Here is a 72,089-nt window from a genome sequence, read left to right as displayed (position 1 = left end):
TGGGTCAGACCAAGGGTCCATCAAGCCCAGCATCCTGTTTCCAACAGTGGCCAATCCAGGTTATAAGTACCAAACCTTAAGTAGATCCAATGCTACTCATGCCAGTATTAGCAGTGGCTATTTCCTAAGTCAACTTGATTATCAGCAGTTAATAGCATTCTCCTTCAGGAATTTATCCAAACATTTTGTACACCCAGCTATACTAACTGGCCTAACCACATCCTCTGGCAACAAATTCCAGAGCTTAATTGTGCACAGAGTGAAAAAGAATTTTCTCCAATTTGTTTTGAATATACTACTTGCTAACTTCATGGAGTACTCCCTAGTCCTTCTATTATCCAAAAGAGTAAATAACATGCTTAGTATGTATCATGCTAATGCAATATTCTGCCCTGGTAGATCCAGACTATAGTAGCCTTGCCCATCCGATGATCCTAAATGCAACATTTTGCTGTTGGGGGCCACAGGGCAAGAAAGCCTCATACCTCTGATGCTCCTGAACTTCAATTTTTGCTTATTGGGTTGAAGATCTCTGCGGTGTAACAATGTCCTGGCCCGTAGCAAGAGCAGGATACATTTATTCATGATGCAGAACAACTTTTGTGGTGGTGAGCAGGCCAATCCCAGCCATCAAAGCCGAAGGACTTGACAGGCAACTCATCTACAGTCGCACCCATCCATTCAACACAATAGCAGGAATACCCGCTGGGTAATCAGCAGTTTATGCAATGTAGCAGGAAATTAATATCTGCTGAGTATTCTTTGCCTAGCCAGCCTTCAATATAGCACTCACTGTGAACCCTTAAAATGTGGTAAACCCTGGCATAAGTCCAATGTCACACTGGAGCAAATATTGCACTTAACACGATAAGTGTACACACGACAAGTGCAAATAAATTCTTATTGGTCAAGGTTCATAAGATGTTAGTTTGTTTATTCTCAATTCGGTGACTCCACTTAGTTAGACACAGTGTTATAAAACAAATCCCCCAACACAGACTCCGTATTTCGCCAGTCCGGCTGCATCGGGAGGGATGGCAGTTTTTAACAACGAACAATCTGTAAGAAAAAAACAGTGTATAATGACCAAAATACAAAAACTGGGATTGAGGCAACAGATGAAATAAAGGCAAAGATATCAACTTTCTTGCACACTAAACATACCTGTGTTATAGACTGTAACATACTTAAACGGGAGCACACTGAGTTGGCTTTACCAAAAGGGTTTTAAACTCTGACAACCAATTTGGTGCGAAACCAAGCACCAATAGGAGGAGCGGAAACACTGACCAATCACCACATGTTCAAGCTCAATGACGTAAACATACTGTCAAATAAAATGACTCCACTCGAGTTCCGCATTCAAACCCTTAGGGGAGACGGTATCCAAAATATGAATCCATGTTTGCTCCTTTCTAATGAGAATTTCAGAGAAATCTCCCCCCCTCGCGGGAGGTGTGACAACATCAATGACAAAAAACTTTAGATCTAACACCGTGTGGGACAGTTGTGTCCAATGGTGAACCAATGGAGCATTTTCTTTGCCCGTTTTAATGTTTGACCTGTGTTGTATAATACGAGTCTTAATCGACATAAAGTTTATGACACGGGCAGCTGATTACATATATTACCCCTGAAGAATCACAGTCTGATTCCCCATATAGTACATAAATTTTCTTGGTAACCAGGTGTGTGAAATCTGTGATAGTGTATGTGTGCGCACATGCCGAGCAGTGACCACATGGTTTGTGAACTCCCCTGCTGGACAAAGTATTTTTATTTAGGTGAGTAGAATGTACTAACATATCACGAACATTTTTCCCCCTCCCAAAGGTAAATCTAAGGGCGCTGTGAAGATGTTCTTCAAGCGCCAAAGCGGCCCAATGTTTACGTATAATGTTCGAAATTGTGCTGCTAAGTGTCGATTCAGTATGCTAATTAGGCCCGGTGGTAAAAATAATGCTTTATCACATTGAAGAGCTGATGGGTTGCGTTGAGAGCTGATTAGAGATGACATAGTTTTGGAGCAGTTGGGAAGGCGATTGTTTTATAGTTCAGTGGGTAACATCACACAATTTAAGAACTATCAAGATTATGAGGTTGTGTTAAAAGGGATAAAGCATTGTATTGAACTAATACATAAAAGAGGTTGAAGGTGAGGTGTCTCTAAGACTGTTTGGTGCCCATTGTATAGCTAGAGACAGCTTATTGAACTTTTAGCACCAATTGTCTGATTCTGTGTTCATTTACATTATAAGTTAAAATAGGTTTGCAGCAAAAATATTTTTGAAGTGTTATTGCTTGCTTCTTGTATAATGGTTATGTTATTATTATGAGAAGAAGCATCTGCTATGGTTTTCATGCAGTGGATATATCTCTTACAACTTTCTCAGTGAATACCAAAGCAAAGAATTCATTTAGTCTCTCTGCTATGGTTTTGTCATCCCTGAGTGTACCTTTTACCCCCTGATTTTCTAATGATCCAACTGATACCCTTGCAGGCTTTTTACCTTGAAAAGGTTTTATTATGGGTTTTTGCTTCCACGACAAGCTTCTTTTCGAATTCTCTCTTTGCCTTCCTTATCATTGTTTTATATCTGACTTGCCAGTGCTTACTCTGTTCCTGTTTTCTTCCTCCGGATCTCTATTACATTTCTTGAAAGATATTCTTTTAGCTATTATAACCTCTCTCACTTCACCTTTTAACAATGCCGGTAGTTGTTCGGCTTTCCTTCCACCTTTTCTAATGCATGGAATATATCTGGTCTGAGCTTCAAAGATGGTATTTTTAAACAACGCACTTCTGCAAGGAGGAAGGACATGAAAGTTCAGCAATGTTCATAGAGTTCAAATAAACGATTTTTATTATATTGTGTACAAGCAAGCAGAGAGTTCAATTGTCAGCATCAAGCCAAAATAGATTCACGGTCCCCTGACACGGGCCGTGTTTTGAAAAGACTGCATAGGGAGGGAACCCACAAGTAGTTGAAAAATCGTCTAAACTAAGAGAGTAATAGGTTGAGTGAGCTGAGTCCCCAAGGCAGAGATGTAAGGAAATTTCATAACAATGCTTTAAGAGAAGTGTTTATAGAAGAAAGTTCAGTTCTAAAGGGAGGCAGATAAAGTCATTCCGAGAAAAACTTTTGCTTTTAAAACATTTAAACAGATTGTAATCCAAGGAAGCTTTTTGATGGGCTTAGTAGGGAAATCAGGCTCTGTCACATTACTTTGCCACCTTCAGCCCACCAAAAAGTTCCTCTCCCAGTCCGTGCACATTAGTCTTTCACCTCCCACCACATATTAGGGATGTAAATCGGGCTTCGGACGATTGAAAATATCGTTGATATTTTCAAAATCGTCAGAAATCGGGGGCTCCCCCAAAACGATAGGAAAACCCCATGATATTGTTCATGGGGGTTCTCATCATTTTGGGGGAGGGCGGGAAAAACAGCACACAAAAATAACCCCTAAACCCACCCTGACCCTTTAAAACTAATCCCTTTGCTTCCCCCACCCTCCCGACCCCCCCAAAACGTTTTACAGGTACCTGGTGGTCCAGTGGGGGTTCCGGGAGTGATCTCCCGCTCCCGGGCCATCAGCTGCCACTAATCAAAATGGCGCCGATGGCCCTTTGCCCTTACCATGTGACAGGGTATCCGTGCCATTGGCCGGCCCCTATTACATGGTAGGAGCACTGGATGGCCGGCGCCATTTTTAAAGATGGCGCCGGCCATCCAGTGCTCCCTCCATGTGACAGGGGCCGGACAATGGCACGGATACCCTGTCACATGGTAAGAGCAAAGGCCATCGGCAACATTTTTATTAGTGGCAGCCGACGGCCCAAGAAGGGGAGATCGCTCCCAGGACCCCCACTGGACCACCAGGTACCTGTAAAATGTTTTTGGGGGGTCTGGAGGGTGGGGGAACCTAAGGGATTAGTTTTAAAGGGTCTGGGTGGGTTTTTTGTTTATCGGCTCAGGCGCAGCCGATAAACAAAACCGCGATCGGGCCGGACGAAAAACCCCCCCACGATGTGAATCGGAACCGGAATCCGAACCAATTCCGGTTCCGATTCACATCTCTACCACATATACCTCTTTTGTATTACCGCATCCCAGATGTATCTCCACACTTCTTGACATTGAATCCCAGCTTCCAAGTGTTCCATTCTTCAAGCTTTCTTCAATCATTTTTCATTCTTTCTACTCCTTCAGGCATGTCCATTCTGTTGCAGATCTTAGTATCATCCACAAATAGACAAACTTTACCTTCTATCCCTTCCGCAAAGTTCCTCACAGTGATTGAAGTAGAAAACATGCCCAAGCAATAGTACTTGCACCACAAAAACACAGATAAACACAGATTGTTTTGTACAAAGAACCCCTAATTAGTTGGAATATAAATCAATCTATAATTTATTTATTGTAATTAATTGGCTAAGTGCATCCATAAAACTCCACTCACCAAACCTAAATCTACGTTCATCTAACAAAGGACTATTAAAAATTCCATCCACTCGTCACAAACTTATCTCAACTCGGAAGAGAGCCATATTCCTAGGTAGCACCATACTATGGAACTCCCTACCAATTGAACTGAAAACACAACAAAACTTAAAATCCTTCAAAAAAGAACTAAAAACTTGGATGTTCACCAAAGCCTACCAAAACACCCTATGACTCTATGCCACAACTTCCCTCCCTAGCAGCACATATAAACATTTTATTTATTTATTTAAGATTTTTATATACCGGCATTCGTGATACAATCACATCATGCCGGTTTACATAGAACAAGGGGTGTACAATGAACAATTGAGTAACTTATTGGTGAGGAAGTAAGCAGTTACAAATAACAGGGGAAATAAAACTGGGAGAAGAGAAAAAAGGATAGGATAACATTAGATAACGATAAAGATATTTACATTAGCTCAACATGCAGAACCAATCCAAAGCACGTAATTTAACATGTACAATTTACAACCAAACAATGTTTATTACGACTAAGATAACTATGTCAACAAGCGCATGAATTTTTGATCACTCTGTTAAACATCGAAACTTTGTAAACCGTTGTGATGGCGAAACCGAACGATGGTCAAGCGCGCCTAGCGTCACGCATCACGCGCCTAGCGTCACGCGTCACGCGCCTAGCGTCACGCGCCGAAGGAGCGCGACAAAGGGGCCTGCCCCTTTGAGCGCCCCTTCGGGCAGCCCCTTCGGACTGCCCTGAAGGACCCTGGAAGACCCTAAAGTACTACACGGACCTCCTTCTCACCCAGCAGTCCCTTTTGACCCTGAAGTATCGCCGCTCACTTGCCAGCCTCTCAGCCAAGACCCATCCAGCTCCAGGACCTCCGAGTGAGTGGGCACCTCCTCAAAGTGCCTATCCCACCTCTCACAGGTGCTCATGAGCCTGCCTCCCAGCCACTGGACTACTCCCCCTAACACCTTAAATTGCTCTATTCTGTTATTTGTGCATGTTATCTAAGCTGTATAACCTGCATTGTCTGACCTGCATTGTATAACCTGCATGGTACACTATTTACACCTCTTACCCTACCTAATCAGCTTTGTGCCCTTTCCTCAGTGCCCTTCTCTCAGTTTAACTCCTTGATACCTTAATCCCCGCCTTGTACTACCCTATATCCTCTCAGTTTCCTTTTTACCTACCCCCTCTCCCTCCCTCCTCCTTTGCCTACCCACCCACTATGACCACACAACACATCAACCGCATCCACCTCCCCCACAACAGACTCCCCCATTCCCATCCCCCCCGTCCCACCCCCCCCTACAAATCCCTCCTCCCTATCCTCACTACCCCCCTCAACCAATTCCTTGGACTCACTACCCTCTCCATCATTCTGTTCAACGCCCAATCACTCTCCAAAAAAACCCCCATCCTAAATGACCTCCTCACTGACACCAAGCCAGACATCTGTGCCATCACGGAAACCTGGCTCAAAGGAACAGACATTGTCCTCCTGAACCAGCTACCTACACAATCCTACGAATTCCTATCCATTCCAAGACCCAAGAAAAGAGGAGGTGGCATCCTCCTAGCCTTCAAGAAACACCTTAATCTCAAACTCTCCCACACCACATCACCCTCCAAGCTAGAAATTGGCCTCTTCAAAGCCCCCTCACTGCAAATCTGTCTCATTTATGCCCCTCCTGGATCCATCGAACGGGACCCCTCCCCCTTAATTGAATTCTTATCTGCCAACATAAACATTGAAATCCCTTCCATCATACTAGGAGACTTCAACCTCCATGTCGATGCCACCCCCCTTACCCCTTCTTGTGAGGCATTCCTTACTGCACTCCAAGCTCTAGGCCTTAGACAAATTGTTGCCTCCCCCACGCACCAAGCTGGTCACTCCCTTGACCTTATATTCATCAACCACTGCTTCCTACCATCCCACCCCCCCCCCCTGCTCCCCTGTACCTTGGTCAGACCACTTCCTCATAAAAGCCCTCATCCCCCTTAACTTCCCTACTACCCCCACTCCCTCAAACAACACCACCTTCACCTTCAGGAAACCCTGCTCTGGAGATGAACTGGCTCTTGCCATTTCCAACACATCCACTAGTCTTGACTGCTCCAGTCCAGAGACTGCCATCAAATCCTGGCTCAGCATGACTCTTGAAATTGCTGACAAACTATGCCCCATCTCCAGACGTAACATTACCCAACCCACAAAAAATCATCAACCCTGGTACACGACTGAACTAAGATCCCTAAAGAATACCCTCAGGCAGCGTGAGAGAAACTGGCGTAAAGCCCCCTCACCCCAACTCGCCTCAAGTTTCAAAACTACCCTTCACCAATATAGAATAACCACCCTCAAAACAAAAAGAGACTACTTTTCAGCTAAGATCCACCAATACATGTACAACCCGAAAGCCCTTTTCAATTATGTTGCCAACCTCACCAAATCCTCTCAGCCCACTATCCCTGAGAATGATGCCTCCACTAAGAGCGAAGAAATCGCCCAGTATTTCCTCACAAAAATCACCAACATCCTCCGCAGATTTCAACACCCTTCTCCATCCACCTCCCCTTCCCCCTCCCTCCAACCTTCCCCCACTTCACCCACCCTCCAAACCCTTGACCTGACTTCCGCTAAAGAAGTGGAATCTATTCTCAGAAAACTTAAACCAGCTTCCCACCCTTCAGACACCATTCCCACAAAATCCCTCCTCTCCATCCCGAACACTATATCCAAACCCATCGCAGACATCATAAACTCCTCCCTCTCTTCAGGCTCTGTCCCAGATGCTCTTAAACAAGCTATTGTCAAGCCCCTCCTAAAAAAACCAACACTAGACCCTAAAGACCCCGCTAACTTCCGCCCTATCTCTAACCTGCCCTTCCTATCCAAAATTATGGAAAAGATTGTAAACATCCAACTTACAGAATATCTAGAAAGCAACAACATTCTGCATCCAGCCCAATACGGCTTCCGTAAATACCTCAATACAGAAACCCTCCTGCTCTCCCTCACGGACCACTTACTCATAGGCATGGACCGAGGCAACTGTTACCTCCTCGCCCTACTCGACATCTCAGCTGCCTTTGATACCATCAACCATAACCTCCTCATCAACCGGCTATCCGAAATAGGCATCTCAGGCCTAGCCCTACTATGGTTTAAATCCTACTTATCTAACAGAAAGTTCTCCGTCAAGATAGGAAACGTCAACTCCACACTCTATCCCTTGTCTCAAGGTGTCCCACAAGGCTCCTCCCTCTCCTCCACCCTTTTCAACATTTATCTCACACCTCTATGTCAGCTCCTCACAGACCTCGGCCTCAAATTCTACCTCTATGCAGATGACGTTCAAATCGTCATTCCCATTCACAACTCTCTCTCAGATGCCCTTGCCTTCTGGAACACATGTCTTGCCAACATCAATGACTTCCTCACCAACATCCACCTCGCTCTAAACTCCTCCAAAACAGAGCTGCTCCTTATCTCTCCTCACCTCCCTCCCAAACCACCGATCTCCAACGATCCAGCTTTCAACGTCATAACACCCCAACCCACAGTAAGAGACCTTGGGGTTATCATAGATCAACAACTCAATCTCAAAAAACAGATCAACTCCATCCTCAAAGAAGGTTTCTTCAAGCTTCACATCCTGAAGAAACTCAGACCCCTCCTCCACTATCATGACTTCCGCACCGTCGTCCAAGCCACCCTTTCCTCAAAGCTGGACTACTGTAATGCCCTCTTCCTTGGCCTACCCTCCTCCACCACCAAGCCCTTACAAATGCTCCAGAATGCCATCACCAGGGTCATCACCAACTCAAGGAAAGCTGATCACATTACCCCAATACTCAAAGAACTCCACTGGCTCCCCATCGCATCCCGAATTCTCTTCAAAATTCTAACCATAGTGCACAAGTCCATCCACTCGCACAACTCCAATTGGTTGGATGAACCCTTTCGTCCTATACGCACTGAACGACCCACTCGCACTGTCAACAAAGGCACCCTCTCCATTCCCCCTTTGAAAAAAGCCCACCTCTCCTCTACTAGGGACCGTGCACTATCCATTGCAGGCCCTAAACAATGGAACACCCTCCCTACCACTCTCAGGCTAGAGCCATGTTACGCCAAGTTCAGAAAAAAACTTAAAACATGGCTCTTCCGACAAGCCTACCCTGATTAAGTACACCGACTTCTGCAAGTATCTTGCCTACGCCTTGTATATTCCTGTAAATAGTCCGTTGCAGTTTTTATTTATTGCTTTAATTCCTCCACCTCCTGCTCTTTGCATACTCCTCCTTGTTCGCCCTCCCTGTTCATTGTAATTTCTACCTTTAAAGTTACATTGTAAACCGGTATGATGTATGCATACTAATACCGGTATATAAAAGTTTTTAAATAAATAAATAAATAAATAAATAAATGGTATATAAAACTCAACAAATAAAATTTAAAAATATTTAAAATATGGCAGCATGTGTAAAATTGTCATATTAATAAAAAGCACAGTGGCAGCTGGAATCGCTGTTGTCAGTGGTAGGGGAAGAGAGCAAATTGGAAATGTATTACTTAATGGAGAATATTAATAATTTATCTGTATGAATATCCTGAAACCTAATTCAAATGGAAATATCTCCCAGTTAGAATTTACATGTGGCGAATTGTTGAATTTTGTTAGCTAATTTTGACATATTCTGGTATATAATTTTTTTGTATGCAAGACATACCCACCAGCATGGAGACTTTTGTACTGTGCTCAAAAATATTTTGTGGAAACAAAACAAAAATGTGCTTTTAGGTATATTTTGATAGTAGATTAGTACAATTTTTCATGGGGACCGTCCATGAGATTTTCCCCTAATCACCAAAATAAACTACCCAGATTCATTCACCAGAACTCTGGATAATTTTACCCTCCTTCCCACTAGCAGGAGGAGAGCAGCCCTTCTTATGTGTATATGACTCAGTTGCCAGCTTCAATTGAATGTTCAGATCTATGGGACTTTGTAATCTTGTAGGACCCACTGGTCCTGCAAGTTCAGATGTCAGATTGAAGTTGACAGAATGAGGCACATACAAGCAAAATGTGCCAATTTCCTTCTGCTGGTAGAAAGCAGTGTGAGGGGGAGAATCATGCAAAATTTGGTTTGATGTGCCATGAGGATTGAACAAACTTGAAAGTGTGCCATGAAATAAAAAAAGGTTGAGAAGCACTGATTTAAGGGACTGCATGCAAGAGACAGCACTACAGTCCTGTATCTCCTCACTTGCATTCTACTCATCTTTAATTTACTGGTAAGAGTGTATAAGTACAATTTGCAATGGCCTTAATGTGACAGGTAATCATAAATTACTTATTTGCTTTAAAGCAGCACTAGATTACACAGCCTGCATGCTTAAAGAGAATGACTCTGTAAGTATCACAGCACTGTAATGGAGAGGGAACTCATTAAACAGATGCTATCTACATCAGTAAGCTAACATAAGCAGCAAACAAACCACATGGAAATGTTTAAACAGAACACTGCAGTCAACAAGATCATTTCGGGTTCATTAACTGTGGCACCATCTACAGGAATTAGTTGCAGTAATAATTACATGGAAGCTTAGTAATTCATCATTTTACATTTGTTACTGTATCTACATAATGTGTTTATTCCTCTGGTCACATTAAAAATGCCCCTTGTTTATATGAAAAACATGTTAAAGCAACTGAATTGGTAATTTTAATATGTATCTAACTGCAGTCAGACCATATAATACAGTACCTTCCTCAATTCAAAAGATTGTTACATTTTTTTCATTTAATCTTCTTTTAACAGATTTATATTGAAGGCTATTGGTGTTATACGAATCACTAGTTAATGCATAAAGAAGGTAATTTTCAAAGGAAAAGTTAACATACTTTCATACAATTTTCAAAAGCCCATTTACCCCCGTGAAGTGCATTTAGGGGTAGATTTTAAAAGGTGCGCGCGGGAGTAGATTTGTTCACGCAACCCGGCGCGAACAAATCTACTCCCGATTTTATAACATGCGCGCGCATGTTATAAAATACAAGGTCAGCACGCGCAAGGCTGCGCAAAATCGGCAGCCTACGTGCGCCAAACCGCGCAGCCATCCTCCATTCCCTCTGAGGCCGCTCCGAAATCGGAGCGGCCTCGGAGGGAACTTCCCTTCTGGCCCCCCCCACCTTCCCCTCCCTTCCCCTATCTAACCCACCCCCTAGCCCTAACTAATCCCCCCCACCTTTATTTTACAAGTTACGCCTGCCCAAGGCGCGCAATGTTCCAGTCCGTGGGCTGGTCCAGAGGCGTGCCATGTTCTGGTCCGGGGGCTGGTCCGGAGGCCGCGGCCAAGCCCCCGGAATGCCCCTGATGATGTGCCGGCCGCGACATGCCCCCGATGACGCACCGGCCATGACACTCCCTTGATATTAATGATTTTCCACTTCCCATGTTGTCCCCGAAAGGATGAGAGCACATGATCAAATGTGTTCCTGACACCACCCCTTATCCCACCTCAATCCGAGCAAGAATAGATAAATCCCCCCCTAATAAATCCTTAACGTTCCGAAACAGTATTTGTAACATTACCAATGTAGAGAAGCCCCCCCCCCGCTGCGTCGCTCCCCTCCCCCCAACAAGTATAATAATAGCCGAACATTATAGTAAAAGAACTGGCAAGATATAGTAGCAATAATAAAACAATATAAATGATTAACAGAGAAAACAGGTTATAATACGAAGCAATCCATATGACAGTCCAGCTGTTCCGGCCTCCAAACCTATACAAGAGTTGGCGACCACAGAAAAGGATATTCCAAAGTCCCTGGGGTGCCAAGACTTCCATGCCTGGGAGTGGGGGCCTCGCGTTGGTGTGGCAACAAAATCCCATCCAAAAACTGGGCAAAGGAGGGTATGACTAAAAATCATACCCCAAAGCATGGAATTAGGATTTGCCAAGTATTAATTACATGATTATGCTGTTAACAGCTCCAGTCTCTTGAAATTTTAGAAAGCACCCGCTTTCTCATCCGCATGTTCTTTCGCCTAGAATGCAGTTGCTGCAAAATATGGCGCCCATCCTCCATCCCCTAAGTAACCAGGGCATCGACAAATTCCTTGGCCTTCACCGCTGAGTCAGAGGTATGAACTTGATCAGCCTGCCATATCCGCAGGCGCGCAGGAAATAGCAAGGCAAACTTAATATTTTGATTATGCAGTGTCGTGCAAATTGCTGCAAAGCTTTGTCTGGCCTCCGACACCGCGGTTGAGAAGTCCTGAAAAATCCGGATGCGATTAGACTGATATTGCAGATCTGGCTTCGATCGGGAGGCGCGCCAAATCTCAGCTTTATGGGCGAAGTTGTGAATTTTTGCAATCACCAAACGCGGCCTCCCCGAAGTCGAGTTTCGGGTCCCCAGCCAGTGGGCCCGCTCCACCACCAATTTGCTCTGTAGATGCGGTAAGTGAAGGGCTTCTGGGAGGCAATCTTCCAGTATCGAGCGCAGAGAGTGCTCCTCAATCTGCTCTGGAGAACCCAGGAATCTTAGGTTGTCTCGCCTGGCCCGGTTTTCCAGCTCATCTACTTTATTCTGCAAAATTTGCAAACTTTTGTCCTGCGCGGCCATTTTAGTCTGAGCCACATGCACTGCGCCTTCTATATCGGAGATCCTGGCTTCAGCCGACTCTAACCGGGGGGGCAACGCGGCGATCGAGTCTCTGACCTCCCCTAACTGGGCCGTAAGTAAGGACCATTTTTCATCTAAGGCCTCCTTAATTGCGTCTTTAATGTCAGCCAACGTGAGAGGCATGTTGAGGGAGGGAGACTCACCATCTGATGCGACCGCCATCTTAGCGTCCGTGCCCCGCGATTTTTCTTTCTCCTTTTTATTTGATTTTGTTGTCATCGAGGGTATTAACGTGCCCCAGGTACGATTTGCGGACATAGACCTCCTTCTCGGGGTTCAGCTGGTCTAAGTTCTTCAAGTTATTTCGGGTGGATTAAACGCGATGAATAAGGTGGCTCAGGAGCTAGGAAGAGACATGTCTTCCCCGCTACCACATCACGTGACTCTCCAGGTTTTCTTATGTACTGTGTATTTGGCTAATAATTGTTTATGGGAATATCGACCAGAAACTTGTTCAAATCTCTTTTAAACCCCACTATGGCCTGGATTTTCTAAGGTTGCAGACCTTAGAGAATCTGGCGGTAATGGGGGGGGAGGGGCTGAAGCGGGGGGCGGGCCTACGAAAGCCGGCAGCGATCACACCTCTGTGGTGCAATTGCTGCCGGCTTTCGCACCCAATAGCGCCATCGTAAAAGGTGGTGCTATTGAGCGCGCTACTGGCAGCAAAAAGGGTTCTTACCTTTTCGCCGCCAGCGAAGTTTCCGCCGTGTCCATCTCGATGACACCCCGACTCCTCCTCCTCTGGGCCGACTCCACCCTGATCTAACTATCACACATGAAAAGAGACTTTTCGCGTGCAATACGCTACGAAAATGACCCCCTATGTAAGTTGCCTTGACTATGTCTTCTGGCAACAAATTCCATTGCTTGACTTTGCACTGAGTGAAAAAAATACTTTCTACAATTTTGCTTTAAATCATTGGGTTAGTTTCATAAAGTGTACCCTTTTTTAGAGCTGTTTGAAAGTGTAATAACCAACTCCTATTTATCCATTCTATTTCACTCATGTTTTATAAACTGCTATCATCTCCCCTCTCTGTCATTCCTGTTCCAAGTTGAAGAGCCCTAGCCTATTTAGTCTTTCTTCATAAGGGAACCATTCCATCCCTTTCTTTTAATTTCTGTTACCCTTCTCTTTACTTTTTCTAGTTTCACTATATCTTTTTTTTTTAAATGATGCAACCATAACTGCACAAAATATTCAAGATGTAATTACACCCTAGATGGCTACAGAGGCATTATGCCATTCTCACTTTTATTCTCCATTCTTCAAATAATTCCTAATTTTATATTTGTTTTTTTGCTGCTACTGCACACTAAGCTGAGGATTTCAGCATAATGGAGGACATTTAAAAAGGTTTTATTCATATTAATATGCTCTTGAAAATTGCTACTTTTACTTCACAGGGCTGAATTTTCAAAAGTTTTATGTTCCTAAACGGGCTTTTGAAATTGCTACGATATATACTACTTTTATGTGCAAAACCCCTTTTGAAAATTACCTCATTTGTACACATGAAGGACTCCAAGGTTCATTTTGTGGGTAGTAGTTTCTAATATAGAACCCAATATTGTGTATCTGTTGTTGGGATTATTTTTCCTTATGTGCATCACTTTGGACTTCTCCACATTAAATTTCATCTGCCACATAGATGCCCAGTCTTCTAGTCTCGCAAAGTCCTTCTGGAATTCCTCACAACCCACTACTATTGAATAATTTTATGTCATCTGAAAATTTAAACTGTTTTCTAGTTCATTAATAAGTAAATTAAATAGCACTAGTCCCAATACATATCCTTGGGGTACTGCACTATTGACCTTTCTCCATTTGGAAAACTGACCATTTATGCCTACTCTGTTTCTTGGCTTTCAACCATGGCTCCTATCCCATGGCTTTTTAGTTTTCTGAGGATTTGTTCAAGAGGAACTTTGTCAACAGCATTCTGAAAATCAAAATAGACTATATCAACTGGCTTACCTTTATCCACATATTTACTTACACCTTAAAAAAAAATCTAATAGATTGGTAAGAAAAGACTTCCCTTTGATAAAACATGTTGACTCTTCCCCAATAAGCCATGCCTATCTATATAGCCAGCAATTGTATTTATTTATTTTTTTTTAGCTTGTACCATTTTGCCTTGCACAGATGCCAGGCTCAATGATCTACAGCAGGGGTATCCAATTCTGGTCCTCAAGGGTCACATACAAGTCAGGTCTTCAGCACAACCCTAATGAATATGCATTCACTGCTTCAATTGAATGCAAATCTATCTCATGCATATTCATTAGAGAGATCCTGAAAACCAAACCAATTTGTGGCTCTTGAGGACTGGAGCTGGAGAGACACCCCTGGACTGCATTTCCATGATCATCCCTGGAGTCCTTTTTTAAAATTGCTGTCCTTGGAGCAGACTATGGCACACACTTCTTTGACAGAGCCTGGCCATGATATTACCAGCACACCATTGATGCTTACCACATGTGTTTCTTCTTTCCAATCTTACTTCATCTTTATATCCTCTTAAATATGAATACTACTCGTATCATACATGTATTCTGTTCCACTAAACATAAAGCATAAACATTAGCAAGTTACATGTAAGACATTGATAAGACAGGCTAAGAGAGAATTTGAAAAGAAGTTGGCTGTAGAGGCAAAAACTCACAGTAAAAACTTTTTAAAATATATCCGAAGCAGAAAGCCTGTGAGGGAGTCAGTTGGACCGTTAGATGATCGAGGGGTTAAAGGGGCACTTAGAGAAGATAAGGCCATCGCGGAAAGATTAAATGATTTCTTTGCTTCGGTGTTTACTGAAGAGGATGTTGGGGAGGTACCCGTAATGCAGAAGGTTTTCATGGGTAATGATTCAGATGGACTGAATCAAATCACGGTGAACCTAGAAGATATGGTAGGCCTGATTGACAAACTGAAGAGTAGTAAATCACCTGGACCGGATGGTATACACCCCAGAGTTCTTAAGGAACTAAAAAATGAAATTTCAGACCTATTAGTAAAAATTTGTAACTTATCATTAAAATCATCCATTGTACCTGAAGACTGGAGGATAGCAAATGTAACCCCAATATTTAAAAAGGGCGACAGGGGCGATTCGGGAAACTACAGACCGGTTAGCCTGACTTCAGCACCAGGAAAAATAGTAGAAAGTGTTCTAAACATCAAAATCACAGAACATATAGAAAGACATGGTTTAATGGAACAAAGTCAGCATGGCTTTACCCAGGGCAAGTTTTGCCTCACAAATCTGCTTCACTTTTTTGAAGGAATTAATAAACATGTGGATAAAGGTGAACCGGTAGATATAGTATACTTGGATTTTCAGAAGGCATTTGACAAAGTTCCTCATGAGAGGCTTCTAGGAAAAGTAAAAAGTCATGGGATAGGTAGCGTTGTCCTTTCGTGGATTGCAAACTGGCTAAAAGACAGGAAACAGAGAGTAGGATTAAATGGGCAATTTTCTCAGTGGAAGGGAGTGGACAGTGGAGTGCCTCAGGGATCTGTATTGGGACCCTTACTTTTCAATATATTTATAAATGATCTGGAAAGAATTACGACGAGTGAGATAATCAAATTTGCAGATGACACAAAATTGTTCAGAGTAGTTAAATCACAAGCAGATTGTGATAAATTGCAGGAAAACCTTGTGAGACTGGAAAATTGGGCATCCAAATGGCAGATGAAATTTAATGTGGATAAGTGCAAGGTGATGCATATAGGGAAAAATAACCCATGCTATAATTACACAATGTTGGGTTCCATATTAGGTGCTACAACCCAAGAAAGAGATCTAGCTGTCATAGTAAATAACACATTGAAATCGTCGGTACAGTGTGCTGCGGCAGTCAAAAAAGCAAACAGAATGTTGGGAATTATTAGAAAGGGAATGGTGAATAAAATGGAAAATGTCATAATGCCTCTGTATCGCTCCATGGTAAGACCGCACCTTGAATACTGTATACAATTCTGGTTGCTGCATCTCAAAAAAGATATAATTGCGATGGAGAAGGTACAGAGAAGGGCTTCCAAAATGATAAGGGGAATGGAACAGCTCCCCTATGAGGAAAGACTAAAGATGTTAGGACTTTTCAGCTTGGAGAAGAGACGACTGAGGGAGGATATGATAGAGGTGTTTAAAATCATGAGAGGTGTAGAATGGGTAGATGTGAATCGGTTATTTACTCTTTCGGATAGTAGAAAGGCTAGGGGGCACTCCATGAAGTTAGCATGGGGCACATTTAAAACCAACCGGAGAAAGTTATTTTTTACTCAACATACAATTAAACTCTGGAATTTGTTGCCAGAGGATGTGGTTAGTGCAGTTAGTATAGCTGTGTTTAAAAAAGGATTGGATAAGTTCTTGGAGGAGAAGTCAATTACCTGCTATTAAGTTCACTTAGAGAATAGCCACTGCCATTAGCAATGGTAACATGGAATAGACTTAGTTTTTGGGTACTTGCCAGGTTCTTATGGCCTGGATTGGCCACTGTTGGAAACAGGATGCTGGGCTTGATGGACCCTTGGTCTGACCCAGTATGGCATTTTCTTATGTAACACTTGTATTCATCATTCATGCTCACACACAGCTACAACTACACCTATAAGAAATCAGGTGACAATATTTATATTAAATTTATGTAAAACGTTCTATTTAGCTTTTTTTGCATCCTCTTGGGAGCTAGCAGGTTCCTCTCAGGATTTCTTGGGAGAGTATAAGGCCTTATTCCATTCTTTCTTCTGCAATGAACCCTCCTCCCACTCTAGGTGCAGCATGTCTTAGTGGAATTGAAAAAAGAATATAGAGAAATGAACAATTATCCTCTATATCCAAAAGAGCTGTCAGCTCCACTCAGGATATACTTGGGTGCACATAAGCATTCATTCACTGCTAGAAAACCTGAAGTGGAGGACTCATGCACTTTAGAAGGACAGCTCTATAGTCTCTAGACCAGGGGTGGGCAATTCCAGTCCTCAAGGGCCACAAACTAGTTTGGTTTCTAGAATAACCCCTATGAATATGCATGAAATACATTTGCCTACAACTGAGGCAGTATGCATGCAAATTTCTCTCATGCATATTTCATAGAGATATCCTGCAAACCCAACTGGTTTACAGCGCTCGAGGACAGATGTTTCACACCTCTGCTCTAGACTCTACAGAAATATGGGGAGGGTAATATTCAAAGCTATTTCAATGAGTAAAACAGTACTTTAACTGCAGAAATGGGCTTTTGGAATATCGCCCACCCTCAATGTGTGTTAAATTGCACAGATTGTTCAACAATGTGGGCATTTTTACCCAAACAGTTTATAGATGTTTCCCAGGGCAAGATTAGATCAGGAGAGGAAAAAAGTATAGTTTTGGACTTTCAAAACCACATGTATTGCTTTCACCAGAAAAAAGGTTTTCTGCTTTAAAAGCAAACATACATTTCTGTAGCTCCTTTTTCCTTAGGCAATAATCTAAACAATACTACCTACATAGCTGTGGTGCACACCTCATGGTTAAAACCTATCCACTAATTTTGCACCAGTGTGGGAAGTTTTGATTATTGACTCCTAAAGAACAAGAGGAAAGGCAAGGAAAGAAGGAAGAAAGTGTTATATGTATATAATATTACAGTGAAAACCGTGAGTGTCAAGATTTCAGAAATGGACAGCATGGTGTAAGACACACAGACATGGATTTCCATTGTGAATGGAAGAAAGAATAGGTTGATAAGGAAAAGGAATATATGAAAGTATGTAAATGTTATGGAATATTATAAGGCTGCTAAGAGAAGGACAAGCACTTTTGAAAAGGCGTGTACCATTAAATCTTCATGGAAAAGTAAAAGGGGACTTTTAAAAATGTCTTAATCTTACAACAAGATCAGAATAAGCTATTTGTTTTTACCTACTTCTTCTATTCTTAATATTGGATTTTTGGATAGAGTAAAACATAAAGATGGGTGAACAGTCCTGGAAGTCAGATCTGAGAGTGGAATTAAGGTTATTAGTAGAGGATTTATTTTGCAGCCCAAATATCTGCCTTCCTGACAACCAATATACATTAAACTCTGACCATCTATTGCTATATGCAATCCAGAGAAAAAACATGTTTGGTTGAATGAAGCTGCTTTTGGTTGGGCCACACGCCTGAGCTGTGAGATCTACTAGACATGTTTTATGAGAGACAAAACACATCTATAATTATCAACTATTTGACAATAATATACTGTTACAATATAGACTTTTATGCCTGGCTCTCGTCATTGTGCTGCCAATAAATTGAAACCTGATCCTTTTTTCCCCAGATAAATATATCTATTCACTTACAGTTGTGAGGTTATATTCTCAATTTCAGACCAGCTAGACTGTAACACTAAATCCAGTGGATGAATAATAAAATAAATTATTGCTAAGGTAATGGTATTATACCTTGTTTTCTTTGCTGTCTTTTTTTCTTGAATGTATGGCAACATTTCAGCGATAGTATGGTTACCTTTTCTGTGTCAGAGGTTTAGCACTGAAGTTTGGCTTTTAAAATAAGTCAGCAGAATTATAATTATAAAAAAAAAAAGCAAGACAATTATATTTTACACATTTACAAAATTTTGTCTGCATGTAGGGATTTCTGCTAAGCAAATAAACAATAATGCAAAATAAAGTGTGTTCTTTGTGTCTTTCTGTAAGTGGTGATTGAGGGACCTAATCTTACTAAACCATTTGTAAATACAAAAAATTCTCTTTTATCTGCAGGTGAAGATTTGATGATATACACTGTGCACAGTCATATTTCAACCAACAGTTTTTCTGACTAATAACTCTCAAAAGCTCCACTGTTTTGTTGAATCTTACTGGAGACTAATGAGTAATTCATCTGATTGGCAGATGGAAAGATGAAATGGATATTAAGCTATTCTTTCAGGCCAGAGGTACATAGAATAGTCATGAGAGATTTCTGGTTGAAAGTCAAGCTAGATCAATCAATAATACTTCATTAAACCAAGCTCATTTTTCTTAGAGTGTTGTTTGTAATAAAGAATTGGTTGATAGCCATATTAGTGGTAGCATTGTTCATAAAATTACTACAACTCACAATCGATAAGTGACGTAGAAGATATATAAACTGCTCCTGCTCAGTCACGCTCATTTAATGATTAATCCTGCACATCTGGTAACAAAAAACTGTTGCCTTCAGCCCCATTAGTATGAAAATTACAATCAGCTACTAGTTGAATATTCAATAGGTATATATTCTATTCCAAAGTTTGCTTTGATTGCAGGTGTTCTGGCTAAGGATCAAGAACTACTCAGCTTTACAAATACTCTTTAATAAATACCGGCTTCAATAATTGGAAAACATCACTTCATTTTTTACAAGAAAGGGAGCAGAAATCTTTTCATTATCATGAGCTGTAGCATATGAACTCAGCAAACAAACAAATAAATAAGCAAAAATCCGTGTATGACTGTGAGCAAGCGTTAACTCCTCTCCTGTGTCCTCACCACAGGGAGGGAGTTTGCTGGGGCCTGACACCTGACCAATTTATAGTAATACTTGGTCTATTTTGCAGAGGGAAGAAATATAATCCAGGGCCCTTAGGTTTCTTTTTATTCTTGAACCACAACCAGTCACACTGGATTCTCAAATGGTATTCCAACAAAATACTTTACTTCCACTGAAGAAGTTGATTATTAAGGAATTTGGCATAAGGTATATTTATTGGGAGATGAATCTATATTTTCTATATTGCCCTCACTATCCACACACAGTTGGGATCCTTTATACTCACTGACAGAACTTTCTATGGGAATGGGAACTAGGGATTATTATTCTCTTTAGGGTATCTATCAGTACCAGACATCCATGAATCTGAGCTGTTTCAATGCAAGGCCATCACCTCGTCCTCTCTTGTGTGTTTCATACTGGATGAGTACTCTCCTTTTTACTATCCTCATTGTGGGCCTGATTTTAAAAAGCATTTACATGCGTAAAACTGTGTTTTACGCATGAAAATGCACTTTACTCAAGTAACTGGACTTTTGAAAATTGCTACAATATATGCCATTGAATTCTCCACAGGATTTACTGCAAAAGTGCACTTTACGCAGATAAATGGCTTTTGAAAATTGCTACAATGGTAGTTACATTTATACATGTAAATTCTTTTGAAAATTATCCCCAATATGAGATTACTACATATAAAAATGCATTCTCCTCACCACTAAAATTCAGTAAGTTACTGCAGATTCCCAGAACCATCTTTGAAGAGCAACTAAAAATAATCAGACAAAACACAGGCCTTTCTTCCTGGTGAAGATATTTTCTAAGAGTGAGAGCAGTCTTCTCAAGAGAAGGGGGAACTCTACAATCCTGCTCTGATCCATGAGCTCCAACCAAGAGAGAACAGAATGAGAAAGTTTAATATTGACTTCCCCCTCTTTGCTCTCAAACATCTACCTCAAAAATCATGAAATCAACTTGCAAGCCCTTTTTCTTAGGCATGACAATTCTCCCAGGATCCACAGAAAACAAAGAACATTGAGTGTCCGTCCTGCAGGTTCCTATAGGGGACAAAGGAAAACCTGCCCCTTAACCTTTCTACGTCCTTCTTACCACTGAATGCTCTAGAACTCACTAGGGATATATCTGATGTTCTGAGCACAATCCATTCTGGCATCTCCAATTGAGCTGTGCACTTAAAGGGTCATTTTTACAGATATGTTATTGCTCTGCCAGTACCAAACCCAGGAAGCAAGTATCCTTCCCTGCACATATTCTCCAGACCTCCAGCCAGTGTCTGCTTCAGAGGTGAACAGAGGGATATCGCCCAAAGTTGGGACCAGGGGTAAGTAAGTTAGCCATAAGTATTAACATATTAAGCAGGCTAAGGATTATGGCATGTTTGTAACTACCCATGGTACAGAACATTCTTTAGTGAAAACTGGCCAGGATGTTAGAGACAGGAATTGTTATTTTCTAAAAGCTAAATCCTGCCAAATCTGATAAATAAAATTCTATTTCTGAGGAGAACATGCTATAATTTTCCTGAGCTTAGGATCGTGACGTGAAGTGGGAGGTGAACTGGAAGTGTACTGTAGCAGACAGGTCCTTGCACCCCTAAAGTGATGGAATGGGCTGGAACTGGTTGAGTGGTAAAGGGATTGGTAAATGGAGCTCATTCTAAGGAGGGAGGTATTATTAGCAGTGTGTCACAGGGATTGGTCCTTGGACCAGTTTCATCATTTTCATGAGTAACATTGCGGAAGGATTGTCAGGAAAGGTTTGTCTTTATGTTGATGAAACCAAAATCTGCAACAGGGTAAACAGCCAGTAAAGTGTGGAGAACCTGAGGAGGGTCTAGCAAAGCTCAAAGAAAAATCGAGGGTCTACGTCTAAGATTTTATGCTAAAAAATGCAGAATTATATATTTATGTTGCAAAACCCAAGGAAGAGGTACAGTATAGGGGTGAAATTCTTCTAAGCATGAAAAAAGAATGGGAGCTAGGGATGATCATATCTGATTATCTTAAAATGGCCAAACAAGTGGATAAGATGATGGCAAAGGCCAGAAAGATGCTTGGGTGCATAGAGAGAGGAATGGTGAGCAGAAAAAGGGAGATGATATTGCCCCTGTATAGGTCACTGGTGAGACTTCAGTTTGGAATACTATGTACAATTTTAGAGACCACACCTTCAAAAAGAAAGAAACTGGTTGGATTTAGTCCATAGGATGGCTACTGAAATTATTAGTAGTTTTCGTTCTAAAGCATATGGGAACATACTTAAGTATCTGAACATGTATATGATAGAGGAACAGCAAGATGGGGAGATATGATAGAGACATGCAGTGGAAGTGGGCCTCTTTCATTGAAAAGGGGGCTGTAGAATGAGGAGTCACAAGATGAGGGTGAAAGAGGGTCATCTCAAGACTCAAGAGTAACGTGGAAATATTTCTTTACGAAGAGAGTGGTGGTAGCATGGAACAATCTCCCTGTGGAGGTGGTGGAGATTAGAACAGTATGGGGTAGATCTTCAAAGGAGTACGCGCGTACCCCCCGAAAACCTACCCCCAACCCACCCTGCGCGCGCCGAGCCTATTTTGCATAGGCTCGGCGGCGCACGCAAGTCCCGGGGCTTGCAAAAAGGGGGCACAGTTAGGGATCGGGGGCATGTCCGGGGGCGTGTGGGCGGTCCGGGGTGTGGCCGAGTGCCCCGACACAGCGGCCTGTGTCAGGGCCTGCCGCGCCGGCGCACGTAAGTTACTACTGCCCGGAGGCAGTAGTAAATTCTCCGATAAAGGTAGGGGGGGTCTAGATAGGGCCGGGGGTGGGGGGGGGGGGGGTGGGTTAGGTAGGAAAAGGGAAGGGAAGGTGCGGGGTAGAAAAAAAGTTCCCTCCGAGGCCGCTCCGATTTCAGAGCGGCCTCGGAGGGAACGGGCAGCGCATGCAGGGCTCGGCGCACGCAAGTTGCACAAATGTGCACCCCCTTGTGCGCGCCGACCCCGGATTTTATAAGATACGCACGGCTACGCGCGTATCTTATAAAATCCAGCGTACTTTTGTTCGCACACGTGTATGTTTTTAAAATCTACCTCTATCTGAATTCAAGTAAGCATGGGAGAAATACAGGTGATCACTGAGGAAGAAGTAGAGATTGTAAAGCTGAATTAGTTAGTATGACCCATGGATAGGGGAGGAAACAAAGCAGCCAGCTGAGCACAATGATAATGAATTAGACACATCAGAACCGATGGTGATCGAAGAGGAGGGTGTGGTGGAGCTGGCCTAAAAAGCCTGTCTTCAGAGCAAGAGGAGAGTGACATGGACATAGGTATTCTAACCGAGGAGTCCTCTTTATCCAGCATGGAGCTAGAGTAAGTGACCTGGTTGGGGGATGGGGGTATTCCCTACAGGATAAAAGAATGTTTTTGTTTATAAGTTTATGAAACCTTTTAGGTGTAACTTGATTTCTGGTTTGGGAAGAACGCTGACTGCAGCACAACATTAGGGGAGTAGGGGCGAGTTGTGCAATCCCATAGCAGGGCAGCAGCGGCTGGTTAAAGGAAAAAGCCCAAGTATTACTTTGCTGTTTTGAAGAACAGGAGATAATTTACAAGACCCAGGTGCTGGACTGGGAGAAAGGTAGCCAAAAGGACTTTTCTGGAACAATATAGACTGTTTATATAACTTATGTTTCCATGTCATTTTGGGGGGAGCTTGGCTAACTTTGTTCACTAGCCTAGCTCAAGGAGAGGCCCTAGCCAGGCTAGGGAAGTGGAGGCCTAATTTGAAGCCTGGGACTTGGAAAGGGCTGCAGGATGGTGCAAAAGGAGCTCTGAGGCCAGAAACAGAAGTGTCCTGGATCTGAAGGAGTGGCGGACCAGTACCAAGGTGGCGTGGATCGTTCACACAATTCACAATTGAATTTTGGCTTTTCATATCTTAGATATTTTAGGGGAGGATAAACCAGCTTTATACCCATATTGCCTTCATTACATGGGTATGATAATTATTAGGACATATAGAACTTATAGAGGGTGATCATGGTTAAATTATTTTGAGTAGTTTTATAAAGGCTTGTCAAAATATAAGTCAGAGGCTTGGGGTTTTAGAGATGTAGATATTTGTTTGATAAAGATGATTCTGGCTAGGCTGTGATCTTTTTGGTTAACCTTTCAGTTGGGTTTAAGAAGTTCCTTCACTGATTACTCATCAACAGGGCCAAATGGGTATAATAAGATTATCTTTGTCATAACTTCCAAACAGGGTTCCTTCTGGTTTAGTGGAACTTCACAAGGGATGGGCTATGGGGTGGGCATAAGGTGGGGGAATTGGTAATGCCTGTTTTCACATTACCGTATTTTTCGCTCCATAAGACGCACTTTTTTCCCCCCAAAAGTGGGGGGGAAATGTATGTGCGTCTTATGGAGCGAATATAAAAAAAAAACTAAAAATCTAACAACCCCCCCCTCCTTCCTGACTCCCCCAAGACCTGCCGACTTAATTTACTACAATCCCCACTCTCCTGACCCCCCCAAGACCTGCCGACTTAATTTACTACAAACCCCACCCTCCTGACCCCCCCAAGATCTGCCAAACGTCCCTGGTGGTCCAGGAGCGGTCCGGGAGCGATCTCCTGGGCTTGGGCCGTCGGCTGCCAGTAATCAAAATGGCACCGACGGTCCTTTGCCCTCACTATGTCACTGGGACCGACCAATGGCAGCGGTAGTCCCTGTGACATAGTAAGGGCAAAGGGCCATCGGCTGCCAGTAATCAAAATGGCGCCGACGGCCCTTTGCCCTCACTATGTCACTGGGACCGACCGCTGCTATTGGTCGATCTCAGTGACATGGAGAGGGCAAAGGGCCGTCGGCGCCATTTTGTTTACTGGCAGCCGACGGCCGAAGCCGAGGAGATTGCTCCCGGACCCCTGCTGGACCACCAGGGACATTTGGCAGGTCTTGGAGGGGTCAGGAGGGTGGGGGGTTGTAGTAAATTAAGTCGGCTGGTCTTGGGTGGGTCAGGAGGGTGGGGGGTTGTAGTAAATTAAGTCGGCAGGTCTTGGGTGGCTCAGGAGGGTGGGGGGTTGTAGTAAATTAAGTCGGCAGGTCTTGGAGGTGGGTCAGGAGGGTGGGGGTTGTTAATTAATTTAAAGGGTTGGGATGGGGTTTTTTTTTGGGGGGGGAGGGGTTCCCAGAGAAAGAAAAGTTTTCTGATCTGGGGAGTGGACCGAAATGGCCCTCCCCAGACCCGAAAACAAAATGGGGAGAAAAAGAAAAAGCTATGTACGCCCCTAATTTGCTCCATAAGACGCCCAGATGCAGAGCCGGTTTAGCACAAATATTTTTTTTTTTTTAAATTTTCCCCCTCTGAATCCTAGGTGCGTCTTATGGAGCAAAAAATACGGTAAGTTAGGGCAATATGTGTTAGGGATGTGAATCGGGTGATCGATCGTCTCAACGATCGATTTTGGCTGGGGGGGAGGGAAATCTGATCGTCATGGTTAAATCACAAGCGGATTGTGATACATTACAGGAGGACCTTGCAAGACTGGAAGATTGGGCATCCAAATGGCAGATGAAATTTAATGAGGACAAGTGCAAGGTGTTGCATATAGGGAAAAATAACCCTTGCTGTAGTTACACGATGTTAGGTTCCATATTAGGAGCTACCACCCAGGAAAAAGATCTAGGCATCATAGTGGATCGTTGGCTCAGTGTGCTGCAGCAGTCAAAAAAGCAAACAGAATGTTAGGAATTATTAGGAAGGGAATGGTTAATAAAATGGAAAATGTCATAATGCCTCTATAACACTCCTTGGTGAGACCGCACCTTGAATACAGTGTACAATTCTGGTCACCGCATCTCAAAAAGATATAGTTGCGATGGAGAAGGTACAGAAAAGGGCAACCAAAATGATAAAGGGGATGGAACAGCTCCCCTGTGAGGAAAGGCTGAAGAGGTTAGGACTGTTCAGCTTGGAGAAGAGACGACTGAGGGGGGATATGATAGAGGTCTTTAAGATCATGAGAGGTCTTGAACGAGTAGATGTGAATTGGTTATTTACACTTTTGAATAATAGAAGGACTAGGGGGCATTCCATGAAGTTAGCAAGTAGCACATTTAAGACTAATTGGAGAAAATTCTTTTTCACTCAACATACAATAAAGCTCTGGAATTTGTTGCCAGAGTATGTGGTTAGTGCAGTTAGTGTAGCTGTGTTCAAAAAAGGTTTAGATAAGTTCTTGGAGGAGAAGTCCATTAACAGCTATTAATCAAGTTTACTTAGGGAATTGCCACTGCTATTAATTGCATCAGTAGCATGGAATTTTCTTAGTGTTTGGGTAATTTCCAGATTCTTGTGTCCTGGTTTGGCCTCTGTTGGTCTGACCCAGCATGGCAATTTCGTATGTTCTGATGTCGGTGTGGGGGCTGTATTGAGCCAAACCGGAGATTCCAAATCCTTACGTCCCTGCTCCTTCTTCTCGCAACGTTTTTCCCTGGCAGAGAAGAACTATGGGATCGGAGGTAAAGAGCTCCTGGCTAAGTTGGTGTTTGAGGAATGGCGGCCTTGGCTCGAAGGTGCGCAACATCAAATTACCATGTTTACGGAACATAAGAATCTAGAGTATTTCCACCATGCACAACGTCTTAACCATAGACAAGCCAGATGTTCCTTATTTTTTAACCATTTTGACTTCATGCACAAATATCGCCCCGGAGACAAGAATACCAGAGCTGATGCCCTCTCACGCTCCTTTCTCTCAGAGGAGGTTCCAGAAGAACCTCAGCATATTATCAACCCGAAGAAAGTTATCTTGGCGGCTACTCATACTGTGCCCACTGGTAAAACCATCGTGCCTAAACACCTCAGGAAGAAAGTGCTCTATTGGGCACACAAGTCCAAGCTGGCTGGCCATCCTGGTCAATGCCGTACCCTGCTGAAGCTACAGAAGTATTATTGGTGGCCAACTATCAAAGAAGATACACTCTCCTACGTAGCATCTTGTGCCAACTGTGCCAAGCACAAACCTACTTCTAGCCAACCGTGGGGATTGCTGCAACAGCTTCCAGCTCCGGAACAGCCCTGGATGCATATCGCTACTGACTTGTAGTCGATCTACCCCTCTCTGGAGGTATGAATACCATTTGGGTCACAGTCGACCATTTCAGCAAGATGGCCCATTTCGTGGCACTGCCTGGCTTACCTTCAGCCTTGGAGCTTGCAAAGCTCTTCATAACCCACACCTTTCATCTTCACGGCTTACCGAAGCACATAGTCTTGGATCGAGGATCACAGTTCACGGCAAGATTCTGGAAGGCTTTGTGCAAGCTTTTCGACATCTCTCTAGATTATATATCAGCCTATCATCCTCAATCAAATGGCCAAACAGAACGGATGAATAGGACCCTGAAACAGTTCATTTGGCCTATGTGAGTTGCTGTCAGAATAACTGGGCAGAACTGATACCATGGGCTAAATTTGCCATTAATTCTCATCCAGCATCTTCCACTGGACCAACACCTTTTGAAGTAGTATATGGATGTTCACCATCACCGCCACTTCCACTGAAGTTCTCAGTGACATCCCCAGCAGCTCAATCCACTGCTGATGATATCCATCAATTATGGACTCAGACGAAAGAAATGCTACTCAAAGCAAGTGATCGAGCCAAAAGGTTTTATGGCACTCTCCATTCCAAAGTGCCTGTCTTTCAACCCGGTGACAAAGTCTGGCTATCCACTAAGCACCTTAGACTGAAGCTGCTCATATCTTGCTTGGTTCACCGTCAAAAAGTCAAATCACTTTAATTCTCTTTTCTCTGCATCGGTTACCCATTAAATTCAGAATCCTTTATAAGATACTATCTTTGTTCATTCACTATTACATAACCCGTTCTCAATCTGGCTTTGTTCCATTCTTTGGTTTTATAAACCATCTAGGCATTTAAGATCACTAAACAAAAATTTACTAGATATCCCTTCTATACATTTGGCAAGATTAGACATCACTAGGAAAAGGGCTTTCTGAGTTGCAGGTCCACTGTTATGGAACTCCTTACAGACTACGCTTCATCAAATTTCAAATTCCAAGGAATTCAAAAAATCACTAAAAACATATCTTTTTTCAAAAGCTTTTGCCACTTCCCACACATAGCACATTTAATCCTCCCACTTTCAATGTTCAGATATTTTTCACTCAACGCACAATTAAACTCTGGAATTTGTTGCCAGAGGATGCGGTTAGTGCTATTAGTGTAGCTGTGTTTAAAAAAGGATTGATAAGTTCTTGGAGGAGAAGTCCATTACCTGCTATTAATTAAGTTGACTTAGAAAATAGCCATTGCTATTGTTAGCAACAGTAACATGGGATAGACTTGTTTTTTGGGAACTTGCCAGGTTCTTATGGCCTGGATTGGCTACTGTTGGAGACAGGATGCTGGGCTTGATGGACCCTTGGTCTGACCCAGAATGGCATGTTCTTATGTTCTTACCAGGATTTACCCATTCTTTGTACTTTTTTCTCTTTGATTTCCATTTTCAATGCTTAATTTTAAGTTAGCCTAATATTTTAAAAATTGTATGTATGTAATTCTTCTTTTCTTTCATATTATATTTGTTCATCATTTTACTATTATTTTATTGTAAACTGCTTTGTTCAATACTTTTATTGTAAAAATGGTATATAAATAATTTTAAACAAATAAATAAATCATCTTCAGGAAAATTGTATCCTTACTCAAAACACCTAGGGAAAAGCTATTACAATACATGCAACAGAAAACCATGGAGTGGGTACCATTAGTGGTAAAATATAACCCGGAACTAGAAAACCTAAGGAAAATTATAAAAGGCCTACAACCATTACTACTGGGGGATGAATTACTGAAAGAAATATTCCCTGTTCCCTCAGTTCTAGCTTTATGAGAACCACCTAAACTCAGATAATACCTTAAAAAGAGTAAGCTCCAAATAGAAACTCAGGCATAAAGGAAATGGCACATAAACCCTGCAAGATTCCAAGATACAAGTTGTGCCCGCATATGTCACAGGACCTTACAGCTACCTACATGGGAAAAACATTCAAAATAAGTGGTTTATATCCATGCTGCTCTAGAATATTGTGCACACTGATCCAGTGCGAAAAGATGTGAAGAAAGATACTATGTTGGTGAAACGAGCCAAAGATTAAGGGCAACAATCAGGCTTCATAGACACAACATAAAAGATTACAGAGAAACACAGAGTGACAGCTGGCCATCCATTGTGCCTGCCATGTGACAGGGGCTGACCAATGGCACCGGTAGCCCCTGTGACATAGTAGGTCAAAGGGTATCGGTGACATTTTGATGCGAGGCAGGCCCCACAGCTTGATGGCACGGAGGGAGAAATCACTCGCGGGACCCCGCTGGACCACCGGGGATATTAGTAAATTTTGGGGAGGGATCGGGATGGTCTATGGGGGGGGGGGTGTATTTAATGTATTATAGTAAATTTTAATGCTTGGGGTGGGTTTTTTTTTAGCTTCGTTTCCCGCGTCGTTTTTTGGGCCTGTTTCATTTTTCCCCGCTTAGTTTTTTGTTTGTTATTCCAAAAAACTAACCGAGGGAAAAAGAACTTTACCCCGAAGCGTCTGACTCAAAAAACAACACGGTACAAAAAAACGAAGCTCATCTCTATTCGGTACATGAACTCTGCATACCCTACCTACTCACTATATTTCATAAGAACATGCGAACATGCCATACTGGGTCAGACCAAGGGTCCATCAAGCCCAGCATCCTGTTTCCAACAGTGACCAATCCAGGCAATAAGAACCTGGCAAGTACCCAAAAACTAAGTCTATCCCATGTTACTGTTGCTAGTAATAGCAGTGGCTATTTTCTAAGTCAACTTAATTAATAGTAGGTAATGGACTTCTCTCCTCCAAGAACTTAACCAATCCTTTTTTAAACACAGCTACACTAACTGCACTAACCACATCCTCTGGCAACAAATTCCAGAGTTTAATTGTGCGTTGAGTAAAAAAGAACTTTCTCCGATTAGTTTTAAATGTGCCACATGCTAACTTCATGGAGTACCCCCTAGTCTTTCTATTATCCGAAAGAGTAAATAACCGATTCACATCTACCTGTTCTAGACCTCTCATGATTTTAAACACCTCTATCACATCCTCCTTCAGCCGTCTCTTCTCCAATCTGAAAAGTCCTAACCTCTTTAGTCTTTCCTCATAGGGGAGATGTTCTATTCCCTTTATCATTTTGGTAGCCCTTCTCTGTAACTTCTCCATTGCAATTATATCTTTTTTGAGATGCAGCGACCAGAATTGTACATAGTATTCAAGGTCCGCTCTCACCATGGAGCAATACAGAGGCATTATGACATTTTCCGTTTTATTCACCATTCCCTTTCTAATAATTCCCAACATTCTGTTTGCTTTTTTGACTGCCACAGCACATTGAACCGACAATTTCAATGTGTTATCCACTATGACGCCTAGATCTCTTTCTTGAGTTGTAGCACCCTTTATGGAACCTAACATTGTGTAACTATAGCATGGGTTATTTTTCCCTATATGCATCACCTTGCACTTATCCACATTAAATTTCATCTGCCATTTTGATGCCCAATTTTCCAGTCTCACAAGGTCTTCCTGCAATTTATCACAATCTACTTGTGGTTTAACTACTCTGAACAATTTTGTATCATCTGCAAATTTGATTATCTCACTCGTCGTATTTCTTTCCAGATCATTTATAAATATATTGAAAAGTAGGGATGTGAATCGTTTTTTGACGATTTAAAACAATCGTCAGATATATTTTAAATCGTCAAAAATTGTTAGAGCTGCGATACAATAACAATTCCCCCGATTTATCGTCAAAAAATCGTAAATCGGGGGAGGGCGGGAAAACCGGCACATCAAAACAACCCTAAAACCCACCCCGACCCTTTAAAACAAATCCCCCACCCTCCCGAACCCCCCCAAAATGTTTTAAATTACCTGGGGTCCAGTGGGGGGTCCCGGCGCGATCTCCCGCTCTCTGGCCATGGCTGCGTTAAGAGAAATGGCGCCGGTGGCCCTTTGCCCTTATCATGTGACAGGGGAAAGGTAGCGCCGGCACCATTTTGATTCCTGGCTCCCGACGTCACGCGTGCAGGAGATCGCTCCCGGACCCCTGCTGGACCCCAGGGACTTTTGGCCAGCTTGGGCGGGCCTCCTGACCCCACAAGACTTGCCAAAAGTCCAGTGGGGGTCCGGGAGCGACCTCCTGCATGTGGGCCTTATTGCCAATATTCAAAATGGTGCCAGCGCTACCTTTGCCCTCACTATGTCATACGGGTGACGGTCGCCCCCCAAGCTGGCCAAAAGTGCCTGGGGGTCCAGCAGGGGTCCGGAAGCGATCTCCTGCATGAGTGGCATCGGGAGCCAGGAACCAAAATGGCGCCGGCGCTACCTTTGCCCTGTCACATGATAAGGGCAAAGGGCCACCGGCGCCATTTCTCTTAACGCAGCCGTGGCCAGAGAGTGGGAGATCGTGCCGGGACCCCCCCACTGGACCCCAGGTAATTTAAAACATTTTGGGGGGGTTCGGGAGGGTGGGGGATTTGTTTTAATGGTTCGGGGTGGGTTTTAGGGTTGTTTTGGTGTGCCGGTTTTCCTGCCCTCCCCCGATTTACGATTTTTTTTTTTTTTTTTCTTTTTTTTCTTTTTAAATTTTATTGGCAACAAGATCAATAACATAGCCATATTCACTTCAAATACAAACCACTGAAATATACAATAAAGCTTTTACAACCAATGTCTTGCCATTCTTTTCTGGTTTTCCCCCCACCTCCCCCCCTTCCCCCCCATACCAGCTAATATTTACTCCGAGGATGGGAGCCTTGAGATTGGCTGCCTCCTTCATAGCCCCAGGGAGCTCCCTCAATGTCACCATGTCCATAGAGCCTAGCCTCTCCGGATCTCCGCCCCCAATTGGCCCTTTACAACCCCAATGTTCTCCCGATGCTCAAAGTGCATTATACCAATGGAGAAAGGGCTCCCAGATGAGGACATGCTTTGCCACCGCATCCTGCTGTGTGGCCCTTAGATATAGCCACGAGTGCATAAGCCATAGCCGGTGGATAACTGACTCCACAGCCGGCTGCCTGTCCTGCTTCCAATGGGCCGCCAGTTCCTGACGCGCCGCACTTAACACGTGATGCACCAATTGTCTCACCCTCCTCGGCCACTTCTCTGGAAAATCGGACAGCAGAAAAAATGCCGGTTCATGGGACATGGGCACATGTAGCATCTGTATAAGCGTCTGCCGAATCCATTTCCAGAATGGTAAGATAATGGGGCATTCCCACCAAACATGTAAGTATGTCCCCTTTTGCGTACAGTTTCTCCAGCATTGTTCATCTTGTGCTGGGTACATTTTATGCAATTTGGCCGGTGTCAGGTACCACCTCGTCAATACTTTGTAATTAGTCTCCATGATACTTGCCGATATAGTCCCTCTGGAGGCCTGAAGAAAGCAAGCATTCCAATGTGCCGCCGTCCAATTCAGATTTAAGTCCTTTTCCCAGGCCTGCTGAAAACAATGACCGGTCAAGTCTTTTTCAGATAGCCAAACGTAGATATTTGAAATAGTCCCCTTTAATTCATCCCGTGTACTGCACAGGCTTTCAAACGCCGAACATTGTCTGCTCACATTCACTCCAATATAAGGGTCTTGAATACAGTGTCGAATCTGGAGGTACCGATAATACTCCCCTCTGGGGAGGTCATGTTTACATTGTAATTCCTCAAAGGAGTTTATGCGAGAGTCCTGAAACAATTGGCCGTAGCGCAATATCCCCCACCTACTCCACCTCTCCAGACCAACCCCCCCCTCAAAGACCACACATCGTTGCTGATATAGCCCAATTGGTAACAAGGGAGTTACTACCTCTGTCCCCGTCAGCCTCCCCCGGCATTGTTTCCAAATTTTCAACGTTACCTGCGTAAAGGGATTTGCTACCTCTTTAGGGTGCCCTTTCACTGGGAGCCCCCACACCCTCGTATGGAGAGGCGTGCCCCCCCCCAGACTTTGCTCAATTTGAGCCCAAAGTTTGAGACATCGCCCAGCAGCACATTCTGGTATAACCCGGAGCTGTGCCGCGTGGTAATACTTAATAAAATTGGGAACTGCTAGTCCTCCTTCCTCTCTAGGACAGTACAGCACCCTTCTCGCTATTCGCGGTGGCCTTCTCCTCCATATAAAGTGAAAGACCTTGGTTTGCAGTGACCGTAAAAATTTCGAGGGGACCTCTATCGGCAGTGTTTGAAAAAGGTACAACCATCTGGGTAATATATTCATTTTAATCACTGCTACTCTCCCCACCCAGGACAGCCTATATGGAAACCATATATCCAGATCTCTAGTCATTTGTAGCATCAAAGGAACATAATTAAGATGAAACAACTGCCTCCACTTTGCAGATAGTGTGATCCCTAGATATTTTATGCCCTTCGTAGCCCATTTGAATGGAAATTTAGCCTGTAACGCCGGAATCTGCTCCGCCGGCAATGTAACATTCAAAATCTCGGTTTTAGACATGTTAACTTTGAATCCCGATATCCCACTAAATTTGTCCAGCTCTTGGACTAGAATCGTTAGGGTACTCTGAGGATGGGCCACTGTAAACAGAAGATCATCCGCGAACAGCGTGACCTTAGCACAAGCTCCCCCTACTTCCAATCCTTTTATATCCCCATTTTGACGTATAATAGCAGCTAATGGTTCCATAAATAGCGCAAATAACAGAGGGGATAGCGGACACCCCTGTCTGGTACCCCTTCCCAAGGCAAACGCCTCTGAATAATATCCATTCACTTTAACACAGGCCTTGGGATGAGTATACATTGCTCGGAGCCATTGCTGAATATTAGGACCTAAGCCCACTTTACGCAGGACCCCAAACAGAAACCCCCAGTGCACCCGGTCGAAGGCCTTTTCCGCATCCACCGCCATGAGGACCAAGGGTACCCCTCGATTCTGTGCGGCCCACATCAAATTCACTACTTTACGAACATTGTCCCCCGCCTGCCGGCCTGGTATGAACCCAGATTGATCGGGCTGTATAAGGGAAGGCAAGGCCATATTCAACCGCTTTGCCAGTACTTTAGCTAAGATTTTTAAGTCAATATTAAGTAGGGAGATTGGTCTATAGGAGCCACACAACGTTTTGTCCTTACCCGGCTTGGGCAACACCGTGATCCCTGCCAGGCTCATGGTATCCGGGAGAGCCGATGTCTCAAGGATATCATTATACACCGTTTGCAAGTGTGGGACCAACAAATCCTTAAATTTTTTATAAAACAGCCCGGTAAATCCGTCCAAACCAGGGGCCTTGTGTATTTTTAAACTGGTAATAGCATCAGATATCTCCCCCCTAGTAATTGGCATATCCAGAATTCGGACTTGACGCTCCTCTAAACTGGGTAAAGTAATTGTCCCCAAGTAGTCATCAATTTGTTCTGCAGACACATCTAACTCTTCCGTATATAACCGCTGATAGAACTGGGCAAACCGATTCCTGATTCCCGTGTTTTCCATAAGAATGCCACCATTATGGCCCTTTACCTTGAGGATGGTACTTTGTGCTATTTGTTGTTTCAATTGCCTTGCGAGCCATTTACCCGGCTTATTACCCTCCAAAAAGTGGGTCCCTCGTCTATGGTCCAACTTATCCATAATCTCCCCATCTAATAAGGCCCGTAGTTCATTACGTTTTCGATCTAGCTCTCGGAGGACCCGCCATCCCCCTACTCTCTTATGGTCTCTTTCCAAGTTCCCAATGACCTTCGTCAGCTCCTGCTTGTACATCCTGTCTTCCCGCAGCTTCACTGCTCCCCTAGCTATCAGGCGCCCCCGGATTACAGATTTAAAGCAGTCCCATACCGTCCGAGAGGGGACTTCCCCGTTATTGTTGTTCTCAAAGTATTCTGCAATGTCTAGTCGCAGAGACTCATAAGTTTTCACATCTGTAAGAAGCTTATCATTGAGCCTCCAATATTTCATCCCCCTTTCTTCCTGCGTCAGTCGAAAAGTCCCAGATATTGGGGCATGATCTGACCAAACAATCTGGCCTATCTGCGACTCTTCACAGTCCACCACCCATTTCTTACTACCCAGCCACAGATCTATGCGGGAGTAGACCCCATGCGCTCTGGAGAAGAAGGTATAATCCCTCACCCTAGGATGTCGGTGTCTCCAAATATCAATAAGCCCCCAGTGCTCCATCAGGAGTTTTAGCCTTTCTCTGTGTCCTTTACCTCCACCTCGCCCAGCACTATGATCCAGACTAGGGCTCAGTGTGGTATTGAAATCCCCACCAACTAGTACTGCACCCTGAATAAAATCACTGAGTGCTTGCTCCAGTTGTATAAAGAACATCCCTTGATTTTGATTAGGGGCATAGACGTTAATGAGGGTCATCAAAATATTGTCGACCTTTAACACTAGAGCGATGTACCTGCCCTGTCGGTCCTTTCTAGTATCCAAAATCTCGACCCTCATGTCTTTACTCAACAGAATTCCCACCCCACATGTCTTCCTCGCCTCACAATTAGAAGCCAGAAAAACATGCGGATATGCCGCATCCCGCAGTAATCGCTCATCCCGCTTCAGCATATGCGTTTCTTGTATAAAATAGATCTGCGCCTTTTGCGCCTTGGCATCTTTGAATAACAATTGCCGCTTCCTTGGGTGGTTCAGCCCTTTCACATTCAGAGACACTATATTTAATTTAGCCATTCAGTCCTTCCTCTATTCAGCCTGTACTTATAAATTGAAAAGTACTCCCATCCCCTCTGTTTCCTAATCACCAGCCTGGTATACCCCCCATCCCCCATCCCCCAACCCCACCTCCCCCCCTCCCCCCTCCCCCCAACCCCTACCACTATCCGTGAGGAACCCATCCTCACCCAAACCATAGGAGGAATGACCCCATCCCTTGTGGCTCCATATCATAATTTAAACAATTGCATGTATTAAGCCTTAAACCAGCATAAAGCCCCCCAGCGTAACCACAACCATATGCAACCTTTATCCCTTAACTTGTTAAACCGAAACTGCCAAACTGGGCTACTATACCCCATGAGTACCTCAACCCATGATCAACTTGCGATTCCCATAACAACATTATTAGAATTCCAGAACATGGATTCCCCCCAACACTGAAGAGATTAATTCCAATACATCAGATTGTCCGCCTCATCCCTCACTGGCTCCCCCCCCTTCCTTAGCAAACTCCTGACGCCGGAGCCGCTTGCCACCCTTTCCCATTCTTTGCCATCGGGGGATGGGAACGCCTCTTGATGACGGCTGCCCCGCCGGCTGCGGGGTGATTGCGATGCCCTGCTGTCGTAGGAACTTTTCTGCGCCCTCCGGGCTCCTTGCTACACAGGAATTTCCACTGATGGTAAACATAATGCCAAACGGATACAGCCACCGATATCGGACATTCTCCGCTCTCAGGGTGTCAGTGATACTTTTCATTGCCCGTCTTTTTTGTAACGTCACCGCCGACACATCATTAAAGATTTGTATCTCCGCTCCTTTCCACACTATACGCCCCATGCCTCTTGCTTTATTCATGATCAGTTCTTTAGTGTGGAAGTTATGCAGGCAGGCCACAATGTCCCTCGGTTTGTTGTTAACCGGCTTTCCCAGCGCGCGATGGGCTCTGTCAATAAGAATTGGTTGCCCATACGGTTTTTCCGCTTCTGAACTCAAATGGATCTGCATATGTTTTGCACAACCAGTCCATAATCGATGGTTTCTTCTCCCTCCGGTATACCGCGGATTCTAATATTGCAGCGGCGCTGCCGGTTTTCCAGGTCTTCTAATTTAGTTAGTAAGTCCTCTGTGACCTGCTGCAAGTGTTGTATATCCTTATTGTGTTGCACAAGGGTAGTAGCTTGCTCATCCACACTTTGCTCCACCACGTGCACGCGTTCTCCAAGCTCTTCTACCTCCACCCGAAGTGCCCCCATGTTTTCCTTTATTTCCAATTTCAATGTCTGTATAATTTCTTGTTTCATATCTTGCAACCATGTCTGCAATTCCTGCTTGGTGGGGCTAGTCTCAAGATGTGCCCCCAAATGAGGCCCTCCAATAGCAGCTGGCTCGGCTGCCACGGTGTCCACTTCATCCCCACTCGGGGCTCCTTTCTCCCCTTCCATGGAGTCGCTGTAGGCAAACGCTGACAAGTCTATGGGTTTTTTGCGGGTTGCCATTTGCTTTGCCTTTGCTGTACAGGTCTACCCCAGCCTCAGGGCCCCTTTACACCATAGCCGCCGTCTCAGTAGCCTGCTTTCATGGTCACTCTGCCTGCTGTATCCCCCCCGGGGGGTTCTCTTGCTCACCAACTCTCACCCACTGCCGTGCAGCTCAGACCCAGCCTGACAATCGGTCCCACCATCCAAGGCTGAAAAAATACTTTTCTTCCCCTCTGTTGTCGCTATACTCCGGGGTCACTGGGGTCTTTAATTTTGCTGTGGTTTAGTGTGTTGCCTCTTCCCCGGGACTAACCACGTGGTCCGCCGCCATTTTGGCTCCCTGTTCGTCCCGCTGAGCGCGCTCCTCCATCGCCTTTCTTCCCCTGCCTGCTGCCAATTTCGGCAAGAAAAGATCCTCCCTGCAGTGCTGGGGCTCCGGTGGAGTTTGCAATATTAAAAGTTTGATGCCGACTGGGGGGCACTGGGGAATCGAGCCGCCGCGATCTCGACCTCCAACACGCGGTCCGCCGCCATCTTAATAAGTGCTGGGCTCCCGCGGGACTCCCTCCTCCTCCACCCCGTACTCACGGCCGGCAGACTTTTGCACTCCGCGGTTCCCCCGATTCAAAGCCCGGGTGTTTCCCCTGCTTAGCCTGCTCGTTGTGGCCAGCGGGGCCCCTTTTTATCTTAGAGCCATGCCGTTTCTCAGTGCTGCCACGGCGAGCTAGGCACTTAAGCTGCCATTGCCCCGGGATGACGTCACTTCCTCCCCCCGATTTACGATTTTAACGATTTAAAAACAAAACAAAACACGATGATCAGATTTCCCTCCCCCCCCAGCCAAAATTGATCGTTAAGATGATCGATCACACAATTCACACCCCTATTGAAAAGTAAGGGTCCCAATAAGATCCCTGAGGCACTCCACTGCCCACTCTTTGTCTCTCCGATTCTGTCTGAGTGTCTGTTTTGCTCTCTGTTGGCCTCAGTCTGTCTGGGTACGTATGTGCATGCATGTGGGAGAAATTATTCCTTCAGCAATTTGAAAACAAAGTGGGGGCTGTGAGCACTGGTGTGCAATGGGCCTGCCTGGTGAATGCCCGTCATATATTTATAGATATGTGTGTGCATGTGTTTACAGATAGACGGAGAGATACTAATACATCTTGGGGGGCCCTAACCAACTACAAGAATGGAAGGGAGCACATTAGCTCAAAACGTTTATTCACCCTTGGCATAAAGAGCAAAAATAAAGCAAAAGAATGAACAAAAAACACAAAAGAAAAAGCTATCAAAAAAACCAGTTAAGGAAATGTTTTCTTCCCTGGATCCTAAATAGTTTGGATGGTGCCCAACTTTTCCAAATGTCTTTCCATCGCTATGTGAGAGACACTTTCTAAGACAAGGTTGGTTTGGTGTCCCAAAAAATTTCTATATGATCCGTAAACCTTTAATAACAGCAAGCAGCCTCAGTCCCAGAAAAGCATTACCTAGAGCACTCTCTTCCCATAACCCTCCACCCACCTGCACCCATATCAGATGGGCTGTTCCATCTCCCTTCCTCCCCCTGCATTCTTCTCTATTGGATTCCTCCAGGGATCGCTGTTCCAGTATCTGAGGGACCACAGCCCAGCCGGGCATTCCAGCTCACTACTGCCACCTCTGGTGGTTCAGTATACTGTCTAATAAAAGAACTAGTGTGTATCTGTCTCCTAACTCTGAGCCTGACCTGTGGTCCCTCTCGGGATCTTCCCCTGGGGGCATGGTCATCTGCCACTGGTCCAAGGATCCACCCACAACTCTACTAAATAACAACAGATTGCTAACTCCTATCTAATTGCTAATCCCAACAGATAGCAGCTCCCAACAATAGGACAGAGACTCTCCGGACATTTCTGTCCTATAAAGACACATGAAACAACTATTGCAGCAGCCTCACATGGGGGTGCTGTGTATGGATGTTATGTTCCTCTCTCCTTCTATAAATTCATACATAGCTTTTCTACAAGGCCATGACTTAGTAGGTTTCCAATGGGGTTCTACATTATGTTTTTGCTTTCTTATAGTATCTCAGATATAAGAGACAACTATGTGGATGTGTGGCCATTCTTACAATTTTTGGGCTTGAAAGATTGCTGTAGAGTTTTAGCTGGGTCTACATCTTGGTTTAGCTTTCTTTAATAGTCAAGTTTGTTGGCTAGGCTTCAGAGGCATGTGATGGAATCAATTATTGCTAACTTTGATAGAAGCCAAATGATTTAGTGCAACTCAATTAATGGAATTCATTTGGGCAGTAATAATATTTATCATGTTTAGTGTATTGGCTATTCGTACCATGTGCATTTGTTGTGAGCTTCCTTATTTGGAATTGATTTGGTTACATATAATTCCCAGGAAAATAGGCAAGATGCTCATGATGTCAAAGCAGTTGAGCATATTTGTTAAACAGTGAATTGTGAAATTTCCAAATTTAGGAGCTTATTAGGTGGGCTGTATTTACTATGAATTGTTAAAGGCTGATTGTCCTGGTTTGTATCGTCTTGATGGAGTACATCTTTCTGACAGTGGTTTAGACATATTCTTGAGAATTTGCCAGGACATCATAGAGATGAATTTAAATAATGGTGGGTCACAATGTGTGGTAAGCAAGAACAAGTGAGTCAGTTTTCTCACTTTTGATGGGAAGTTTTAACATTCCAACCTTCTAAGTATTGTCCTAAGAGTAGGTACCGTACTATATCTTTCTGAGATGGCTTTATCAGACTCAGAAGTCTACAAGTGATACCACCATGGAATCATGGTGCTTTGAAGCTCTAGCTCTTTTCTTGGGGTTTTGGAATCCAGTCAGCCTAGTGTTACCACAAGATGTGGATATGAATGAATTAATCGGTAGGACATGTTTTATCTCATTATAGCCAAGTTGTCACTGATTGGCTAAGTGCAATGGTGGAGCCATAATCTTGGGTTAGTAGCCTTCATGTTTCATTTGTTCAGGCTAGTAACCATAAATTGGGGAGTTTAATGAAAGATACTTGGCAAACTAAAAGGGAGTTGGAATAATTGTATATAGAACATTGTTATGTTATATTGAAGAAACTTGTAAAATTTGACAATTTAAATAAAGCTGTGGCCATACTTGGTAATGGGGAGTCAATGGGAGGAGTGTGACTACCTATTTTATAGAAGCCCCGAATCAAGAGGAGCAATATAACATGGAAGCTTTGACCCCTTTTAATTGGCTCCTACTTATGGTAAAGTTTCCTCTCTGGGAGAATTCTGGTGTTGTGGGAGAAGATTGATTCGAGGAGTGCAAGGGTCTCTGACTAACCTCTAACTGACATGAGGTTGTGGTAACATCAGATAACAAATTGGTCTGAGGAACAATTTAAATAAAGCTGTGGCCATACTTGGTAATGGGGAGTCAATGGGAGGAGTGTGACTACCTATTTTAAGGAAGCCCCGAATCAAGAGGAGCAATATAACATGGAAGCTTTGACCCCTTTTAATTGGCTCCTACTTATGGTAAAGTTTCCTCTCTGGGAGAATTCTGGTGTTGTGGGAGAAGATTGATTCGAGGAGTGCAAGGGTCTCTGACTAACCTCTAACTGACATGAGGTTGTGGTAACATCAGATAACAAATTGGTCTGAGGAACAGGAGCTTCTTTTGTGGCTCCTTAGCAGTGTCCCACCTTCTCACCTGGGCAAAGTGGGGTTGGGCAATATGAAGATGAGATTAAGGGGTGGGTTTGTGGAGGTATGAGAGGAGTTTTGACGTTCCCAGGTGTCGGCTTATGAGTGGGTCCTGTATCTTTCTGACAGGTCGATCCAGTAAGGCCGCGGTAAAAACAGTGAGGTAGTGTCAGGCGCACCCTTCCTCCCCGCACGCACAGTTCTCTTCACTAACTCCCCGATACTCTCCTCTAATCGCATGCAAATGCATGCCGCGGCTGTGAAGCGTTAGGGAAGGGTTATGCCAGCGCAACCCATTTTACTGTATAGGCGCTGTAACAGCGCCTATACAGTAACCTGGGTGCGCGGGCATAACCTGGTACCTGTCATTTCAAATGACATTTGAAATGACAGGTACCAGGAAGTGTAAAAAAGTTTAAAAAGTGTAAAAAACAAAAAACCTGTGTGTTATATAAAAAAATAAAACAATTTTAAATACCTGTCGGAGGGCCGTGGGTCCCGGTGGGCGGCGGGCAGCCATCAGCGGCATCCGGTAGTCCCTTCTCCCTTCCTCCCTCCCTCCCCTGCCTGGATGAGCGCCAAAATCGCACGGGCGGGTCGGCAGCGGGGGGGGGGGGGGGGGGGCGGCAGCAGGAACCGGGAGCGGCGGGTAGGCGGCAGCGGGGTCCGGGGGGGCAGCGGTAGCGGGGTCCGGGGGTGGCAGCGAGATCCGGGGAGCCAGCAGCGGCAGCATGTTCGATCGGGCAGGCAGCTAGGTGGCAAAGTAAAGATGGCCGCCTGCACGGGAAAATCGTGCAATTGGCCGCTGAAGACGTGACGTCACACCCCGTGACGCCAAACGTCGTGACGTCACGTCTTCAGCGGCCAATTGCACGATTTTCCCGTGCAGGCGGCCATCTTTACTTTGCCACCTAGCTGCCTACCCGATCGAACATGCTGCCGCTGCTGGCTCCCCGGATCTCGCTGCCACCCCCGGACCCCGCTGCCGCTGCCCCCCCGGACCCCGCTGCCGCCTACCCGCCGCTCCCGGATCCTGCTGCCGCGCCCCCCCCCCCCCGCTGCCGACCCGCCCGTGCGATTTTGGCGCTCATCCAGGCAGGGGAGGGAGGGAGGAAGGGAGAAGGGACTACCGGATGCCGCTGATGGCTGCCCGCTGCCCACCGGGACCCACGGCCCTCCGACAGGTATTTAAAATTGTTTTATTTTTTTATATAACTCACAGGTTTTTTGTTTTTTACACTTTTTAAACTTACCATAGCAGGCCCGAGCCTTGCTACTTTTTCGTTTGTTTTTTTTTTGCCCTGGTCCCGTCCGGTCTCCTGCAGCCCCGTCCGGTCCGGACGGGGCTGCAGGAGACCGGACGGGACCAGGGCGGGTAAGCAATGTTTTTACCCTACACTACACTACACTAACTCCTACTAGGGGGAGGCGGTAAACTAGCAGGTTAAGGCCGCGGCAGAACAGCGGGTTACGGAGGAGATAATATCAGCGCCCGTTACAGTATCGCAGGGGAATAGCTAATTCCTTCATTATACAGCTTTTTCGTTCATTTACATGCCGGGTGCGGAAAGGGTTATGCGTCTGTTTTCAGAAGCGATACGGACGCGTGAAACTGGAGACTGTATCGCCGAATTGCCTTGCGCGCCCGAATTGTGCGCTACGAGCACGTTACAGACGGGCAATCCTCGAGCGGACGATACTGGATCGACCTGTGAGTTGGCTCAATAAGACTCAGGATTCTAGGAATGATGCCAGTGGAATAATGGGGCTTTTGGGTTCTAGCTTAGTTCCTGGTGCTTTGGAACCAGGCCAGCCTAGTATTTCCACAAGTTGTGAGTAGGAAAGAGACAATCCACAAGGTATATTGTATCTCATTATGTCCAGTTCATCACTGATTAGCTAGATGGGCAGCTATGGCTGTGGAGCCTCAGTCTTAGGCTATTATCTATCATGTTTCAGTTGTTCAGGCTAGTAACCAAAGACTGGGGAGTTTAATGAAAGATACTTGGCCAATTAAAAGGGGTTGGAATAGTTATATATACTATTCTGTTGTAATACAGAAACTGTTTTGTGATTTAAATAAACTGCAGCCCTATTTGCCACTGTATTCTGGTACGTGTGCATTTGATAATGGGGAGGTAAAAGGGGAGTGTTACAGCCTATGCTATATGTATTAAATGCCTGCATTATCTAACATAAGCATTTCACTTACTTAAAAGTCAACAGTTCTGTTAACGTGCATAAACCAGTTAATGTTAGCATTATCACAAAATCTATGCTAATGAGAGACCAAAAGTAAGCTAAATAGCTCTTTACCTATTAGCACAGTGAAAAGTGCACAAAATGTAATGCAGATACATTAACACAAAATATTTTACTGCACCGTAGGGAGGTGTCATCAATATTTGCATTACCACCCTCTTTAACACATGTACTTTAACACACTTTCCCTTCTGCGTTAATGTGAGTCTCATTTGCTTCTCATTATCATTGGCTGTTAATGTGTGCATTAAACACCATGCAGTTTAGTACATTGGCTCCACTGATCATTACTTGGTAATGGACATTTTTCAGTATATCAAGAAAACCTAGATATGACCTCAGATATTAATTTTTTGCACATTTCACTGTCAACTATATTTTCAATCTTCAGAGGACTAGCCATGTTAGCCTGGTGTAGCAAAAATGCAAGAGGTGAGTGGCACCTTACAGGTTAACTAATTTATTGAGGCATGAGCTTTTGAAGATAGAATCCATATCTGACAAAGTGAATGTGAAAGTTGCACATAGGTGAATTTTAAAAGCCAGGCATGTACCAAAACCAGGAGACGCGTGCCAAGCAGATTTTAAAAGCCACTCGAGAACGCGCATATCTCCCGCTGCACACACAAATAAAAATTTACCAAAAGGGGCGGGGTGTGGGCATGGTGTAGGCATGTCTGGGCCTGTCCAAGAGATGAGCACGTAAATACTTACACACACTGGTATGCACCGGGGTCCCCTGCCACGTAAATATGCTTCTGCTATGTATGTCGTGAAGTTTTAAAACAAAAAAATTTAGGAAAGCCATTGGGGTTTTAAGGGTCAGGTGTAAGTGCGAGAGGGGTGAAGACGTGCCTTACCATTGGGACGAGGTGGTAAGCGAAGTACAAAGAAGAAGGAGGAATGGGGTTGGGGGGGGGGTTTGACTTATTGTATTAACTGGTTAAGGGCTCGGGTTAAGTTGTTTAATAAATTGCGGCCCTATGTTAAGCCAAAAACTTGAGTTTGTCTTTTGTTCGGGGGGTGGGGGAGAATGTCAGCGAGCAAATAGTCTTGCCTACCTATGTTATTAGATTGAATGAATCATGTATTCATCTTGCCCGTAGTACCTTTCACATTGCTAAATCAGGATATTTTTTTTCCAGAAAGTCTTGAGTTAATGTACAGCTAGTATACTACTAGGATAGCAATTACATAATTTTATGGAAAATGTATTAATTCTCTATTAAGTTATGCAGTTAAATTTAAAGACAAGGAACATGACAGAACAGTTCTTGACCACATGCTTTTGCTTACAAATATTACATGCATATAAATATGAAATCATTACTTCTGCATTTATTGGGGAAAATATATTGCTTACAATATTATCTTATAATAAGTATGCACTGCGTTTATTAGATGGAAGTTATTACTCATAAACATTACACATACCTAAGTATGCAGCCATTATTTCTCATTTATTAGATTGAATATAATTACTTAAAAATATTATACTTGGTATTAGGGCAAAGGTTTATATTTGTGTATGTGCCTCAAGGGAACTGTTTTCATGTGCTATTTTTCAGCAATATTAATATATAGTACATGCATCTCTCTGTTTCTTCCCCACCCCAGCCTCCCTCTCTAGGCATTATGATAATGGTGTGAGAGTGAGACTGGGTAAGATCAATTAATGAAATTCCATTTGTTTTTCATTTCATTTCATTTTTTTCACTGTGCAGCTGCCAGCTCTGGCCTGGGCCCTCTGTGGATTTTTTGTGCCAGCATAAAAAAATAAATTCCCCTCCCCTCCAGCCGGGCCTGACCCCATCATTGATCTTTAAAGTCCAAGGGGTTCAGGTGCAATCCCTAGATATTCTTACTTCACCAGGTCACTACTTAAAAATGGTACCAGCTGGCCCTGAGGCAGGTGCCATTTGGTTGCACGGAATGTAAAGCAAAACACTCAGACAAAAAAAATGGCAACAGCCTCAGGGCCAGCTGGCACCATTTTGAAATACTGGCTTGGTGAGGTAGGAGTGGCTGGGGATTACTCTTGCCCCATTTGGACTTTAAGGACCAATAATGGGGAAAGAGGCATCTTGGGGAGGGGGGGGGGGGGGTTGTGCAGGACCTGGGATCCTTAATATTTTCATTTTTGAGGTGCTTGGTTTTTTGTTTTCTCATTTGTATTATAGTTTATTTTCTTTCAAATAAACAAAATGAAACCAAATAAAGCACAAATGGAATGAACTTTCTCACTGAAAACGAAAAGAAAAAAAATATAAGCACGCATCCCTATCAATTTGTGAGGAAAACTGGTGGATTGGGTTTTTTTTTTTTTTTTCCATTTCCTTGTTTGGAGACAGTGGTAGTTGTCTAAGCTGAGTCTGGCCACTGTGGCCAGTTTATGGAGAAAACTTGGTGAAAATGGTAAAGTTTTAACTTGCAGAAATGGGCTAAGAATAGTGCTTCCAGAAAATGGATAACTGTGTGTTGATAATAGGAAGTTTATTAGTTGCAAGAATATAATGGAGCAAACTTATTAAGCCGTAAAGGGCTCCTTGGGAATGACAAAATTTGCATGTTACTGAGCCATTTAGATAATATGTAAACCGTGTTTGTGGCAAATATTTTGCTGTAAAGTTTGCACAAAATCACAGACATTATCATAAAAAATGTAACTATACTTATCCAAGGTTTAGCTAAGTTTCACCTAAAAAAGTGGTTTTGCCAAATTTTTCACATTACATTTAGCTATGTGAACATAGGTATTGAGCTGCTTTGCATTATTATGCAGCCTATTATTGATATTACATATAATTTTCATTGTGCTTTGCAAAAATTGAATTGAATGAAAAATTGGCTAATAGTGTGCACAAAATTTAGCAAACAAAACTGCATGAATTATTTGACATTGTTTCACATGTTGAAATGTTTGTGAAGTGGAACACAGCGTAGTATATCAGTCTCAAGCTATAGCTTGAGATGCAAAGGGCATCAGAGCTTGAAAGTGGTTGAGAATGTCATTTATTTCCAGTGCTCTGGTCCACATGAATTTCCCTGAAATTTTACATACTTACAGGTCAATTTTAGAAGCATTTCTTGCACAAAAATGTCCACATTCGCGCGTACGTGGGCCACGTGCGAGCAACTTGGATTTTATGACGTCGCCAATTACATGCGCATGTACTCATGCATGCATGACGAATAGGGAGGTGGGTAAGGGGTGGGGCATGGGCGTTCTGGGGCAGGGCCAACACTTCATGTAACTCCGCATTGTAAAACTGCGGTGTGCAAATGCGAGATATCAGCATAACTTTACTGCTGCTCCTGATGAGGGGCAAATCTGTAGATATCAAGTTTTAGGGCTTATGGAACAGGGTGAGGGGTCTGGGTCAACTGGGCAGTGTACAGGGTGAAGATCCAGAGGGTTCTAAAGACTTATTAAAGGGACAAACTGGTGGACTAATTAGAAAACTAGGAAAGTGGCTCGCACGAGCATGTTTAAAATCCACATACCTGTGTGCATAAAAGCCTATGTGATTTTATAGAAGAAGCATGCTCCTCTTATAATTAGGGGCATACGTATTCATGGTTGGTGCATTTTAAAAGATACGCACACGATTAAAAATTCCAGTATATCTTCACTCGCTGTGTAAAATCCCAAAATATGCAAGTTTTAAGTGCAAACCCCTTCCAATTCCACCCTCCCCCCCCCCCCCAGGAATATTTCTTCTCAGTCTGTGTTAACTTAATTGCAAACAAGATACACACATTTAAGGTTACTTGTATATAGAGTGAGCAGTTTTATAAATGGCCATTTTTGAGTGCAAAGCATATTTTGTATCCATGCAAATACCTTTGAAATTTCCCATGCCTGGGGTCTTATTAAGTAGTAAGTATTAAATAGTTTCTCCATGAGATCAAAAGGAAATGTCATATGGATATAAAAATAACTTTCCCAGGTCAGAATTCATTTCTGACTTAGGTCTGACATTTTAAGCCAGGCATCAATGTCAGAGTTTTGCAAACAAAAATGGTACGGATTAAAATAGCTGATAAGAAAGGATCATGTATCATTAAATAGTAACACGAATGCAGATCAGGAAGTAGACAACTTATTTGATTTTTTTTATCCTGTGCATTGTTTCTCTGAAAGCTGTGCACTGTGCTTAATATACAATGAGCAGTAAACTAACCTACTCAACCCTGAATGTTAATGGTTATGAAAACATAACTAATGAGCTGTTGTTTTCTGGCTATCTGATAAAGAAGAAGAAGATTAATATCTCTTTCAAAAAAGAAAAAAAACACATACCAATGAAGAAAATCAAGTTGACTGGCACAAAAACTGCAAATGAGAAATGCTTCAGTCATGGCTCAAACGTGTGTGTAGGGAGGGAAAGGAAGGGGGTGTCAGAGATGACATCAACATAGGAAGATTTTACATAGTAAAATCTGCATAATAAATATTTATACACATTGAAAAATAATTTTTCAAAAGTTAAAAACTCCTTTAGCAACTGCTTGTCTGAGAATATTCTCAGTTTTTCTATTGGGTTTTCTGATCATTCTTTGGGTATCTTTCACTGCAGGGTAATATTCAAAAGGATTTGCACATGTAAATGTATCAATCTATTGTAGCAAATTCCAAAAAGCCATTTACCTGCGTAAAGTGCACTTTATATGGGTAAATCCTATGGACAATTCAATGGTATATATTGTAGTAATTTTCCAGAGCCCACTTCCCTGCGGAAAGGATATTTACACATGTGAAACTCAGTGTTAATCGGGTAAATGCTTTTTAAAATCAGGCCATTTATGTGCACAGCAGGCAAGGACAGGTCTCTGGATGCCCCTGATAATGCGGGCACCTGCCTTGGCCTCATTCTGGGCCAGAGGAGGGAATGTTTTGGGAGCAGTTAGGCCCAAAGAGGAGGGTTTCTATACTCCACTGGGGCATTTGAATAAGGCAAGGGCTTTTGTGCCCTCTAATTGGTGGTGCCCCAGGGGAACAAAGGGAAAAATGATGGTCTCCATCACACGACCCTTAGTTCTCTGTTATTGTAAATTGAATTTAATGTAATTTTATGCATATTGTTCTCTGTTTCACTGTAAAGCACTCTTTGCTGCATTTTGTTTATTGTGAACCGATGAGATGTTCCCAACGTTCATCGGTATATAAAGGCTTCTAAATAAATAAAATACAAAAGGCGGGAGACGTTTGTGTCCCCTGCCTTTTGTCCTTGCCTGCCTGACCATAACCCTCTCACCCGTCCTCTATTATTGCAACTTGGGGGTGAGTGGAATACCCAAGCGAGTTTAGGGTTAGGCAGTATCAACCAATTGGCCAGCCAGGCAGGCTGGATGGTTGACTCTGAGGAGCCCTATGGGATCTGGTGTGACTGGGTGCTATTACATCCCTTGCTGGGATGTGGTGGGCGCCTCATAAGGAAGGAGGCTGGCACTGCTAGATACCCACGGACTGGGTGGCCTAGGGGTGTGTATCTTACTGGGGAGTGGCAGATGCTATGTTTTAATTGTTATGCTTAGTAGAAATCGGTGGTTGTTATATTTCATAATAAATCTGTGATCTTTTTGGTTCCCATGCTGTGTTGGTCTTTTTTGGTGGCTGGTGGAATTGGTTTGAAATTATTTGTGAAGGAAGAAGGTGTAGGGATGGTTCTAGCTGCCCATATTATGTTTCATATGCTATCAAAATTATTACTGGCACTTTGACACTAACTCATATGTTACAAGATTCACATGTTATGGTATGCATGGTTTTTTTTTTAGAGTGTATGGATAAAAACAAAAACAAATTCCTCATCTTTAAGACAATGATGGTATATGGGCAAGGTCCAAGTTTAATGATTTTGGGGTAGATATTGAGATATTCAGCAACAGGGTTACGCTGCTGAATATCCTCAAATAAGTCACTAGTTAGCTGAAGAGGTCTTCTGCAGTTAACTTATCTGGTTAGCATAGCCGGATAAATTAAAAAATTGCTACTTTTCTAGCTATGTTAACCGGATAAGTAACTCCTCCCTGAAAATTCCATTTCCTGCCCACCACTTATCTGGATAATTGGCAACCACTAAATGCTGCCAGATATTCAGCTGCCACCATATAGCTGGATAAGTCCTTACTTATCTGGCTAAATAGTGCTGAATATCGATCTGTTTGTTAACAGCATACAGACAGCTGACAACGAGCATAAAACAAAGCATGAAGTAGTTGGAGGAAGAAGGTGAAAGAAAAAGAAATCTCATGAGAATAAGTACAATTTCAGGCTTTATGACAGCCTGACATATAAGAAATGATTAATGAATCTATTGGATAGCAAGGCATCAGAGAGTATTAGTGCAAGCCTAATTTCAAGGTTTGAATGGTATGGATACTCCTACTCAAATGTTTTTGGAATGTAAAACATTGTAGAGTACAAGATAATCAGTAACTTGAATATATTAACAGGATAAAAGCTGTCACAGCCTGTGGACATTTGGAGGTTTTATAGAGAATTTCTGTTTGATCTGTATCAAATTTGTATCTATCTATTTGATCTGCAGTGGATGCTGTAAATTTCTATGAAGTTTGGCAGTTCCTTCAGGGTCTCCCAAAGATTTCACCACTTCACCAGAGGAAGCAGAGAAACTTGAAAGCTAAGGTGGATTTTAACTATGCTTATAGCAATAAATGAAAAACAAGCTTCTTAATTTGAAGATTTTAATACCCAAAGTAGAATTAAGTAGAGGTTCCTCTACTATTTCTGGTAATCTTAAAGACCTGTCTTTTTTCCCAACCTTCAGAAATCTCCATGCATTTGAAACCGATTTCTAAAACAGGCAGGCCAGCATCATCATCTTCTCTGCATCTGTCAAAAATAGTTCTCTAACAAATCCTTGTCTCCTTACTCTCTGCAGAAAGGTAAATGCTGCTGTCTCCAAGGGAAAAGATTATCAGCGAACATCAATCGCTGCAGGGTTTGAAGATTGAATTTTGCTGCACTGTTTATAAGGTCAATCTACCCCTGCCTTCCTTCCACTATATACAAATATAAACACACTTGGGTCAATTTTCATAAAAGACGAGAGCACATAATTTAGACAACCAGGTTTTGACCAGCTAAGTTAAGCATGTTTTCAGCTGAACCTAGGAAACTTGGTTTTTAGTGAAAATAGGCTTGTATCTAGGCAGCCATAATATGATCAGCTAGATTTAACTGCCGGATAACTTTAGTCAGCATATTCAATAGTGTAGGTGTATTGCTAAATATCCTGCCAAAGCCACTCTACCTCCCCCTTCCTGTACCCCTTGAATAAGAACATAAGAACATGCCATACTGGGTTAGACCAAGGGTCCATCAAGCCCAGCATCCTGTTTCCAACAGTGGCTAATCCAGGCCATAAGAACCTGGCAAGTACCCAAAAACTAAGTCTGTTCCCTGTTATTGTTGCTTGTAATAGCAGTGGCTATTTTCTAAGTCAACAATTAATAGCAGGTAATGGACTTCTCCTCCAAGAAATTATCCAATCCTTTTTTAAACACAGCTACACTAACTGCACTAACCACATCCTCTGGCAATAAATTCCAGAGTTTAATTGTGCGTTGAGTGAAAAAGAACTTTCTCCGATTAGTTTTAAATGTGCCACATGCTAACTTCATGGAGTGCCCCCTAGTCTTTCTATTATCCGAAAGAGTAAATAACTGATTCACATTAACCCATTTTAGAACTCTCATGATTTTAAACACCTCTATCATATCCCCCCTCAGCCATCTCTTCTCCAAGCTAAAAAGTCCTAGCCTCTTTAGTCTTTCCTCATAGGTGAGCTGTTCCATTCCCTTTATCATTTTGGTTGCCCTTCTTCTCCATTGTAACTATATCTTTTTTGAGATGCGGTGAACAGAATTTTACACAGTATTCAAGGTGCGGTCTCACCATGGAGCGATACAGAGGCATTATGACATTTCCCATTTTATTCACCTTTCCCTTTCTAATAATTCCCAAAATTCTGTTTGCTTTTTTGACTGCTGCGCACACTGAACCGATGATTTCAATATGTTATCCACTATGATGCCTAGATTTCTTTCATGGGTGGTAACTCCTAATATGGACCTAACATTGTGTAACTATAGCATAAGTTATTTTTCCCTATATGTATCACCTTGCACTTATCCACATTAAATTTCATCTGCCATTTGGATGCCCAATTTTCCAGTCTCAGAAGGTCTTCCTGCAGTTTATTACAATCTGCTTGTGATTTAACTACTCTGAACAATTTTGTATCATCTACAAATTTGATTACCTCACTTGTCGTATTTCTTTCCATATCATTTATAAATATATTGAAAAGTATGGGTCCCAATACAGATCCCTGAGGCACTCCACTGCCCACTCCCTTCCACTGAGAAAATTGTCCATTTAATCCTACTCTCTGTTTCCTGTCTTTTAACCAGTTTGTAATCCACAAAAGGGCATCGCCACCTATCCCATGACTTTTTACTTTTCCTAGAAGCCTCTCATGAGGAACTTTGTCAAACGCCTTCTAAAAATCCAAATACACTACATCTACCGGTTCACCTTTATCTACATGTTTATTAACTCCTTCAAAAAACTGAAGCAGATTTGTGAGGCAAGACTTCCCTTGGGTAAAGCAATGCTCATTCTCTTGACCACCCCCCCCAGCTTTCCAGTCCATTCACTCACCCTGCCTTCAATAGAAGTACACCTGTGGTGCAGCTCCTCAGGCTGTGTCATTGTCCTTTTCTGCCATTGGCCAGTTTCATATTTGGAACTGTGTAGGACACTATAATACTGCATGGTTCATCAGTTAAGGCCCGGCAGCAAATGAGAAGTACATGGTCTTTGGCATTGCACTGCTGCAGACAATCCGAAGGGATGGGCTGCCCCTTAACCAGGGTGGAACCAGACTGTTGGCGCTAACCTTTAAAAAGGAGATAGAGCAGCTTTTAAACTAGAACAAAGGGGAAAGCCGACAGTCGCTCAGCAGCGCATGGTTCGGAGAGAGGTATCTTTAAAGGATACTAATGATGCATTAGAATTAGAGCATCCCGACAGTGAGGTTCCAATAATTAGAAAAGTAGTCCAAGTGCCTGTAACTAAAAACTTACCTGAGCTAAAAAATTCTAACTTATCCCTATCAATTAAAAAGCAGAATGAAAATACAAACAAAAAACAAACTTTGAAATGTTTGTATGCTAATGCCAGAAGTCTAAGAAGTAAGATGGGAGAATTAGAATGTATAGCAGTAAATGATGACATAGACTTAATTGGCATCTCAGAGACATGGTGGAAAGAGTATAACCAATGGGACACTGCTATACCGGGGTACAAATTATATCGCAATGACAGAGAGGAGCACTCGGGAGGAGGTGTGGTGCTTTATAGGGATGTGAATCGTTTTAGGACGATTAAAATTATCGTCCGATAATTTTAATATCATCTTAAACCGTTATGGAACACAATACAATAGAGATTCTAACGATTTATCGTTATAAATCGTTAGAATCGTGAGCCGGCACACTAAAACCCCCTAAAACCCACCCCCGACCCTTTAAATTAAATCCCCCACCCTCCCGAACTCCCCCCAAATGAGTTAAATAACCTGCGGGTCCAGCGGCGGTCCGGAACGGCAGCGGTCCGGAACGGGCTCCTGCTCCTGAATCTTGTTGTCTTCAGCCGGCGCCATTTTCCAAAATGGCGCCGAAAAATGGCGGCGGCCATAGACGAACACGATTGGACGGCAGGAGGTCCTTCCGGACCCCCGCTGGACTTTTGGCAAGTCTCGTGGGGGTCAGGAGGCCCCCCACAAGCTGGCCAAAAGTTCCTGGAGGTCCAGCGGGGGTCAGGGAGCGATTTCCCGCTGCAAATCGTTTTCGTACGGAAAATGGCGCCGGCAGGAGATCGACTGCAGGAGGTTGTTCAGCGAGGCGCCGGAACCCTCGCTGAACGACCTCCTGCAGTCGATCTCCTGCCGGCGCCATTTTCCGTACGAAAACGATTCGCGGCGGGAAATCGCTCCCTGACCCCCGCTGGACCTCCAGGAACTTTTGGCCAGCTTGTGGGGGGCCTCCTGACCCCCACGAGACTTGCCAAAAGTCCAGCGGGGGTCTGGAAGGACCTCCTGCCGTCCAATCGTGTTCGTCTATGGCCGCCGCCATTTTTCGGCGCCATTTTGGAAAATGGCGCCGGCTGAAGACAACAAAATTCAGGAGCAGGAGCCCGTTCCGGACCGCTGCCGTTCCGGACCGCCGCTGGACCCGCAGGTTATTTAACTCATTTGGGGGGGGTTCGGGAGGGTGGGGGATTTAATTTAAAGGGTCGGGGGTGGGTTTTAGGGGGTTTTAATGTGCCGGTTTTGCGATTTTTAGATTTTTAGATTTTTCACGATTTTTCACGATTTTTCACGATATTTTACCCCCCCAAACGGCAACAATACGATTCCCTCCCCTTCCCAGCCGAAATCGATCGTTAAGACGATCGAGGACACGATTCACATCCCTAGTGCTTTATGTCCGGGATGGCATAGAGTCCAACAGGATAAACATCCTGCATGAGACTAAATACAAAATTCAATCTTTATGGGTAGAAATCCCTTGTGTGTCGGGGAAGACTATAGTGATAGGGGTATACTACCGTCCACGTCCACCTGGTCAAGATGGTGAGACGGACAGTGAAATGCTAAGAGAAATTAGGGAAGCTAACCAAATTGGTAGTGCAGTAATAATGGGAGACTTCAATTACCCCAATATAGACTGGGTAAATGTATCATCGGGTCACGCTAGAGAGATAATGTTCCTGGATGGAATAAATGATAGCTTTATGGAGCAATTGGTTCAGGAACCGACGAGAGAGGGAGCATTTTTAGATCTAATTCTCAGTGGAGCACAGGACTTGGTGAGAGAGGTAACGGTGGTGGGGCCGCTTGGCAATAGTGATCATAATATGATCAAATTTGATTTAATGACTAGAAAAGGAACAGTGTGCAAATCCAAGGCTCTCGTGCTAAACTTTCAAAAGGGAAACTTTGATAAAATGAGAAAAATTGTTAGAAAAAAACTGAAAGGAGCAGCTACAAAAGTAAAAAATGTCCAAGAGGCGTGGTCATTGTTAAAAAATACCATTCTAGAAGCACAGTCCAGATGTATTCCACACATTAAGAAAGGTGGAAAGAAGGCAAAACGATTACCGGCATGGTTAAAAGGGGAGGTGAAAGAAGCTATTTTAGCCAAAAGATCTTCATTCAAAAATTGGAAGAAGGATCCAACAGTAGAAAATAGGATAAAGCATAAACATTGGCAAGTTAAATGTAAGACATTGATAAGACAGGCTAAGAGAGAATTTGAAAAGAAGTTGGCTGTAGAGGCAAAAACTCACAGTAAAAACTTTTTTAAATATATCCAAAGCAGAAAGCCTGTGAGGGAGTCAGTTGGACCGTTAGATGATCGAGTGGTTAAAGGGGCACTTAGAGAAGATAAGGCCATCGCGGAAAGATTAAATGATTTCTTTGCTTCGGTGTTTACTGAAGAGGATGTTGGGGAGGTACCCATAATGGAGAAGGTTTTCATGGGCAATAATTAAGATGGACTGAATCAAATTACAGTGAACCTAGAAGATGTGGTAGGCCTGATTGACAAACTGAAGAGTAGTAAATCACCTGGACTGGATGGTATATACCCCAGAGTTCTGAAGGAACTAAAAAATGAAATTTCAGACCTATTAGTAAAAATTTGTAACTTATCATTAAAATCATCCATTGTACCTGAAGACTGGAGGATAGCAAATGTAACCCCAATATTTAAAAAGGGCTCCAGGGGCGACCCGGGAAACTACAGACCGGTTAGCCTGACTTCAGTGCCAGGAAAAATAGTGGAACGTGTTCTAAACATCATAATCACAGAACATATAGAAAGACATGGTTTAATGGAACAGAGTCAGCATGGCTTTACCAAGGGCAAGTCTTGCCTCACAAATCTGCTTCACTTTTTTGAAGGAGTTAATAAACATGTGGATAAAGGTGAACCTGTAGATATAGTATACTTGGATTTTCAGAAGGAATTTGACAAAGTTCCTCATGAGAGGCTTCTAGGAAAAGTAAAAAGTCATGGGATAGGTGGCGATGTCCTTTCGTGGATTGCAAACTGGCTAAAAGACAGGAAACAGAGAGTAGGATTAAATGGGCAATTTTCTCAGTGGAAGGGAGTGGACAGTGGAGTGCCTCAGGGATCTGTATTGGGACCCTTACTTTTCAATATATTTATAAATGATCTGGAAAGAAATACAACGAGTGAGATAATCAAATTTGCAGATGACACAAAATTGTTCAGAGTAGTTAAATCACAAGCAGATTGTGATAAATTGCAGGAAGACCTTGTGAGACTGGAAAATTGGGCATCCAAATAGCAGATGAAATTTAATGTGGATAAGTGCAAGGTGATGCATATAGGGAAAAATAACCCATGCTATAATTACACAATGTAGGGTTCCATATTAGGTGCTACAACCCAAGAAAGAGATCTAGGTGTCATAGTGGATAACACATTGAAATCGTCGGTACAGTGTGCTGCGGCAGTCAAAAAAGCAAACAGAATGTTGGGAATTATTAGAAAGGGAATGGTGAATAAAACGGAAAATGTCATAATGCCTCTGTATCGCTCCATGGTGAGACCGCACCTTGAATACTGTGTACAATTCTGGTCGCCGCATCTCAAAAAAGATATAATTGCGATGGAGAAGGTACAGAGAAGGGCTACCAAAATGATAAGGGGAATGGAACAGCTCCCCTATGAGGAAAGACTAAAGAGGTTAGGACTTTTCAGCTTGGAAAAGAGACGACTGAGGGGGGATATGATAGAGGTGTTTAAAATCATGAGAGGTCTAGAACGGGTAGATGTGAATCGGTTATTTACTCTTTCGGATAGTAGAAAGACTAGGGGGCACTCCATGAAGTTAGCATGGGGCACATTTAAAACTAATCAGAGAAAGTTCTTTTTTACTCAACGCACAATTAAACTCAGGAATTTGTTGCCAGAGGATGTGGTTAGTGCAGTTAGTATAGCTGTGTTTAAAAAAGGATTGGATAAGTTCTTGGAGGAGAAGTCCATTACCTGCTATTAAGTTCACTTAGAGAATAGGCACTGCCATTAGCAATGGTAACATGGAATAGACTTAGTTTTTGGGTACTTGCCAGGTTCTTATGGCCTGGATTGGCCACTGGTGGAAACAGGATGCTGGGCTTGATGGACCCTTGGTCTGATCCAGTATGGCATTTTCTTATGTTCTTATGTTCTTACGTTGACATACAAGTAATCTACTGCTACTGCTACTCTTGATGATGATCTGGCCCCTCATCTTCCATAGTGAATTTGTGGAGAATGGGAAATTCTGCAGGCATGTTCCGATTTTGCAGTCTTTCCCATAGCTAAGGAATCACGAGAGATCAGAGGCTCTGCTCATACCCTAGAAAGAACTAAGATATTCCACAGTGGTGTTTTTCTTAACTTACAAAGTAAACTTTCAATAGAGAGAAAGTATAATATCCATCAAAGGGAGCTGCCTCGCTGTATTAAAAAACGGGAACTCGAGCTTGATACAAGAAACAAAATTGGGTACAAAACCAAAAGCATTCACATTTTCTGGAAGATGGAGGTGAGCAAAATAAGCCAAACTCTTCATCTAAGAAAGGTCAATATTCAGATTTAAAAAAGCTAAATTTATTGCCGGAGTGCTAGGGAGCGGTCCCAATTCTGGGGAGAATGGTGTGCCCTTGGACCATGGTGCGACTGCAGAAGAGCTCTGAGGAAGCTCTGAGGCAGGCAAGGTGTGTCCAAGCATGGGTGGACAGGCTGAAGACCAGGAGATCTGACCTCTGTCAAACCTGAATGCATCAGGAGAGACACAACAACGCAATAATGGTCTCTGGGGTAGCCCTCCGGCCACTCGATAGCACTTTTGGACCTGCTGCCTGGAAACGGCAGATGCGACAGGACGTACAGAGGTCAAGGACAGGCAATGGTACTGGAACAAGATGAAGACATGGTCAAGACAAAGGTACTTGGAGACATGGTCAGGGGAAGACACTAGGTGAGTGGACAAGGCTGAGGCAAGGCTAAAACTTTGGATGAAGAGGGAATCCAAGCGGCTCTCATAGTAGGTCCTCATAGTAGGTTACGGAGTGAGGGCTCAAGGCAGGCCCCTGGAACCTGAAATTTTTGAACAAGGACAGGCTAAGGGAATCAGATGGATGAGGCAGGAGTACTTGAGAATTAGGATGAAATGAATACCCTTGGAGAGTGGAGAGATGACAGCAAGGTTTAAACTCAGGATGAAGTGGAGTCTGGGTTACACTCATAGCAGGTTCCAGCTGGAGTAGAGGTTTCAGTGACCTGGAGCAGCGGTGCCCTTGCAGGTCCACTGCAAGCAAGATACGCTGGTGGGTGGCTAGGGCGGACCCGGAACCAAGGATATCCGAGGACAAGGCTTCCAAAGAGAGGACCTGGAAGAAGTGGATGCCTGGAGGTGGAACATCTGATGATGAAGACATCAGGATCATCTGAAGACAAGGACATCTGAAACATCTGAAGACGAGGACGTCAGTGCATCTGAAAATGAAGACATCAGAGACATCTGAAGATGAGGACATGGGATCTGACAAGAAACCAGGAACTGTGGACAAAGACAGGATGAAGGAGCAGGAGCCATGGATGAAGATGATGAGGGAATTCTCATGAAGAACAGAGTGCCTTGAAGAAGCTGGAGACTGAGAAGTCCAGGAGTGGACTGGCTCCTTGTGAAGGTGTTGGAGAACTGACGAAGGGCCCTTAAATAGGGCAGAAGTGGAGATGCCCTGGATGACATCATCAAGTGGGGCCACAGGGCAACTCCCACTGTGGGCCCTTTAAGAGGCAGGGAGAGGTGCGGCTGTGTGCCTGAGGCAGGACCACTGAGAGTGGTATCCATGCTGTTGAAGAGGAGGCTGAAAGCAGCACTAGGCTGTAAAGCAGGGCCCAACGTCAGAGGCGGCTTTCTGCCGCAGGAAAGGAGGTTGGGCGTGGCTCCATGCCGCGTAGGAAGCACGACGGTGGCAGTCCGGCCTGCGCAGGATAAAGCTAATGTCGGCAGCCTCTGGGCTGCAAGGTTGACAATGGCAGCAGCTCCAACTGTCGCGAAACATAGACGGCGGCTTCCAGGTCGCCTAAGACGGCATCAGGATGGCTAGGAGACTGGCGGTGGAGGTGAGAGGCTGCTCGCGGCTAGGCCCATGAGCAGCGTCATAACAGCACCCCCTCCTCAAAGGACCCCCGCCTCAAGTCTGCTTCTCTGAGACTTGGAGGGTTTGATGAACTGGAGATGGAATTCCATTTGGTGGAGGACTGAAGTGATGAAGTACTCACGGCCACATCTTGAAAGTCTCAGAATGCAGAAGCCACAGCACTGAATGTGGAAACCTGGGCCCAGGCACCTCCTACAGCTTGTATGGACCCCAGGAAGAAGAGTCAACATCGCAGTGGGAAGAATGGAGATGGCAGGCACCTCCTGCGGGTCGTAGGCAAGACACAGAAATCTTGGAAAAAAATTGAAAAGAAAAATTCCTTGGATCTGGAACTCTTGAAAGTCCAAAACATGGGCCTGACACAGGAACACAATCACCAGACACATGGCCTTTGCAATCTGTTGCAGGAGCGCAAGGGAGTGGTCCCAATTCTGGAGAGGTTAGTGTGCCCTTGGACCACAGTGTGACTGCAGAGGAGCTCCAAGGAAGTGCAGAGGCAGGCAAAGAGTGTCCAAGCACGGGCGGGCAGGCTGAAGACCAGGAGCTCTGACCTCTGCTGAACCTGAGCACATCGGGAGAGATCAAAAATTGCAATGCTGGTCTCTGGGGTAGCCCACTGGCCACTCGATAGCCCTTTCGGATTTGCCACCTGGAAACAGCAGATGCGACAAGATGGACAGAGGTCAAGGACAGATGATGGTACTGGAACAAGGCGAAAACACTTGAAGACATGGTCGAGACGAAGGTACTTGGAAACATGGTCTGGCAAAGGTACTTGGAGAAATGGTTGGGGGAAGACACTAGGTGAGTGGGCAAGGCTGAGGCAAGGCTAAGACTGCGGATGAAGAGGGAATCCGGGCGGCTCTCGTAGCAGGTTCAGGCCAGAGTGAGGGCTTCAGTCTGCCGGGGGGAGGCTAAGGCAGGCCCCCGGAACCTGAAACATCCAAAGAAGGACAGGCTAAGGATGATAGGTGGACGAGGCAGGAGTACTTGAGAATTAGGATGAGATGAAGACTCTTGGAGACTGGAGAGATGACAGCAAGGTTAAACCTCAGGATGAAATGGAGTCCAGGCAACACTCCTAGCAGGTTCCAGCTGGAGTAGAGGCTTCAGAGACCCAGCGTGGCGGCGCCCTGGCAGGTCCACTGCAAGCAAGATCTGCTGGTGGGTGGCTAGGGTGGACCCGGAACCAAGGAAATTTGAGGACAAGGCTTCCAAGGAGAGGAGCCAGAAGAAGTGGATGCCTGGTGCGGAACATCTGACGATGAAGACATGGACATCTGGAACATCTGAAGACGAGGACGTCAGGGCATATGAAAATAAACACATTAAGGACATCGGAGGATGAGGACTTCAGAGACATCTAAGGGCGAGGACATCAAATACATCTAAGAGCGAGGACATCAGGGACATCTGAAGACAAGGACACAGGATCTGACAAGAGACCAGGAACCATGAACGAAGACAACAAGGGAATTTCCATGAAGAACGGAGTGCCTTGAAGAAGCTGGAGATGAAGAGAAGTCCAGGACTGGACTGGCTCCTTGTGAAGGCATTGGAAATCTGATGAAGGGCCCTTAAATAGGGCAGACGTGGAGATGCCCTGGATGACACCATCAGGTGGGGCCGCAGGGCTACTCCCAGGGAGAGGCATGGCCGTGCACCTAAAGCAGGACCACGGAGAGCGGCGTCCATTCTGTGGAGGAAGAGGTTGGAAGCGGCACTAGGCCGTAAAGCAGGGCCCAGTGTCAGAGGTGGCTTCCTGCTGCAGGAAAGGAGGCTGGGGGCAGCTCCATGCCGCATAGGAGGCATGACGGCGGCGCTCACTGGGCCGCACAGGAGAAAGCTAACGTCAGTGGCCTCCGGGCCGCAAGGTTCACAATGGCGGCAGCTCCGACCACCGCGAAAGACAGACAGTGGCCTCCAGGCCGTGTAAGACAGCGTCGGGATGGCTAAGAGACTGGCGGCAGAGGTGAGAGGCTGCTCACGGCTAGGTTCTGGCTAGGCCCGTGAGCAGCGTCGTAACAAAATTTAGGTCTACTCTACAGCATGACCAGTCTTAAATGGATAACTTATCCGGCTAATTCTGAATATTGGAATTAGATAGATAACTTCTCCAACTAACTTAAGTCTGCCCAGTAATGCATCTGGAATGCCCCGATGTTATCTGGCTAAATTTTAGCTGGATATATTCAAAAGTTGGCATTTAGTAGAATAACTCACAAGTTATCAGGCTAAATGCTTCTGAATATGGACACCTATGTACAAAAATGGGAAAGGGATGAAATGTTTTTGTTTTTTGTCTTCCTATTACTGGGAAAGGACACTGACTTGGAGATAGAGATTTTGTGCAGAAACTAAGGCACTTGAACCTAATTAATTTAATAATGTTTTGTATTTTTCCATCTTGAAGTTTTATGGTTTGGACTTTGATGAGTTTTTTGAGTTGTAAATATTTATTATTTGAGCACCATACCAAGTATCCCGGCTGGGTTTCTTCCAAAGTTACCAAAGAGATCAGGTAAGACTACAAGAAGTGAATATATTAGGAGAGTGATTTGTGATATTTTGAGAGATTGTGTAAGGATTCTTATCCCCACTGCACCTAGGGCCCCAGAAGCTTTGCCTCCTGCCCAACCATGGAACACCAGCACCCTGTTGTCAACAAACTAATAAGTGGGAAGGAAGATTAGATGTCTGGAAGACAGTTTGTTCTTGGGACTTGTGTGGCCCCTGTGTGCCGATTCACTGCTGAAGGGGGGGGGGGGGGGTTACACTTATATCTTGTGTCTTTTCCAGGTCCAAGTACCTTAGGGGGTCATTTTCTATTGCTTATCGCGTGCGAAAAGTCCCTTTTCGCGTGCGATAGCTTGCTAGGGGTGGAGTCGGGGTGGCGAGGGGAGGAGTTGGGGCAGCGAGGGGAAGAATCGGGGTGGCGTCGGGGTGGACTCTGCAATGTCTTCGCTGGCGGCGATAAGATAAGACATGTTATCACCAGTAGCTCGCCAAATAACTACACCTTTTATGGTGTCGCTATTTGATGTGAAAGCCGGCAGCCAGAGCACTGCAGTGGTGCGATGGCTGCCGGCTTTCACAGGCCCGCCCCCCCTTCACCCCCCTGGCCCCCCGTTTTTGCTGGATTCACCATTCTGCATTAGAATGGTGAATCCAGGCTTTAGTTTCTCCTCAAAATCTCAATCTCCAAGTCAGAATCCTTTCCCAGTAATAGGAAGGAAAAAAACAAAAACATCTCCACCAGCAGGTAGGAATGATTCTGTCCATCAAAATTCTATCCATCAGCTAAGTTGAATCCTCCCCAAAATATTATTTTTTTGTTTCTTTCTTCAGGGCAAACTGCAGATCTACTTAGACTGCTCATAAACCAAATAGTTGCCTAAGTCCACTCCCTTCAGGCAGAATAAACTCCCTCCTAGAGCTGGAGCAAATTCCAAAAGAGCCATTTCTCTTTAAGTAAAAGATCAAAAAACCCAACTCTCTCTCTCTCTCTCCCTCCCTTCTTCTTTCTCTCCATGGGGAAATCCCCTCCTGGTCCATGTGGGCCTAATCCCTTTGTGCAAGTGGTAGAGCCTAATAGGATCCTTTGGATAAAAAGATCCTATTAGGCTCTACCTATTAGGCTACTCCCAACTTTTCAAGAACTAAAACAGCAACCAGACATGGCTCGTGCTCAATCCCAGCTTTATAGAAGGAGCTTGACTAATCCCTACTCTCAAGTTGGAGAAACTCTTAGAGATGGTTCTAAAAGCTCTAAAGGTCCCTTTAGTGTTGATCAAGGGGAAAACTGTAGTAAGGGAGCAAAGCACTCCTTACATAGGTTTATTCAGTAGTGAGTGGTATGGTACAGGTAATTAGAGAATAATTATTTACCCTTTCAAATAATATTAGTGGACAAGTCATGAAACTAACTAATAGAAGCTAATAAACCAACTTTGATAAAATATTTTTTTTCAGCCATTGCACAATTTATCTGTGAATTATGTTCTTGGAGAATGTGGTCAAAGTTAAAGGATTTACATGCATAAACCCTGGTTTATGCACATAAATGGCATTTTGAAAATTGACTAGGGGAAGGGGTATTATGCACATATGTGGGCACTACAAAAAGTTATTCTAGGGAGCAGAGCTGCAGGGAGGGCAGAACATATACACATAGGGGTAGATTTTCAAAGGCTACGCGTGTAAAATACGCGCGTTACCCGAGAAAATCTGCCCCTGCATGCGCCAAGCCTATTTTGCATAGGCTTGGCAGTGCGCACAAGCCCCGGGACCGCGCGTATGTCCCAGGGCTCACAAAAAGGGGCGGTCCTGGGGCGTGGCCGGGGGCATGGCAGCAGTTCAGGGGTGGTCCGGGAGCGTGGCTGGGGGCGTGGTGGCGGTCCTGTGCCGGGGCATGGCATGCTGGCATCCTGCCAGCACGCGTAACTTTTGGAGTAAAGGTGGGGGGGATTTAGTTAGGGATGGGGGGTGGGTTAGATAGGGGAAGGGAGGAGAAGGTGGGGGGGGGGCCTGAAAAAAAGTTCCCTCTAAGTCCGCTCCGATTTTGGAGCAGCCTTGGAGGGAACGGGGAAAGCCATTGGGGCTCCCCTCAGGCTCGGCGCGCGCAAGGTGCACATGTCGCGCGCCGACCCTGGATTTTATAACATGTGCGCTCATGTTATAAAATCGGGTGTAGATTTGTTCGCGCCGGGTTGCGCGAACAAATCTATGCCCACGCATAAGTTTAAAAATCTGGCCGATATTTACTTGCATATTTTGTGCAATTATGTCAGCACTGGGTTACGCACACATTGAAACATTTTCAAAGTGAACTTATGAACTTTGTTCCCTTTTCCAAATCATTTATATATATGCCAAACAGAACAATTCCTACACTACACCAATGACCTTTTTACATTTCAAAAAGCGCTGGCAATGCATGACACTGCTGGAATAGTATGCTTGTATCGTGGCCTCAGCAGCCACAGCCATTTAGAGGCTGCCAGCAGGAGCAGGAGGGTTGGGATTGGCTTGGGGTAGGTGGGGGCACTCTATTTTGATACAAGTGGAATCATTAAGTGGGGGGGGGGGGGGTCCTTGCCTACCATGGGTTCTAGAGATTTAGGGGGACTTGCGTGGAGTGGCCCCCGATGGCCCCAACAACTATACCACTTAGAGGGGAAGGAGTCCTGGCCGCCAGCCAAAACTTTTTTTGTTTTCACATAGTTCAACCTTTATCTGGCTATATTCTTTGAATATAGTTCTATAAGCTTAAACGTTATCCAGGAACATGGTCCCAAATAGCTAACTGTGATACTGGGGCAATCTAGGATTAACCAAATAATTTATTTGGCTATCTCCAAATATCGGAGTTAGCCAGATAAGTTACCCAGTTAACTCATCCCTGCTAGGGACGCCCCTGAAATGCACCTTTAAGTTATCTGGCTAAATTTCATCTGGATAAAATCTAGCCAGATAAGTGATGGCAATATTCAAGGGTCAGCATTAATTTGAATAACTCAAAAGTTATCTACATAATTGCCTTTGAATATCAACCTCGCTATGTTTAAATGATTATAGTATGAAATCAAAATTTAAACATAGTGAGGTCAATAAAAATTATGAGCACACATAAGAAGATGTGTGCAATAAAGTTTAAATTTAGTATAACTCGTAAATTTGCACTGAGAATGTGCATGCAAACTGCTGATCCTGCTAGTCCAAGACAGAAGGGAATCTGCTCAGGTACAAAGCCTAAAAGTTATTTATTTGTAATTAAGGTTTAATGCACTGTGGGGCATTCAGATTGCCTGGTGCCAGTGAAGCAGGAGGATCTCGTTTACTATTAGCTAATGCATCTTGGATTTTCCAGGGGATGCACCAGAACAAGCAGCAGCAATTTTCACTACCATTTAATGCTTTAAGATCAGCAGCACAATTGAGTTGGAACAATAGCTGTTTGAAGTACAAGGACTTACTATAGCCTACAGTAATATTGCATTCCACTTTGCAAATTGCAAGTGAACTCGAGTGCTTGAGTCTCTGAACCTTTTACACATATGTTTTGTGAGCAAGTTAAGAAATCTCTTCATTTCTAGTTTAACTAAATGATTTCATATGCTAACAAGTATCATTATTGATACTGGGTTAGTGACTGAAACTAAAAAAGCTTGCAGTCTTCAACATTTTTACAATCTAAGCCTCGCAACACCACAGAATCTCGGTTACATATATTCAAAGGTAACAAATGCAGTCAAGATGACTTACAATGTCAAGAACCACAAACAGTGCAAACATTGTGGCAACAATATAATAACTTCCCATTCAAGAGCAAATCAATAAAAACGTAATGCAATCCCAGATCCAGTATGATTCACAATAGTAAAAAGTTAAAAATAAAAATTAGCTATTAATAATGTGCTTTGTATAATTGTGTATGGTAAACTATTTCTGAATTTGTAAATGTTTGTCATATACAGGGCAGGTGGAAGTACTAGGCCAGCATTTTCCAAATGGTATAAAATGGCTGAAGGGTAGGTGTACATACAAAACCAAAAGGAATCCTAATTTGAATATATGCTTTTCAAAAACTTTTCGTAATGATTTAAAACACTTTATTTATTTATTTATTTAAAAGTTCTTATATACCACTTATACAATTGGGTAATTGATCTATGTGGTTTAAAAATTGGTTACATACATAAATTATAAAATAAAAATAAAATAAAACAATTTAAGATTAAATAAAACATTGTACAATTATTGACTAATAGCTAAAAACATAAATTAATGAGATAAATAAAAATAATAAAACTGTAACTATGTGATTTTGTAGGCAATGGAACAGTAATATGTTTTAAGAGCTTTTCTGAAATCTTTAATATTTGATATGAGACATGTTTTCAGGCAAAGAGTGCCATAAAACTGAGAATGCTCGTTTACGAGTCAAGTCCAGTCTTGCTGTCTTGATGGTGGGCACTTCGAGGATGCATTTGTCCATAAGGCATAATTGTCGAGATGGTTTGTAAAGCCTTAGCATTGAACATAGCCAGACTGATGATGGACTGTAGATTAAATTATGAATGATAGTAAGAACTTTGCATTGAATACGATATGACACTGGTAACCAGTGCAAAAATTGTAACGTTGGAGTAATATGTTCTTTACGAGGTATGTTATATATTAAGTGAGCAGCTGAGTTCCAAATAAGTTGAAGAGGACGAGTATTTATAGCAGAAAGTCCTAGATACAATGAATTACAGTAATTGAGACCTGATAAAATTAGAGCTTGAGCAACAGAATGGAAATCAGAAGGAAAGAACAATGGTTTGAGTTTCTTTAGGATTTGTAATTTAAAAAAAGATTTTTTTACAATTGCAGAGATATTGTTTGACATGGACAGTTTTGAGTCTATAAATACACCTAAATTCCTAGCAAAATTGGTTATAGGGATTGTGTGGGCTTCAAAAATGACATTATCCGGGGGACAGTGTGTGGAGTCTGGAACTGTGGAAAAGTAAAGCAAATCGGGGTTTGGAAGCATTCCGTTTTAATCGATTATGCGATAACCACATTTTTATTGTTGTTAAGTACAAATACAGAAGTGATAGAGTTTTGTTTTATTTATTTATTTATTTATTTTATTTGCTTTTATATACCGATATTCAGCAATGCCATCACGTCGGTTTACATATAACAATTTTAACTAAATAATGGATATAATGTAATAAATATAACAAATGAGGGGAAAAAATGGGATATGTATTACAAAATATAATTATTAAATATGTTAAAAATCAATGAAAGATTGGGGGTTGAGAAGAGGGAGAAACAAGAGAGGGATGGGAAAGAGTGTAGTAATTGATAAAATAGAAGGAATATTTATATAAATATCTTTATATATTTCCATTAAAAATTCAAGAAATTACACTCTTGAATGGCAAACATAATGGCTACAGCAAAACTTTTACATAGTAAAAAGGAAAAAGAAAAATCTAAGAAAATAAACAACATTCCACTTATGTATTAAGTTCTCAATAGGAATCCAATTCCACTACCTCAGGAAAAACAACAAGTGAAATACAAAGAAATAAGCTAGTGACAACGAGGAGCTCTCATTATGAACGGTATCCAGAGGTTTACACATTTTCAAACAATAGGAAAGGAACTAATTGCAGAAGAAAATCTTTCGCTTAAGAAAGAGGAAACTCTGTAGGGGTAAAGAAAGTATAAGAGGTGCTTTGATATTTGATAATACATTTACATGGGAATTTAAAGAAAAAAGCAGCCCCCATTTCTAGCACCCTAGGTTTTAAAATAAGAAACTGTTTCCTCTTTCTCTGAGTCTTTCTTGCCAGGTCAGGGAAGACTTGCACATTCATCCCCAGGAAACTTCTGAGCAGTAACAAAAAAAATCTTTTAAATATCCATTCTTTATCAGACTCTAAAAGAAAGGAGACAATAAGTCTGGCTGGAGTAACCAATTCCCTCTGTGTAGTTTCAAGAATATTTGTAACTTCCAGTTGCGATTCCATAGTTGTGAAAATGTGACCACCGCGTTGCTCTTCAATACCCTTTGAGACGTGAAATATAATAAATTTTTGATATGGGAGGAAGCTTCTGCTCCGAGATTTTAAGAATTTCTAATAGGTTTCTCCTCTACATATCTCTAGGTGTAACTAAAGGGTCTTTCGGGAAATTAATAAGATGTATGTTTTTTGTACGAGCCTGATTTTCCATTAACTCCATTTTAAATTTTATCCCTGAATTCTCCTTTATAATAGAATGCTGTATATCTTTTAAATCAGTAACCTCCTTTTTCAAATTCTCACAGTCTTCCCGGTATCTTGAAATCTCAGTTTCTGTATTTTTCAAACGATCCTCCAAGCCATTCAAGGATTTAACAAAGGGCTTTAACTGATTAGAAATGTTTGTGTTTAGTAATTGTATTGCATCCCATATTGTATCAAGGGTGATTTGTGCAGGTCTCACCAACTCAGCAAGTTGAAAAGCAACCCTGGAGGCTGTCTCTCCATTTTGTTGCCAAACTTTAGATGGAAAATTAGCTTCAGCATACCCCAAGATGTTAAGGGGCTCTGCAGTAGGACTCACACCCAATGCCTGGGTTCCAGCAGCATCGCCTTCCTCCCACGATGCTCATTCCCGAGGTAGGCCCCAGGATCTGGCCTTGGCCAGATTTGCTGGGGCAACCCATTCTTCCATGGACAGAGATGTTTTGTGTTCAGGGGGAGCATTAGGTAAAGCTTCCTTCCAAATGCTCCCCAGTGAACCAACTCCCAGAATCTCCAAACCTCACCGCACATGGGAGTCCATCAGGCCTGTAATCGAAGTAAGTGGTTGGGAATCTCGCTCTATAGCCCTCCGCTTCCTGCCAGAGTGAGGCATAATGATAAACAGGTAGGACCCGAGGGACAGCTTCAAGTGCATCTCACCAGCGCAGGCATCTTGGATCCCCTAGTGATAGAGTTTTGGACCATAAATCTGAGAATGGAATAATGAATTGTATATCATCTGCATAAATTTTGAAATTCAAATAAAGACCAGAGAGAAGATGACAAAGGGGGAGAAGATAAATGTTATAAAGGATGGCAGATAACGATGAGCCTTGCAGTATGCCTGAATTGGTGTAGTATCAGTTGGAATTGACATCGCCAAAGGTAACTCTTTGTGGACGATTAGCCAGAAAAGACTGAAACCATTGTAGGACAGAACCAGATATTCTTATGTGTTCAAAGTCTGAGAGGAGGATTTTATGATTTAACATATCGAATGCAGCAGAAATGTCTAAAAGTACCAATATATAATCCACGTTGGTATTGAAACCTCTAAGTATGGTATCAAAGGATGATATAAGTAGGGATTCAGTGCTACTTTCTAAAACCATGTTGATTTGGGTGTAAGATATTGTTATCGTATGTGTAATCAGAGAATTGTTTGAGAATGACAGGTTCAATAATTTTAATAATCGAAGGGAGTGTAGCAATGGGACGATAATTGGAAATATCATGAGGATCATAATTTTTATTTTTGGGAATTGGTAGAACTGAAGTTTGTTTTTGGATGGATGGAAAAGATCCTTGGGTCAACGATGCATTGACTATGTCAGTTATTGATGGACAAATATGTACTTTGATACTTTTAAGTAGTTGTGCAGGGCAAAGATTAAATGGGCTGTTATTGTTGCTTCATATAAACAATACATTTAAAAAGTGTGCTTATGCATAGTTTTACCATCATAACATACATCAACACCTGCATATAACAATAGAGTAATATGTACAACAAACATATCTTTTCATATTTAAAACTAAAACATATACATATGCAAAAATGTAAACCTGTTCACCCAGTATCCTATTATAAAAATCTGTCCCCAACAAATAACAGGCCCACTTGTTTTGCCAATTCTGGCTACTTCAGAGGGAAATCGAAACCTCAAAAATGTTACTCTGGAGGACTCCTTAATACAAAGCTGAAATCCAAACCACCAGTGTTCACCTTGACACGGTATCCCTCAATCTGAACCACAGGTAATTATGCCAATGATATTCCAATAAATCTAATTTAAATTTATCAGAATATAATTTTCTTCATCCTCAGATGAGTTATAAGAAGAGGACATGACTAATAAAGTTGGTAGATTTATAAAGACCAAATATTTTGCACAATCTATATCTAATATGGATAGTGATAATACAGGTATACCTCCTTATTTTTTATCATAACAAACAAGGGGATTGAGGAGACCCATTAGGCATTATCAATTACCCAAGGACCCCAGTTCAGAGTCAATTGCAACATTAACATGTTCCTTTGGGCCATCCCAGCTCTTTATCATCTGAATTTTGCGAGAATATCTCAGGAATGAAGGGAGCAAATGATGATACCTTTATAAATCTTTGTATTTAAATCATATCAATATATTAATTCATACTCAATCATTAGAGCATGTTTTGATCCATAGCTGTCTATTCATGGTACAAAGTGTTCCAGGGATCTAGTTAACTGTCTAATATAATCTTCCCGCACTCTTTCCCCCATCTCTTTAGATCAGAACAGATCTGGATGATTATGTATATAGGTTCTCAACTCTTGATTTAAGTGGCTCTTCATGTACGGTAATGGGTATGAGATGAATAACAAACCTTTGCAATAGTACCTTTAAACATTATAATGAAAGCTACTGCAATGCAACCTGCAGGTTCTTATGAGGAAATAGATTAATCATTTGTGTTCCACATCCTTTAATTTGTTCCCATAAAGATACAATTTTCATCATAACTGTGTTGTAAATGCTTGGTTAAATCAAGAATTATAGGGGTGCAATCAGTAACTTCTACACAACACTAACAACCGTAAGTGTTTTAGAGTATATGGCATAGACCTCATGGTATTATTAACAACAAATTCAGTGCCAATCTTAGTAGCTGTTATTTATGTTAACTGAATGATATGTTTCTGAGAGTCCACTGTTATGTGTAAAAATAATGAACACTCAAACCTTGAAAGATTCAACCTTATTGTTCAATCCCTATACATCATATCTCAAAAATGTGTGTGCAACAAACTGAAATGTATTCATAAAACTAGAACGCAGTTGCACGCATCCTCACCAACACGGGTAGGAACGAACACCTAACCCCAATCCTCAAAGAACTACACTGGTTACCTATCCAACAGCGCATTCAGTACAAAACCCTCACAATAATACACAAATCCCAACTCAACACAGATATAAACTGGCCCCACAGCACCTTCTCATTCCGTGACACAAACAGACCCACCCGTTCACGCTACCAAGCAACCTTAAACATTCCCTCACCCAGACTCACCCACTACAATGCCACCAGAGAACGCACCCTATCCATATTTTATTTTATTTTATTTTATGCATCCTTATTTTATGTGCCCTATTGTAAACCGTTGTGACGGATCCTTCTTAATGACGGTATAGAAAAGCTTTAAATAAATAAATAAATAAATAAATAAAACATTGCCAGCCCCACACTCTGGAATTCTATGCCCGCTGACATATGCCAAGAACACTGCCTGAACAAATTTAAACAAAAACTAAAAACGTGGCTCTTCACACAAGCCTACTCATGATCTCAAGACACCACATTGCATTCTACTACTCTACCCTGCCTCCTATAACACCTTTCTCCCTGCCCTCACAATAACCTATGCCCCCATCACATACCTTATCACCTCACCTCTCAGTAGCTCTCCTCTCGGAGAATACTAATCTCCACGTTACCCTAGTTTATCCTACTGAAAACGGTCCAGTCCACACTCCCAATAATATTATGACAGTATTTATACCAGTCACTTTAGATATATATGTACATTACTATTATATCACTTAGCAAACCTGATTGATTAAATTATAAACCTGTTACTGCTGCATGAAGCAAATATATTCTGCTTAATTGTTTTTGTTAAAAACATTATACTGTTGTTATAGTTACTCTGTAAAAGCTGTTAAATGGGTTACAATGTAAAGCTATGTTGCTGACTCCATGTTGACTGTAAAGCGATATGATGTCCGACAACGAATATCGGTATAGAAAAAAAACAACCTTAAAAAAAACGTAACATTCAGTTTATTATTAATCTCAGATATCTGTCAACTTATTCCAGCGCGTATGACCTTGCACTGTGGCCTGTGTAGACAGTAAGGTACCAAGTTACTTCTAACAAAAGGAGAACTCAATCTTACAATGTATTAGAAATATAAATGATCATTGGAATCATACAGGACTACAAAACGCTAAGGGGTCAATTTTAAAAGCAGTGCGCGGCTGTCCATGTGCATGTGCCAATTTTATAACATGCCTGCGCCCATACCCCGCCCCTCCAGCCAGCCCCTTTGGAAAGGCTCTGCACGTGTGTGCATAAACCCTGGTATTTGTGCATATGGGCCTTTAAAAAGTTGCTTGATAGTGCATTTATCATTGGTCTAGGGGTATGACTCTTGCTTTGGGTGCAAGAAGTCCTGGATTCATTTCCCAGATAAGGCCTTCACTTTACACAGGGGCAGTCTCTATGGTAGTGCTTCAAATCTTCACTGGGTGAAGGGAGTAGTAGATCAGGTACTATTCAAGCACAATCCAGTGGGAGCACTGAGAGGAGAGGATCACCTTGCTGGTGGCTGAAAGGAATCAGTAAGTTCTGCTTGGGAAATATTTTAAAAGTATTGGGGAGAAGTAAACTATTGGGATATATTATTCTGTGTGTTTGTGCTTTAAATAGTCAGTAAGGCAGATAATAAACAGAAGTTAGTGTGTTTGTATTTCCCAACCCTCCCACCCACCCCTAGCTCATCTTTTAATTTATAGGTAGGTGTCACTTTCACACTAAAAAAAAAAAAAGTCAGCCTTTTATCTTCACAAATTCCCCACACCTTATTGAGAGTTTGATCATTCCCTTGCAGGCCATTACCAGATATATAGTGAATACACTAATACATTTAAAGGACCCTAATTAGACACATTTGCATGCTCATAGCAACTTAATACTTAACTGGGAACTGAACAAATTTGAGATGAAGGCAGCAGTCCAGCAGCAAGAGGGGGGCCTCCCAGACTTTTGCATCAAGTGTCACATGTATGATTATTTACCCACTGGTGAGAAGTTGTATATGTGCATGCGATGCAAAGAGTTCCTGTCTCTCAGAGAACAAGTCCGATCTCTGGAGGCTAGAGTGGCAGACCTGGAGGAGCTGAGGCAGACAGAGAGGTATATAGATGAGAGCTTCAGGGATATAGTAGCCAAGTCTGAACTTCAGACTAGCAGCCCTGGTGCTGCCTTGGAGGAAGAAGGTCTCATGATTGGAGAGCATCAACCTGGTGCAGCAGGAAAGGATCCTGTAGCAAGGACCCGTTCGCCAGGTGG

This window comes from Rhinatrema bivittatum, chromosome 1 (assembly GCF_901001135.1).
Source record: "Rhinatrema bivittatum chromosome 1, aRhiBiv1.1, whole genome shotgun sequence".
In the NCBI taxonomy this organism is placed as follows: domain Eukaryota; kingdom Metazoa; phylum Chordata; class Amphibia; order Gymnophiona; family Rhinatrematidae; genus Rhinatrema; species Rhinatrema bivittatum.
Note: the sequence above shows the minus strand (reverse complement) of the source record.